This window comes from Populus alba, chromosome 3 (assembly GCF_005239225.2).
Source record: "Populus alba chromosome 3, ASM523922v2, whole genome shotgun sequence".
NCBI classification, from domain to species: domain Eukaryota; kingdom Viridiplantae; phylum Streptophyta; class Magnoliopsida; order Malpighiales; family Salicaceae; genus Populus; species Populus alba.
Window position 1 is genome coordinate 7,226,262 of NC_133286.1, and position 72,089 is coordinate 7,298,350.

Below are 72,089 nucleotides of genomic sequence, written 5' to 3' on the forward strand. Positions count from 1 at the left end.
AAAACAATAATTTTAATTTTTTAGGAGTACCAAGGATCACTCTACTTAATATAGGGTCATTTGGGGTTTGTGTGAAGATTACTTGAAAAAGCTTTATTCTTTTATGGTTAGATGGACTTTTCAAGGCTAGGTTGTCTCTACCACAACCCGTCTAATTTTAAGATCTTTAACAGTAATCCACATGAATCATTTGATCAGAAATCTTTTAAAACTCTTTTAAGAGGGAGAGATTGTTATGTATTGAGTGTTGGCTTTATCTTTTCTCTACTTCGCTTATCTATATAGGTGTATTTGATGTGTAAGTGTGTTTCTCTGATCACTTATCAAAAAAATATGACGTATAGCATTTTATATATATATATATATATATATATATATATATATATAAACCTAATAATTGATTAGTACTTAAAAATGCATTTTTACCAAGGTTTTATATCATCATTTTGCATTTGAAATATCATTAACTCCTTAACTAAAACATGTTTTATAATAACAATTCTTTTACTATAAGATACCTTAATTTATGATAAATGTTCATCTTAAATGCAGACCTATCACATAAATAAAAGGATTGATTGATGAGTTTAAGTACTGAAATTGAAAGGACAAAGAGAGGGCTAAACTTAGAAAAGAGATGTTGGTTCAATCCAAACTTAAATACTATTCGGTAATTGGGTCATATCTAGAGTTGTAGATCTCGGATTTAGGTCCGCTTTATATGGATAGAAAGGTAAGACATAGGCCTACAACTTTCATGTGGAGTCCAAGATTTAAAGAGGCCGTTTTCAAGTCCAAATTATATCAACAACAGAGAAGTTTGAATCTGTCTTGTAGCCCAAACATTGTTCGGTGTTCAGCCCATATCTCAAGTTATAGAAGTCTAAATGACCTCAATTTTTTTTCCTGGAAAGATAAGATAATTTCTAGAACTTTCATGAGTTTATTTGATTCCAATTCTAATGTTAGCAATGATGTTTTGTTCAAACAAGAAGATAAGGATTTTCACCAAGTCAAGAGTTGGCCACCCACTCAACAATTAGTCATCAAATCAATAGTTATAAAGTTTGGCCTACAAAAGGAGGCTTTTGCCATCCATTTAGGCATCTTGATTGTTCAGATCAAAATCATAGTTTTTATTTCTTTTTTTATATTTTTGTAATGTTTAAGTTTTATTTCATGTTATATTTTTCTTAATCTCTTGTTTATGCTTTTCATTTCATTTACTATATGTTTAGCTAAGTTTATTATTTCAAGGTAAAAAGGTTTCACTAATGGTGTTAGAATAGGTATAATATAAACTCAACATAGATTTCAATGTTTATATCCAAGAAAGTTTGTTATTAACATGTCTTATCTTTTTATCTTACTAATTTTTAATACCTTGCTTGTTAAATGATTATTCTAGATTTGTGTTGTATAGCACTTGGTACAACAAATGCTTGGCACTTTCATAGCCCAACCGTATGGTATAACCTACACTTGTGCTATGAAAAGAACTTGATTTGTTGTTAACATAAGTTATCATCATGAATTCCTGACAATATTTAAAAGTATGTGTTACTAAAATAAGATAATTAATATGATTAAGTTAAAAATTTATAATGAACTATTAAGGATAAATCATTCAGTTGAGACATTCTTTGTGTGTGGTTTCCAGTTGATTAATAAAAAGAATTTATATTATATTTATTTCTAATACTATTAGTGAATCCTCTAACCTTGACAATTATTTTATCCTTGTTTAATCTTCACATTAATCTTACATCTCAAAGTCCTCTTTACCCCATCATCATCATCATCATCATCATCATCATCATTTATAATTTATATAGTTAACCTCCATGTGGTTCGACCCCGGTCTTGCCAGATTATTTATTACTTCGACACTCCTGCATTTATGATAAGACATCAATCTTTTGATCACGTCAATAATCATATTAATGGTAAAATATCACTTTGTCTCATGAAAAAATATCAAATATATTATTTCAAGAATTTTTTAGAAATTTATACAATCAAGTCCTTACTTGATTTTTTTTCTTCGTCTAAAACTATAATTCCTTATATTAATCACATTCTAATCCTTAATTTTCAAATGAATAGATGTGAAGTTACAAGCCTCTAAATCAAGAAAGGCTATTTATAATTTTCTAGGTCCAAATGAAAGGTGTGCACCTCATCTACTAACTTCAGGTGATCTTCAACGATGATGACATTAAAGTTGCTCCAATAAAGTCTCAAAATGGGTAATTCAGTCATCGATGGTTGTGATACCTATTTTGAAAAGCCACCAATGTTTTTCATGTATTCACATTTCAAGCCTTCTTAATGGATTATTCTCATAGGCTAGACACATTTCTCTCAAGATCAAAGGGTCAGAAACAAGTTTTTTGGTCTCTAAGTTTTGAAAAACCACTAAAATCTCCAAAACCAAGTTTATTGCAAAACCATCATTATAAAACCAACATGGGTACAAAGCTTACAATTGTCCAACATACCAAAAAATCTTATATTTTGATTAGATGGCCAAGCTTCGATGAAGAAGGATTAATCTTTGATTGAATCCAAGCTTGAAACTCTATAAATACCCTTGGAAAATCAAGGCAGAGGGGCAACGAGAAGGAGGGAAAAAAGAGGGAGGAAGATAGGATAAAGGAATTCCAAGTGTGAAGGTTTAAGATCCTAGCATAAACATCTCCTCATCTTTAAGAGAAAGTAGTAATCTTGGGAAAGAAATGGCAGCAACCATTGGTAAAGCTTGAAAGTTATAAAAAACACTTTTCTAATTTAGTAGGTGATGTCCATAAAGCACACATTTAACTCTTTATTGCATGTTCCAATGGTGTTTTGAATTTGTTTTTTATGATACATTGTATTGATCTTGTATTATTTTTTATTAATGCATAAAATGCTATTTTTCTTTGCTTAATTTTGATCTAAGTTGTTTGTTACTATTTACTGGATTTTTAGGAAATATTTTGTTGTTTATTTTACTAAAATAAAATGATTTTTGTAATCTGCCAAATATGTTAGTGGGTGTTTGGTGTTTTTTTTTAATTTATTAGTGTATTTTCTTGGTTCTTGAGCTTGATTTGGGTTCCAAGTTATTTAGAGAGTTAATTTTAAATTGAAATTTGATGTTGTTATTGGTTGTCATTGAGGTTGCAGATATGAAGATGGAATCTAATGCATGATTTTGATGATTTGATTTTTTTTTATTAATTCTTTTAATTCAACTATATTTAGTATTGGTATTGTGGTTTGTGAAAACCAAAAGCAATATGTTTAAAAACCTAGAAGGCCATTTTTTAGGGTTTAAAAGTGTGCTAGGTTTTTTCCAAGTTGTTGTGTAGTGTTCTTCGTGTTTTTGGGAAAAATATTGCCTTAACTCTTTGATTTGGACCAGTTAAACTAAACATCACGTGATATTTGATTATTTAATAATCTAGAGTTTATTGGCATAAACAACAATTTTTTCATAGGTTTAAATCCTAAGAACTTGGTTTAGAATTGAAACCCATTTAGACTAAATCGTAATGGTTCTTTCATAATTGAAGTGAATGAATGCTAGATTATTGATCCTTACATGATTCACAACAAGTATGTAGCCTTGTTTCAATCATATATGGTGTGGTTAAAGATTCATGTTATTGGAATTGGCCTTAATGTTCTTCATGTTCTTTATTTTTTATGCTTCTGATCCCTTTTTGGTAAAAACAAATTGAGTTTTTCTAATTTTTTTTAGGTTTGATTTGTTTTAAGCTTTGATTTTTTTTTTGTTTAGTGTTTTGGTTAAACTATATCTTTGGTTCAGTTTATGGTCAAACCAAATATTTCAGGTCTACCCAGCTAAGTCAATCTGGTTGGGTAAACCCAACCGGATAAAAAAATATATTATACATGTTTTAGAAAAGTTTTTGTATTTCTTTGCATTTTGTGGAATTACAACAAGTTTGAAAAATTTATTAAAGATATAGCCAATATGTCAATAACCATAAGTTTTTTTCTTTTTTTCTCTAAAAATTAATGATCAACAATCTAGTACAAATATTAGACCTACAAGTATGCTAGTATTTAACTATTAGGAGTTGATTAGGAAATTCTCATAATTTTTGTTAATATTCACTTATTTTAATTGAGAATATGTTTCAGTATAATATATGCGTTGTGGAAAACACTTTCACCTTCAAAGATAGGTAAACTCTTTCAAAGCACTTACATGAATTCTTCCTATAAAGATTCATCTGGGCATACGACCATGTAATAAGTTCGAGATGACAATTTTGTTCATGAGCGTAAATCTTAGTCCTGAGCCATAGATAAACCATCGACTAGGATTCCATCAAAACCTTTAAACAACATCAAGACCACACAATGCAGTTTACCTTAGGTAAAGTGTGCTAGGGGTGATAATATCTTCTCTAGCCACAACCAGTCCCTTACCTTGAAATTTCTAATAAGACCAATTCACTCGGGTCTCCTAGTGACCATAAACTAAACAACTAGATGACGACTCCTTAACCCCAACATCCCACCACGTTGCACGCTCATGTGTGACAAGAATCAAAATATAACATTCCATGCATAAGATAAGTTATTGATCTCATATTAAGGATCACTTGTATATCTATCATATGAGTTTTTCCATAGACATGACATAAGTGATCTCTTCGAATGAAATTCTTATGCTTCATTAGTTCAATGTACATATCATTCGACAAATACTTATATATTAGTTTTAGATATTTTTCATACATTAGCTTATGAGAACAATAATTTTTTTTTTCATAAAGAAAAGATCATAATATGTATAAGTCTTAATGACTCTAATTAATGTTTTATCTTAATAGAGCATTGACAGGAAACATTTAGAAATAATGCTTTGATGTAATAAAATCATCATGCTGATTAGTTTTAAAAATAATGTTTTTCGGTGTTTAATTTATTATTTTACTTTAGTTTTATTTTTGGGTTGTTTTTCAGGTCAAACCAGGATTTTTTATTCTGTTTATGGTCGAGCCAAAGATTTCAAGTTAACCTAGTCGGGTCGGGTAAAAAATAAAAATATATTTTCTTTTTTTCTTGCATATAGCTAAAAATCCTAAAGTTATTTAAGCATTTAAAAAAATAAAAAATACTTTGACATGTTTTTTTTTTTTAATATTGCATGGATTTTACAAGTTCATAAATTTCCAAAGCATTTCGGCCTACATTTCAAAAATAGCAAAATTATGTTTTTTTTTTAATACATAAAATTGTGAACTTATATGTAAAACATATTACTAGTATTAAATAAAAAGACAGTTTATTTTTGTTGGCATTAGAACGGTTAGGTTTTTAATTTGATAAGATAAAAATCTTCTTACTAAGGAGGACTTTTCTTAAATCTTAGACAGACCAATGGTTAAAAAATACAACTTTTTCTTAGTTTATATTAGATAAATCAACAATGCATCTTACATCAAGTAAGGGGTATTAGGGGTGCTAATACTTTTTTTTTATGCAATTAGTCCCTTTTCTAGACCCCGAGAGCAGTTAGGGCTCCTAGTGATCAACATACTAGGTGACGATTTTCATTTTTTTTTATACTAATAAAGGACAAGAATTCCTTGCCTTTTCCACCAATATCATTCCTAATTATCCTAATTCAAGAGGATGATTGTCGCCACGCTGTACACATGCAACAATCATTAAGGCACGTTAGAGAGCTTCTCGTCTTCTTCATTTTTTTTCTTGTTTTCTTGCTCTCTTTTATAATCCCCCAATCCTTTCTACAATTTTGTATCTTTTTATATTTGGAGAAAAACTTTCCCCCTCGTGTGAGAGCTAATCCTAGTCATGGTTATTTTTCAAGACACATTTAAGGCTCAAAGTAAGATAACAAGGGATATATTATTTATTTATGAAGGATATATCAAAGATAACATTTCTTCATCCTAAATTCAAATATGTTCATGTTGATAAGTCTTAGCCGTATTATTAATCAGGAAAACCGTTAACTTTAGAGAAGAAGTGATGGGATTATGACTTACATGCGCATTATCCATCATCATTTATGTCATTAAATCATTTGATTTCATTTTGGGCTTAGATACATTATTTTAGGCAAAAAAAAATTTTCTTTGCTTTTTCATGGAGGGGATGTAGTCTTAAGGTTAAAAACTATGAAAATTATAAGGCATTACCCTTTGAGGTTTACTAGGAGCAAACAACATACTTTGGGGTTCAAATAGAGAGATAAGTTTGATTCTACCTTTAAAAATACATTAGCATTGGAAAGGAGATTTTAGGATTTAAAAAAGTGGATTGCTTTTGGCATTTGTTTGATATATTTTTAAATTCAACCAATTTGAATTAATTTTTCATATGTTGCAAATAAACACCTCTTGGTAAAAAAAAAAAAAAACAAAACAAACAGACATATAGAACATCACACTACATTAAAAGATGTGATTTAATCTAAAACATGAGAGAACAAAATTGAAGTTTCATAATTTCCTATTCTTTTTTAATAAAAAAAAATGACCTTATTTGCAAAGTTTAATCACAAAAATGAAATGACAATACAACACAACTATTTTTTTGTCAGATTCTTCCATTAAATATTTTAGACTTGGCAACAATTATCATATGTTATCTTTATCATCTTAGATGTTCATTTACCATGTTGACAATGAATCACCTTGGCTAATCATCTACTCTGTTTACAATAGTGATGATACGGTATGCACCACTTCCCTTTAAAAATTCAATATGACCTGGATTTACCAATTTCTAAACTTGATATTTAAAGTTTTTATAACTTTTATATGAATGACCTAGAATAATCTCATCATCATGATATTTATATTCTATATTTGAATCATAACCTATAGGATACAATGATTGTGTGGGATATGTCAAGTACTTAGGTGTTGGTAAACCACATTAAGTAGAAGAGGTATGTCAATCTTAGACGATAACACTTGAAAATTTGATGATATTGTCACATATGTGCATTATTGCAATGATCATCCTTCTAAATTAGGGTTGTTAGTATGGAAAGAACAAGGAATTATTGTCCATTTTATGGTTTAAAAGGTTTGGAGTCACCCTCTAGTATTTTGGTTACGAGAAACCCTAACTACTCTTTGGGGACTAGTTATGTATAGAAAAGACAATATCATCCCTAATACACCTTACCTTATGTAACCTACATTTCTCATTAATGTGATTATAATTGTGGCTTTGATGTGTTTTTTTAATCATTAGTATGTTTATTGGTCAAAGCAGGTCCACCCTAATAAGGTGGGATATGACTTTACGATCATATTTAGTCATTCTAAAGCCAAAACATATTTTTTTGCATTTGTTTCTTTTAATATCAAAAATACATCTTACATATAAGTTCATAATCCCTTATATTAAAAATGAATAAATTGTTCTTTTATAGTTTTTAAAGTTTAGGTCATGCCCCGTGGCTTTAATGAACTTCTTATTACATCCATGATACATGCAAAACAAACATTTTTATCATTATTTTTGGTATGCTAAATCATGATGATGATGGGTTAACCTAGGTATTTTTGGCCAAGTTTATAATTTATTTTCAATATGCTAAATCATCCTTCTTTTTTGTATTCATCAATATTTGTTTTGTATTTTTTATATTTTTTCTTAAAAATACAAACATGATTTCTTAGGAGAAACTTGGCCATATGTAATTTAAAACATGAATGTAATTTTTAAAAAGAAGGATTTTTTTTTCTTATATATATAACTAGTTTATTTAATACTAGAAAAGTACTTTACGTTTAAGTTTACAATCCCAAATATTAAATATAAAAAGGTATAATGTTATAAAAGACCTAAAATTAATTACAAAATAGTCCCTTAAAAATCTAAAATATAATTAAAATTTAGTTAAGACTATGTTTGGCAAAACATGAAAAAAATTAAAAATATAAGGTTTAAAAGCATAATGATGCTTCAAATAGAAAAAAAATCAGCCATAAATTAAATGAATCAAACCCAACAATCCTAAATCTAAACCTAGATATTTAAAGGTATTAAGGATCAATTAATCCAAACTAAGGCTCAAATGGATAAAGTAAGAAAAAAAGACAATTGCGTATAGGTTTAGGCTTCGATCAAAGCACATAAGACAAACCAAACATTGAAAAAAAAAAAAAACAACAAAATGGCAACATATGGACATTCAACCAAAAACCATAAAATGAATAAAACTCCAGGATAATGACCTAAACTAAGCAACTCTAGCTGAAAGATGCTTATCATGACTTATTAAAACCATAAAAAACTCAAAAAAAGAAAATATACAAAGCAACAGTTCAACCACATTATCCATAGACTTTTAGAAATGCATTCATTAGTTATAAACATTGTTACATTGATTTTAGCACTTGTTTTTAACCAATTTTATTATGATCATAATTTTACTAAGCTCAACAACTAACCAAAAATAGCCTATCATCATTACTTTGGTAAATCACGTATCAACACATAAAATTAAAACAGATCCAGTTACCAACCCAGATATCAAAGCACACTTGATTATCTTTTAAACAAGCTATCTTCATTACATTAGCATGCCGAAAACATCAACCATACATACAATACTATCTTGATTTTAAATTACAAAACAATGCATATTACTTTAAAACATGATTTCATATATATATATATATATATATATATATATATATATACTTTATCTTTCCTTTTTTTTTTGGTAAGCTGACTTATGTATTTAAAGAAAATGATACAAAAAATATAATGGGCATACCCAATACTTTATCTTTTCTCTTCAATTCAAATCTTGATTATGGTCTAAAAAATTTTAAACACAATTTTTACTGTGATACTCGATTATTAGTTTGATTCCAACCCCATGTATTTTTTTTGTTTTATTTTTTGTACCTTTTTTTATTATTTCTAAGCACACAAAAATCAATAAAAAAAACATGAAAATAACAAAAAATGACTAAGTTAACCAAAGTTATTGAAAAGAATTTATTATTATTATTATTTGTAATATGCAAAAATAGGGGTTAAAAATAGGGTTACAACAATTACTTTGTATATTAATGAAAATATCAATTTGCTTCTAATACCAACATGACAATTATATATATATAAAAAAAATGAAAGTATTAATGAGTCCCTGAAAAGAAGGGTGATTTTTTAAAATCTAAGGGCAATATCATTATTATATTGTGCTTAAAAAAAAATAAAAAGTTCGATGAGCTCCTGACCCAAATTAACTAAAGTTTTTATCTGTTATGGTAGTTAAATAATTTTATTGTGCTAAGAAGTTGAAAAAGACCTAACCATCTCTAAATAAATCAATGAATAATGATTTCTCTTGAGCTATTGTGGTTTAGGTACAAGGCATAGTTTTTGTTAATGTGTGTGCATGCGCTCTTAAAAAAAACCTTTTAAAATGAATATTGTTACAAAAGTTTTATTAATATTTTTTTTTATATATCACTAGCTTTTTCCTTGACATGTTTCACACATGTATTACTCAATTTTTCATAAATATTTATAAGTTTAATATAAATACAAATAATTGAATTAAATTAAGTATTTTATATTGAAAATTTACATAATTGATGAAAATTATATAAAAAAATTATGATTTCACTAAAATAAAAATTAAGAATGCAAAGGTGAATTGACATTCTATATGTAATGGTCAATATTTGGAAGATACAAAGCCTGTATGTGTGCGTATTACAAAATACTTATAAAATTCTAATAGTTGAAAACGAGTTCATATTTTTTTAAGTGTAGTGATAGAGTTCATCGCTTGGAAAACAGAAATGTGTGAGTTTGTATGTGAATGATAATAATAATAATAATTTATCTAAAAAAAACTCAAAGCAAAGAATATTATCTAAAAAAAAATAACATTTGATAGACTATTAAACCTTTAGCACAATACTAATATTATAATTTACTCCAATGAAAATACGTAATTTCGCCTCACCTCTTTAATAAGAAAGATACCAATAAAGTAAAATTCTTATAATATACCCCAATTTTATTATTAATTCTTAAAAAATTAGTTAATCCAGTTTCTTAAATACATGTTTATTCAAGAACTATGTACAACGATAAATTACATAAAATAAACTTATTAAATCATCTCAAACTAATATAGTGTCTTATTGATACTTTATTTTGATTATTAAAACTCTAATTATATATATATATATATATATATATGTGTAATTTTTTATCCATTCGTCCTCTTTCTAAAAAATATATCAATATACTGAAATTTTTTTGTATAAATCAAAAAAAAAAAAAATAGAATGACATTAAAAATTCAATAAAATATTAGATTGATTCTTAGTTATTTTTTATAAGATTTTTTGTTATGTCTTGGCAATCTTTTACTCCTTTGAATGAAATGGTTCTTAAAATTTTTATAATTTCTTTTGGAAAAGTCTATTAACATTAAAAAGAAATAATATATATATTTTATATATATGTATAAGTAATTTTTTTATCCATTCACCCGCTTTCTAAATAATATATCAATATACTGAAATTTTTTATAAACTCTACTAACATTAAAAAAAAAAATTCTTCAACCAAAAAGATTCATAATTTTATTTTTTTATACATTCATGTGAATTAATTTCTATTCAAATTAAATATTATTTAAATAAAAGTTGAAATGATTAGAATCATTTTTGCCAAAACCATCACATGAAGTCTTTTAATGCTACATCGTCATACCAAGTTTATACGACCTCGAATACAACTTTCATTTATATCCATTAACTCATTTATATCATGGGATATAAATAAATTGCATTGATAAGAAGACTCTTTTAGATCAAACAAAAATTATAAATATAAATACTTACTAAAGATAAATAAAAATATTATTACTATATTTAATATTATATTTATATTTTAATATCTAATTATATTTATTTTCATTGTATTTTCAAACACAAGCAGGGTATGTCTTTTAAACCTTCCATTTTTAAGGTGGGACCAAAAGCAATAGAATATATATATATATATATATATATATATATATATATTACAGGGAAGAAGCTAAATTCATAGCTATTAAACTCGTACTGGTCTAATAGGTTGACTCAAAACCTGGTGGATGGACTGGTTGGATAAGATAAAAGATTGAAATGAGTAAAAATCCAACAAAACTCGATTGACCTGCCGGTTTAACCCGTGACCTGGGTGATCCGGCAAAACCCGGTTGAAACTCGATTTTTTTTTTAAAAATATGTTTTTTCTCCTAGCTAAAGACTCATTTTTTTATATATTTTTTTTAGTTAGCTATTAATCCTTTTCAAAGTTCACTATATAAATACTAGAAGAATGTTTTATTTTTTTTAATATAAGATTTGAAGCCCTTTAGTATATATATTATATATTCACAAGAAAAAAAAAATATTTTCAATGTGGGATTTGAAGCCCTTTAGTACATATACTATATTTTTATAAGAAAAAAGTTATGTTTTTTCAATGTGAGATATAAAATCTTTTTGGTTTAAATACTTCAGCTTAAAAGGATAATATACTAATATAGTATCTTTTCAATGTGGGATAAAAAATCTTTTGAAATAATCTTTTAAACTTTATTATTTATAGCATGTCTAGCCTATATTCACATGGATTGTTTCTTAATTTTTTCACATGAAATAATAAAACTTAAAATGCATTTTTTTAATTTTTCCAAGTTGATTCAGGTTGACCCGAGTTTACCCGGATCAACCCATGTAACCCGGGATCCGGCTCTCGGCTCCCTAGCCGGGTCAATCTCCGGGTCGAGTATGATAACTATGGCTAAAACCTCAAAAAGCATAGTCACATAGTTTTTCCTTCCTTTAGTTTTTTCTAGTGTATTATTTCCCGCGCTGTACTACATATTAGATCAAAAAACAATTTGACATAAAAATATATGTGGGTTATTAATGTATTTTTTAGCATGAAAAAAATTTATACAGAGATTAGCTTGTTATGACCTTGTCTACTTAGTATGTCCAAAAATAATTTGAATAACCAATAAAAATTGAATTTTACCAAAAAAAATTAAGACATCTTTTTTTTTAATTATTAAAATAAAAACATATTAGATCGAATCAGATCAACTTGAGTTAATATATCAAATTCACTATCCAAATTATAAGATTTTAATAACCCTATAGAACGCAAATTGAAGTTTTTTTTTATTAAACTTAATTCTCAATAAATTCAATGTTAAATGATGAATTTAAAAACAAAAATCAACTAAAAAATGAGTTAAGTCAACCTATGTTAACCTACCAATCCTGGGTCATGAGACTAGAATAATCTTATGTAAATCAAAATAAATTATGAAGTTTAAATCCCAATCAATCCAATATAGAAGGATAAAATTAAAAAAAATTAATTAAAAAAAGAACACAAAAAACCGACCAAATTCAACTAACTGGATCTGTGACTCGGGTCATGAGATTGAGATAACCTCATAGAATGCAACTTGAAACAAGCTATAAAGTCTAATTCTCAATCAACTGAATATTGAATAATTAAATTGAAAAACAAATCAACTAAAAAGGATAAAAAAAACCTTGAATCAATCGACCTAACTCTCAACCTAGGTTATAAGATTGTGATAACCATAGAAAGCAAATCAAAAATATTTTGAAGCTCAATTCTTAACTAACTCATTGTTGAAGGATTAAATTAAAAAATAAAAAAAAATTAATTTTGCTAAACTCGGGTCTGGAGACCAAGATAATCAATAGAAAACAAATAAAAAATTTATAAATTTCAATTCTTAATTAACCTAATGTTAAATGATGAAATTAAAAATGAATATTCAATTAAAAAAGACAAAAAAAAAACTTGAGTAACCAGCTAACACGCAAAACTTGTGACCCGAGTTATAAGATCATGATAACTCCATAAAAAACAAATTTTAAAACTTAATTCTCAATCAATCCGAAATTGAAGGATTTAGTTAAGAAAAAAATTAATTAAAGAGAACAAAAAATAATCCTAGTCAATATGATTAACCCATAAAATTCATGAACGAGATCATAAAATCAAAATAACTCCATAGAAAATAAATTAAAATAAATTATGAAGCTTTATACCCAGTAAATCCAAAGTTGAAAAGATAAAAATAAAAATAAAATTGAAATTGAAATTTTTATTTTTTCAAAAAGCTTGGCTTTGTGAAAAGCCCAATCATTTTAGTATATACTTAATAATTAATTCTAAAGCATTAATGACTCTCTTGTCTTCGGTATATTAGTGTATGTTAAAATATATTGTAGCGACTTACATATGCGTGTTTGATGAATAATAATTTTAATAGAGGAAACAGCACGTGAGGATGCACGTGATCCGGTGGTGTAGCAGGAAGCAAGGAGAGGCCTCGCCGCTGGCGGAGGAGCCGTGTTGAAGGAGAGTGGGACGGTGGATATTAGTTAATAAAGGAAACAGCATAGCTGTGATGGTGATAGAAACACTAACCAATGAACAGTGAATGTCGGCATACTCAGGTTACTGCTACTGCACGTGCACTTGAAACGCCAGCTACCACCGTCAACGCTTCTTCGTGTAGACTAGATTTTATATCGGTCCAGCCCCAGAAAGCAGGAGTCAGGAAAAAGAATACTTTTGGGCATGACCCCAATTTTGGCCCTTTTTAATTTACACTTTTCATTTTTCAAGGTTTGCGGCTGTCTTTGTAAAGGTTGTTGATTCTGTGTGTGTAATAAAATTTAAATTTAAGATAAATTAACTTGAAATAATGAAATTTAAATTTTAAATACAAATAAAAATATAGCAGTTATTTGAGTGTTCCGATTAACTTGATTATTTCAAATATACTTGGATGACTTCTTAAAATATAGATTGATAAAAAAAATTGAGATGACATATTTTATTTAAATATTGAGGCAATAATATATTGAATCGATTCATGTTATAATATTATAAAATAATCATGTTTATTTGAGTTAACTCACAAAACTCATAACCCGATTTACGAGACTGTGATAATTTCATAAAAAATAAATTAAAATAAATAATAAATTTTAATTTATAATCAACCAAATGTTGAAGATGTTAAATAATAAAACTAAAAAAAAAGTCAATTAAAAAATAAACAAGAAGAATTGAGTCAACAAGGTTAACCCATCAAACTTGTGATGTAAGTCATGAAATTGATCTAACCACAAAAAAACAAACCACAATAAATTATGAAGTTCGATATTCAATAAATCAAGTGTTAAGAGATTGAGTTAAAAACAAAAAATCTTTTTCTTATTTTTTAAATTAAAATAGGTTATATCATCCATTTTAAATAAAAGAGAATAAAATTAACAACTTTGTGAATGATCTAATTTTTTTTATTAATTAATTAGATTATCTTAAAAGAGTGGAAAAAGAAAAGGCTATAGACATCAATTGTTCAATCAAAATATATAAAAAAATTTTTGATATGAATGTAGCTAAATTATTTCTAAATGATAGAGAAAAGTTTATGCATGTCTAATTTGATAATGTTCAATTTATATTTTAATTAAATAAATTATTGAAAATAATTTTTGTAAAGAAAATATGTACTATAAATTAGAATCCATAAGTTTGATAATTTTAGTTTTTGATTAAAGCAGCATTTTGTCTCAAATTTATAACAAGTTTTTTTAAAAGTTAAAAGTTATTGCTAGCCGACCATATTTATAATTTTTTTTAAAAAAAACTTAAATTAATTTATAAAAGTCATACCAAATATAATTTTAATTTCCACCTAATTCTTAAATGCATAGACTTAAATTTAAACAAACAAGCGATAGATATAGATATTGTTATGAAGCATTAGCCAATCTGGCAGACAATGAAGTGAAAAAAAAAAAAAAGTTTATCTGATCTGTAATAAAAAAGTATGAAAGAATAATTTCACTGCTGTGTTTCACCGTCAGCTTTCGTCGGCTAATTGAATAAATCATTTTCAATATTTTATTTTGTAAAATCAAAAGATTAAGTATAATTCTATACGAGTTGAGTTTTTCATTGTTCAAAGCTCTACCATTTATCTTCTTACATATTATTATAGATGGATTATGTAAAATTTTATATTTTCCAATTAGGCCCTCAAAATATATATTTTTTCAGCGATTTAGTTCTAATTAAAGACCAATTAATTTTGATTTCTTATAAAAAGATGAGATTGAAAAAAAAATGAACCAAAATGAAAAAAGCACCAAATATAGATGGTATGTCATAAGTTTTGTAAAAGATGCATTATAGTTCTTGAACTTTCAAAATCACACAAATTATACAATTTTAGTATCTCAATGTTTTTCCAATTCAATTTTGGTGTAAAAATTTATTTTTGTTATCTTTTGGTCTATAATTGAGAGAAGAGAGAGAAAAGTCGTCGAATTCTAGTGATATATAGAGAAGAGTGTCGTTAACACCGATTTAGGCTATCAAAATGAACGATATTTATTTGCATAATATAATTCTCAGTTTATTTAATTACATGTATTTATAAAAATTTAATTTAATCATAGATTTTTTAAATTATAGAAATATATTGAAAAAATTTGTATATATAATTATTTTTATAAAAAATAAAAATATATAACCCACAGCACGGTCACATGAAAAATAATATGGATAAAGGAATCTCAAGACTCAAGTGTGATAGAGATTGCATGCAGGTTTTGATCATGTTAGGTGTGTGTGTGTTATGTTAATTGTCGACTCAAGTGATGATGCTTGTTTGATAGAGATTGCATGGCGGACTCGTTATTGTGTGGACACCTATGTATTTATCCTTTCCAAGCTCTTCTACACTATTCAAAGTCCTCGCTGGGCTGTTGTTTGTTTGTATTTTGTAATCACATTACGACAATTGTGCCTTTGGAATTCTTGCTTTTTTGTTTCGAAAAGTCTTTCTCTTCGTAGGATAGTACTTGTAATCTGCCACGTGTTAATTGGTATAGCACCTTTCCCTTCGCTAATATTCTCATAAAAATGAAAATTTTATTTTATGGAAATTGTGGAATATATATGAAAATAGAATCATCAAGATTTATATAGTGAAATTCTATGAGTAGACTTGGTAATAGAAAAAGGTTTGCCTCTATTGATTCTTATAGTATGCTTAATAGTATAGCCCATATATTCTTATAGTTGTTAAGCTATCAGCTTAATAGTATGCTATGCTATACTATGCTTTGGACCCAATCAGTATTCCATTAATTTATATATTATTTGACACAAAAATAAAGAAGATATGAAACAGACCTGTGTAGGTCCAAATAAAATTGCACCTATAGCAACTTGCCGACCTAAAATTAAATATGCATATAATTAATAACATTATATTATAATGTAGTAATTTTTGTGTTTATATATGATATATAATCCATGCATGTTATTCTGAATGATAATGAATGGCTAGAAGAAGAGGATTGAGTAATGCAATCCTTTTTTTTAGGTCTTTATCACGTAATTAAAAGAGACTAACATATGTAATTATAGATCTCATACGAAAGAAACTGCAACCTAAAATTTTTAATGGAAGGGCTTTAAAATCAATACCGAGCAGGGATGAAAGAACGAGAATTGAATGGCAGGAAAGTCTATTAGGGCTGGCTGGAGATAAACGAACTTGACAAATATTAGAGCTTATGGACTTCTCCTAGACAATATGCAAGGCGCATGGACCATCAGAATTCGATCATTTGTGATTGGTGGTCAAAGACGGTAGAAGAAACAGAGTGGCACTGAAAAGGAGGACGGTGAGATGCATACAATTGGGGGAGGAGCAGACCACGGAGGGGCCTCCTCCATGGATTTGCGGCGCCTACAGAATCATGGACAGATTTTCTCGGTAGATTGTGATGGGTTTTCTTGCACATGCATAGACAGGATCACATAAATCACACGAGTGCAGAATTTTGCGAACCTTTTTTTTTTTCCTTCTTGGCTAGCTAGTGGTGGCAGGCTCAGTTCTCAGCTGCTTGTCTGGTGACAAAGGAAAAGATGAACATGATAATGTGGAATGTATATCGTAGAACTAGAAATCGATCTAATGGTGGAGCCTGTCTTGAAAAGGGAAATTATGTTCTTTATTGAGGATGTGATTTTTTCAAAAGTTGAATAATTTGATATGAGATGTTGATCAAGTCATGGTGTGAATGTAAATGATACAAGATTGAATTTATGCTGCTCATTGAAGCTAAAAGGATTTTTCTTTAGTGGCTGAACACAATTTCATCAATCACATAATTTTAAGCCCAAGATGGTGAAAACTTTGGCAAAAAGGAGAATAATTTAAAAATTAATTGTATTTTTTCTCTTCAACTACACCATTATACAATTATACCATACATCTAAAACAAAATTGTCTTTTACTGTTCTTTATTTTTCCTCTGTTCTTTGTACGTGGATGGTATTTTTCAATGGACAATGTTATTTTTTAATTCACTAACTTTTTTTTTTCCTAACTTATGTTTCCATATGATGTTTGTGATATTTTATGTCTTGGTGTTTTCTTTTCCCTTCATTTCTTGATAATTTAAGGTGTTTAAAGAAATTTCAAAATTGAATTAGAGATCAGTTCATGAAATGAGATTTCAATTTATAGTATTAAAAAAATTAAGAGAAATTAAGAGGGCTAAAATAAGAAACAAAAAAAAATGTAATGGGCTCTTTTCAAATTCTTGCAAAAAAATTCATTTTTGTCTAAAATTTTTCTTTTGCCCATTTTTAATCCCTTAAGTTCTATGAATTTATAATTTGATCATAAACTCTATTTGTTGTAAGTCTCAATCTTGGAGTTTTGAAATAAAAGAGAGAAGAAGTTCATTGAAAATGAAGGGAGGAGAGAGAAAACTCCCGGTTAATTAAATTTTAACAAAAATAAAAAATAAATCAATCTTTATGAAACTGGATTCCTTTTTATAAGAAGAATAATATTTAAGTGTTTTAAAACATTAATTTTGCCGTTAAAAATAAATCGAAGCTTGGAAAAAGTGTTTTTTTCTATTTAATTTTGAGATTTTGACTTATTTAAGGGTGTTATGTGATATAAAAATAATAATAAAAAAAAAACCTGATTTATTTAGGTGCTTATGGTGTTTCTTATATATTTTTAGATAAAAAAAAAAAACAAATGATTGAAATGAGTTTTTAGGAATTTTTTAACTATTTTCAATGGTCAGAATCTTTACCAATTAACAACATATTGTTTAAAGCTACATATTATATGTTGTTTGTTTATTTTATAAAATAAAAATAGGTTAGATAACATGGTATCTGTCTTATTAAACTAGGAAAAAAAAAAAAAAAAACATGAAGGTCATACACACAGGTCTAACCTTCCAAGTCCATGCAATTATAGGCTTCTTTGTATTAGGCTAGGCATGTACGTCCAACCATACAAACTTAGGTGTGTGACCTTTTTTTATATAGTCCTTTGGTTCTTTTATTGATTTTGTTTCTTAAATTTTAATTAAGATTCATAATAAAAATATAATTCAAATTTTATTTAAAATATTATTCCATTAAATTTCATTTAATTTTTCCTTTGTTTTCAAATAAGATTTTATTTTTTTTCTTTATATAGTATTAACAATTATTTCTTTGAAGATGAATATTCAAAGAAATTTTTCTAAATTTATATTTTTATTATAAATATTTTACAATATTTTCTTATATTAATTATTTTCTTTTAATTGCATATAAATATTGAGACATTATTAAAATAACATGCTAGTAATAAAAAAAATTTGGTAAAAAAATGCATTAATAAGAGAATAATAATTTGTTCATAAGATATATATCTTAAAAAAAATCATAAAATCTTTCGTATAAATATCTATATTGATTGTAAAAGAACTAAATACAAATAGATTTTGAAAATTATGGGCGGGTAAATAACTAGTATTGTACTAAAATATAATGGAATACCACTGTTCATTGGGCTATAAAAATCCATTTTGAAAACTAGATTTTTCATATTTTCATATTTTATCCCTATAGTTTTGGTGGCATTTCATTTTGTTATCTTCATTTTTCATAATGGTTCTTGTACTTTTAGGTTTTCATATTTTAATTTGAACTTCATTTGTTTTTTTTTTTTTTTTTTTTTTTTTTGTCCTTATAGGTTGAGTGAGGGGTTAAAAAGACATTAGAAAAGGAAAGGAAAGAAAAAGCTTTTGATTGATCAAGTTTTGACCAAAATAAATATTGATATTTCCTTAACAAGTTCACCTAGGAGAAAAAGAAGTTTAATAAATATGATTTTGTCCTTTAATCATGTGGGGAAAATTAAGTTGGAGTCCAAAATAAAATAAAAAATTAATTTGATTTTGAGGTTCTAGACTAATTGAATATTGTTTTTGAATTGACAATAGGGTTCTTGATATTCCTATTATATGTGTTTAGGTGAAAACAAGCTGAACATTGAGTTTTGGGGGTTCAAAAAGCAAGCACGCCGAGGCTTTTTTCTTTGAAACCAAATGTTAGGATCTGTCCTTGCATATCCAGACGAGCTTGGCTTTTTTTAAATGACCCTTCAACTCTTAATTTTTTTTATTTTAGAATTATTTTTCTAAAAATAAAATTACTCAAATAATATTTAAAAAGTTATCTGATAATGTTATCGTTTTCGAATAAGATAGGAGATTTTGACGGTAATATTAAAACTTATTTTATGAATAATTATATATGAAGTTTTTTAAAAAAGGTTTCTCATTGACAAGGATAAAATATTTACTTTTTTAATTGTTAATTATTATATAAATTTATCAAATTAATTATTCTTTTATTTTTTTTCATACATTCACTTAAACATTATAGAGACATGATTTTTTTTATCAATTGAAACTTGTTTTTCAAATCATGATATGTTTTTATTTAAAAGGTAATTTTTCTGGAATAAAAAAATATTTTCATAAAAAAAAAAAGAAATACATGAAAAATGGCTTTTAATTAAAGAGATACATCTTTTTTCTATTGAATTTAAATTATTGAAAGTTTTTATAAATAATATTTTAATTGATTTTGTTTTTATTCAAAAAAATCATGTTCCTAATAAAAAGAAGGACATGTTTTGTTAAGATAAAAAATAAATGAATATAAAAAGAGAATTTTGGCTATAAAAAATATATATTTTTTCTTCCAGAATTTAAATCATTATTTTTTTTATGAATATATATTTATAATTAAAATGAAAATATTCATGAAGACGTTTTAAAATATATAATAATCATAATCAATTTTTGAAGCTGCCAAAAGGGTTAATTTAACTTGACATATATTGAAATAGAATAGTTAGTTGATATATTTTTGGATGAATAATTTTTGGACTTCATAAAATTATTAATTGATGCAACCGACTGAAAAAGTACATTCTTTTTATACTTTTTGTATACACGAGAGTTAATAAATATTAGTATATTGGTTTGTCCTCTGCAACGGGTTAATATCAATTTTTTTTTAAAATGTAAAAAATTATTAAGAACATGAAGAATGTTTTACTACTATTATTAAACTTAATAAAGTGAGTTAATTTTTAAACCTCCACATAACTTTTTACCAGACTTCGGTGCCTTGAATCTAGTTATCATATCAGACCCATGATCCATGGGTCTAGCATACCAGACCCAAACATCTTGGGTTTGCCAGCCATACCAGACCCATGTCTAGGTTTGATACTCATGCCAAAACCAAACATAGTTGTCATACTCAAATAGCTTGGGCCTATTGTGATTGTTAGACTCAAGTGCATGTGTGACATTTTCTTAGGCTAAGCCTAACATGAGTCAATCCCAGAAAAATAAAATAAAAAATATTTGAGGTTTTAATATTTTATATGAAAAAAAATTAAAAAATAATCATTGTGGACATAATTTAAAAGATTATTTCAAAAAGGTTTTTTTATCCAACATTGAAAAGATATTATCTTATTCTGTTAAGTTGAAGTATTTAAACCAAAAATATTTTTTTATCTCACATTAATGAGCTTCAAATCTTACACTGAAAAAATAAAATATTCTTTTAGTATTTATATATTGAACTTTGATATGAGTTAGTAACCAACTGAAAAAGATGGAAAAAAAAATAAGGCCTCTAGCTAGGGGGGAAAACATGTTTGAAAATGAAAAGGTCTCTACCGGGATCTAATAGGTCACACGAGTCCTGGGTTGACCAGACATGACGGGTTGGATTTGATAACTATGCTTAAACAATAAAAAGCGAGCTTGAAAGCATTAATTACAACTTATTCCCTTTATCTGTAGTTCAATAAAACCAATTAATTGATCCTTAAAATTTTAAAATATAGATTTAGGTTTGTGCACTATTATTTTTTACCCTAGCACTTGGGCATAACAACCACGTCAAATCCATGTCCTTTTTTTTGTTTTTAATGCCAGACTCAAAACATTGTTGCCAACCCTAAGTAACTTGGGTTTGACAATCATGTCAACCTCAAACATGGTTGCAAGACTTGAGTAACTTGGGTCTGATATAGTTGTCAAACCCAAACATAAGGTGTTTGGGCCTGACGTGATTGTTAGACTTAAGTATCTTGGGTCTGGTATTGTTGTCACACACATCTCTAAAATTCACTCAAATGTTTTTTTATTAATCTCTAATTTTTAGTAAAGAAATCATCTACAAAATTGTACAAATTAAGATAGTAAAAAAGATAATAAGTCTTTTACATATACAATATTTTATTTTCCTGCAATATAATGTATCAATTCAAAAGTTCAAAAGCTTTTTTATGATCATATATTTCAAATTTTTATATATACTAATAGTTATAATGTAGAATAAACTCTTATTATAACAAACTTCAACAATCAGATCATGCAACAACATCTCAAATTTAAAAAAAGCATAAACACTTAGATGAAAACATAAAATTAATCACTTAGAACTCTCATTTTCATCCACAATACATACAAAAAAAGAGAAGTTTATTTTTAAAGACTTGCAATAAATCATTTATAACTCAATATTTTTTTTTTTCATTCTTTCTTCTTCGAATATAACAAATTTATAAAATAAGTTGCTCACATAAAAAATAGTTTATAGTTAAGTTGTACTGCATATGAATGAAAAATCCTGCTTCAATGAGGCAGTGTTTGTTTTTGCAGTTCAATTGTGCTTTTAAAACATTTTAAATTTTTTAACCTCGACGCTTGGATCTGGTATGGTTGTCAAGCTCAACCACTTGGATCTATACCCAAACGACTTGGGTATAATAATTATGTTTGATTTGACAAACATAATCTAAAACTAAGAGTTTGTTCTTTGTTTTTAGAAATGATAAATTAGTTCTTCAACTGTAAAACCAAATTTCAATTCTTGATCACCATTTTATTAAAAGAAAAATGATCTAAAACTAAGAGTTTGTTCTTAGTTTGTCTTCAACTTGAAAGCAAAGCATTGCTTGCTTTTTGTTTGATCATAAGAGGGGGAACCAGGGGAAGGAATGTTTCTCCTACAACCCTTCTAGTTTTGTAGCTTTCTAAAATAAAATATTTTATTATAGAGAATTAGTGATCAAGGCCCCTCTATCTGAACCCTAGCAGTTGCTGCTAAATTTTTTCACTAGCGGATTTTTATATTCCTTGATCTCTCCTTTTGTCTTTCTTCTATCCATTTCTTTTCGTTTCTCTGTTTTTCATTTTTAGAGTGTAACGATTTGCATTTAGATCTAGATTTCATATGTGTCCGAATTCCTGTTTTGTCATTAGTTGTTTTTTTTTTTTTTTTTAATATTGAGACCAATTATTTTTTAATATAATATTTTAAAAAATATTAGATTATATATATATATATATATTATTTTTAAAATTTTATTTTTTATATCTACACATTAAAAAGATTTAGCATACAAAAAAATAATTTAAAATAAAAAAATATTTTTTTTTATAAAAGCATACCTAGTGATGTAAGTAGTGTTTATTGTTATAGTAATAATTGTTTTTAAAAATATTTTTTAATGTGGAATTTTATTAAAATAATATATATATTTTTTTATTTTATTTTATTTTTTATAATAATATATTAAAATAATTTAAAAATATAGAAAAATAATTAAAATAAAGGTTATTTGCTCCTTTGATGGGTGTAATGGATATCTCCTGTTAGTTGAAAAAGATTTGACGTTTTTTATGACTTTGAATGACTGAAATTTTACATCAATGAGATCTGACAGCACAGTCTGCTCTCTCATTGATATGTGATGGTGTTTTGCTCGTGATGTGCAGAAAAAGAGTCTCATCTAATACAATCCACTTTGAATTATACAACATGAAATCAGTGTTTTTCTGTTTTTTTTTTTTTTTTTACTGTTTATTAACATACAGAGGACTTTGAATTAAAAAAACTATAATGATATTGTTGTTCCTGTATTTAAAAAAAAAAAAAAACTTGATAGGTATGTAATTGAAGATAGAGTTGTTTATTTATATATGATATATTTAACATTATAAAAATGGTTAAGGATAAAAATGATCCGTTCAGATTTTTTTGAGTTTGGCACTAGGGAATGTCAAGGCTGTCAAATACCTGACACTAGATTTAAGCATGTCTATTATACCTTTGGCACTAGGGTTAGACCCACTCATCTCTGCAGACTCGCTTGTCTAGATCTGTAAACCTCTGTGCCAAGGTTTGACATCACAAATAGTTGTTAGACCCATGCAAATATATCTTTATTATTATAAACAAATCATCATAAAAATCTAATTTAATATTTTAGATTTAAAAATTCAAATTATATCTTCTATTGAAATAATTTATTATTTATGTTTATTAATTTGTTATTCCTTTAATAGAAATTCTATTTTATGTTATTAGTATGATTATTATTGTTTTTGTTGTTGTTATTTGTATTATTATTGTTGTTGATGATAATGATGTCATTGTTGTTTTAATTATTGAAGTAAACTTAGATCATGCATGCTTAACAAACTTAGGTAATGTGGGTAAAATAATTAATTATAAACGAAGTATAAATAATTTATAAACAATAAACTATCACAAAAATATAATTTAACGTTTTAGATCTAAAAATTCATATTATATCTTCTCATTGAAATAGTTCATTTTTTATATTTATGAATTTGTTATTTCTTCAATAGAAATTTTTATTTTCTGGTTGTTTCTTATATAGTTTTTGTTTAAAAATATTTTTTATTTAACAATATATTAAAATAATATTTTTTTATTATTTTTAAATTTATTTTTAATATTAATATATTAAAATAATTTGAAAAAATAAAAAAAAATTAAAGTAAAGAAAAAATTAAAAAAAATTGTCTTAGGTTAGACCTCAGCCAGACCTCATAGTAATAATATTGTTTTTACATTTGTTAATAATTATATTAATAATAAAGAAAATAATAATATTTATAATATTAAACATATCTAATCCAAATTCTTATAATTTTAAATTTTACCCTTCAAATCAAATTTATAACTTTTCTTTAATAGCAGTAATATTTTTTACCAAAGAGTCTTGGGTCTGGCATGGCTCTAGACCCAAAAGACTTGGGTATCGCTAGGTGAGCAGACTCAAGAGACTTGGGTCAGGCAGGGGTGCTAGACCCAAATAACTTAGGTGAGGCGCCCTTACCTGACCTAAGTCTCTTGAAGGAAAAATTAAATATTATTATTATTATTATTAATTTTTTAAAAAAAACTATTATTATTATTGAAGAAAAATCATAAATTTGATTTGAAGGATAAAATTAAAAACTATAATAACTTGGGTCATGTATGTTTAATTTTATTATAAATATTATTATTTTCATTATTATTAGTATTATTAATATAATTATTAATATTTTTTTTAGAAAAATATTATTACTATTAAAAAAAAAATAGATTTAATTTGAAGGCTAAAATTACAAATTATAATTATTGTTATTATGATTATTATTAAATTTCTTTTAAAAAAATTATTACTATTGAAGAAAAACTATAGATTTGATTTGAAGGATAAAATAAAAAATTATTATTATTATTATTATTATTATTATTATTATTATTATTATTATTATTTGATTTGAAAGGTAAAATTAAAAATTGTTATTATTATTATTATTATTATTATTAAATTTGAAAAAAAATTATTACTATTGAAGAAAAACTGTATATTTGATTTGAAGGGTATAATTAAAAATTATTATTATTATTAATTTTTTCTAAAAAAATATTATTACTATTGAAGAAAAATAATAGATTTAATTTAAAAGGTATAATTAAAAAAAATATTATTAGTAGGAATATCATTCTTATTGTTGTTATTGTTGTTATTATTATTGAATTTGAAAAAAAAATATTATTATTATTTAAGAAAAACAATGAATTTGATTTGAGAAATTTAAAAACTATACGAACTTGGATGTGACAAGTTTAATATTATTATTTTTATTATTATGAAGGAAGCAAAACCGTAGCAATTTGGGTCTGGCTAGAGCGACAAACTTAAGTAACTTGGGTCTAGGAGAACGCGAGACCAAAGTTACTTGGGTCTAGAAGGTGAGACTCAAGTTTCTTGGGTTTGTCATTATCGTAAGACCCAAGTTTTGTTTTTAAACTATTTTTTTTATATATTGTTTTTTAAAAAATTATTATTGGCTTGTTGCGGAATGCGGGCCAATACACTAGTTACTACCTAGAAAATTATCCTCTTCTTATTTGTCTTAGTTTTTTTTTTCCCACCATAAAGATAGTGATATATTTAATTGGTTTATATCATAAAAAATTCACTATCTTTTATCAAGGAGAAAAAAGATAAAAACAAAAAATCTTGAATAGGTGAAATCACTCTATGACGTTTAAATTTTAAGCACTATAAAACATTCTTATTTTGAATATATCTTTATTATTATAACAAAAGCTAAATGGTATAGAAAAATCATTGTAGATAAAGAAGTTTTTTTTTTTATTGTGGATTGTAATAGTAATTTAACTTTTAATTTCTTATCTTTTCGCAAAAAAATTTTTGGCTTTTTTTTTCTTCCCTAGCAAATGGGTGGCATTCGTGTCATTAAAGAGACGCGTGTGACGCTTCTCGATGATCAAATATGGTCATCCGCCATCTCACTGTATGCGCAACTAAGCATTTTTTCATATGGTGTGGCGCGTGTAGATAAATAATGAATATATTACCACCAGTGATTGATTGTCTGTGTTTTTTTTTTTCTTTTTTCTCTTCTAACAACTAAAGTGCATAACTGTCATCTTTGTTTATTTTTTGTCAAATTAAACATAACTATTATACCCAAGTGGTTTGGGTCAAAGTGCATAATTTACCAAACAAAGATGTTTTGGAAATTTTATGGACAATCATAGAGGGAAAGTGCATCATTTCATGTGGCAGTTCCATCACAATACAACGTGTAGCCTACGATTATTGTCCTGAGGCTGACAAGAATAAAAAAGCATCCATAGGAGTCCAGTCCATGCTCAAAGGAAACTAAACTAGTGACGAATCAAGGATTGAAATCTCTCTCGGATCCCATCAACACCATGTCTTCCTTAAGACAATGGCTCTGTTATTTGTATTTTCTCCTGTCATGCATCAAGAGGTTTGTCTTTCGGAATATGAGGTAGACACATGCACAGATAGACAGACATGTGTTTTAGTTTTGTGTATGCTAGCTGATATTTAGGACAGATATTTATTATTTTTGGATCTCGTTCGGTGTCACAACCCAACTCCATAAATGTCTCAAACCGTGATGAACTCGGTACAGAATTTTTGGTTTTGTCAAAACGCCCGAAAGGGAGCGGAAATCGGCAAAATAACTTGTCCTCTTTGGAGTCAGAATAAAAAGAAATAAACTAGCAGAATTCTAAAGCAAGGAAGCAGTCCTTATTGGAAACTGGATTTCTAAAGGAAATAACAAAGAAAAAACTATAATCAACAGGTACTGGAAACATTCATATCTTTATGATTTTTTCCGTCTACTGACTCTATAGATCTCCATCTTTTCTTTCCGGGAAGATACCAGTACATAGCATTGAAAAGATGCACCTAACTTTGGAAAGTGAATTTAATTGGTAGAATTACAGCTCCGCTCATCTTGTTCTTGGCCACAAGGTATGCTGTTTCACATCACTAATCAGAAATGAATACCCTGGTTCAGACGCAACCACCAAGTTTGGACTCGTGATGACTACCATGGGGTTCAAAATACAAGATGCTTCCAGGTTTTGGGTTCTTCATCTGCAGGCTGTTAAAGGGTATAAGCCCATATGGTCATGTTATTACGAGGTCCATAAGTTTGGTATTGAGTGTAGAATTTTGTTTTGGGCCAGCCCACTAATTCCTGAACTAAGGCATGCAGATTCCTGGGAATTGATTCTACACTCGAAACACGAAAAATCGTATGATACGAAAATGGCACTGCAGTCTGCATGCTTAGGAGTTACTTGGGTTCTCGTAGCAACCACATTTCAGGAGCAAAAGTTCTCAAATGTCATGCACAGCAAAAATAATAAAATAAAATTATTTACGAATATTTAGCATTTTGTTAAACAGATTTAAAGTTGTTTAAAAATTTATTACTAGAAAATTTGATTTTCTTCAACTTTGAATAATTTTTTAAAGACTGAATTATCACAAACAAGAAACCGTCCAATTGTCCAGCCTCCCATTGTAATCCATACAAACTATTAGTAATAAATCTCATAAATTTCTATTTATGAGGGATTGCTATGACTAAAATGCTAGTTTTTATTTTGTGATTTATTTAGTTTTTCTATTTAACAGACAATCACAAAAAAAATAAAAAGTATAATTAACTATTTATAGGAAAATTTGAAAACCCTATAAATTGATAAAATATTAATTTGTCCAAATATAAAATATATATATTAATTCAGGATAAGTTTAGAAATTAACTCAATCAAGTCCTTGATTTTTCTAGATCTAGAAATATAATCTATGTATTAATTATATTATAGTCCTTAATTTTTAAAATATATTTTAATCAAATTATACTTAATTAAATCATCCTAGTTTAATTTCTAAATAATGATTCTTAATGTTTGACCCATTAAATTCCTAATATATTGGCCCAAATATAAACTATATTTCTAATTAAATAAAACTAAATAAACTACATCATTTAATTTATTATCAATTCAATAATTGATTAATTTATAATTGAAAATCAAGTGCATCTTCTAACAACGTATCATGATATCCCAAATATTAGAAAAATTATTAGTGGTTGACATAACTTTTCAGTGATCGATTTCTCAGTGTAATTAATATCCTTTCATCAATAATGTTCTAATTTAATATTAAAGCATAGAGTATGCTTGTCATGTTAAATCATGTTTATTCTCTATATAATAGTCATTGGTCATTTGAATAAGATTTAAAACTTTATTCAAATCTCATTCCACCTTGGCAAAGTATTCTCAGTCAATACTATTTTGAATAGATAAAATATTTTCTCTAATTCACCTATTATGATTAATCCTCTTTTGATCACTAAAATACCTTCATATAGCCTATGTTATACCTAATATTTGCCCCTTCGTTACCTTAATTAAGATAACATGTAATAGGATCAAAGCATAACACTCTTTATATAAGATAACTTAGTGATTTTAAGCCTAAGAATCACTTACACAACCGTCACGTGATTCTTTCCATAGTAACAGATGATCTCTCTATATAGAATTCTAACACGGGTTAGTTCAATGTACATGTTTTATGACAAGCACCTACATATTAGTTCTAGATATCCTTTATACTTCAGCTTATGAGAACAATTGTTTCATTTCATTAAGGAAAGAACATAATATGTATCAATCTCTACAATTCTAATAAATGTCTAGTATTTAAGAGAGTATCGACTAGAAATATTTTGAAAACAATATTTTGATGCAATAGAAATCTTATATTTATAATAATTTTTATAATTTTCTTTGTAAAACATTTTTGTCTCGTGGACTTCATCTTTACTCTATGTTCGTAAATATATTAGATTTATTAATATAATATTATATAAATATTAAAGATAAATTAAGCCTTTATTAATAATAAATATGTTTTTACATTAATATACTAATATCATGTATAACCAACTGATTAACTACGTAGCATATTAAACTAAAAACAACTCCCACTAGCACTAAATCATATTACTCAATGTAGCATTAATGCTTCTACATGGATAGTGACTTGGTAAGAGGATCTTCTAGATTGTCTTCGGTGGGTGCTTTATTTTTACATCTTTCATTTCATTAATTTTTCAAATCAAATACAATTTCTTTCTTAAGTACTTATTTGGATTATTGATAAGAAATTGGTTCATTTACTTATACAATAGCTTTATTGTTATCACAATTAAGGGCAACTGGATCAACAATAATAGGAACCAATCTAGTTCACTGAGGAACTTCTTGATCCAAACAACCTCTTTATTTCCTCAAACATAGAGGTATACTTTTATTTAGTTATAGAATTAGTTGTGTTCTCTTGTTTCGAACTCTTTAAACTCAAACATCTATCATTTAGAGTAAAACATATATTGATTGGTGTTTACTATTTTTTCCAACATTTCTTTAAATTAAATCTTTATTCAAACAATTTTGAATTTCTAGTTTATCTTCTTCATTGATGGATCCTATAACCAAGTATAGGATACCATTTCCATCATATATCTCTCAATTTGTGTCTTAAAATACATGTCTTTGAAAGAAGGTGTTCCATGCAAAATAGATAAGAATTTAATCTTAGATTCTTTCATGCTAAGCTATTTTAACATCTAGTCTATATGCATTAATTGAGACAATCTACGTAACCTTCCAGATCTCTATAGATTTCTATATCCAATATATAGGTTGTTTCTCTCAATTTCTTTAAAGAGAAACCTCTTGGACAACTAAAACTTTACTGAGTAAAGTAAAGATATATTGTTTCTTAACAATAATATATCTACATATAATATTAGAAAAATAACACTACTCTTATTAACCTTTTGTAAGCACGGGGTTTATCCATATTTTTTTATAGAATCAAATTTATTGATTAGACCATCAAAATTGAATATTTCAACTCAAATCTTGCATTATATATTTGTATATTGCTTTTCATGTTGTTCTTTCTCCTAAAGATCAACTTAGATCCATTGAGTTTTATCCTTTCAGGTGGATCAACTAAGTTCAAAACTTGGTTAGTACATTAAGTTTATAGCTTTAATTCATTTCTTAGAATAAATATCATGTATTACTTCATATGCTCATCAATTATAAGCAACATACCATTCACAACTTCCATGAAAGGTCCAACTTTATCTCACTAAAACCAACAAAACTTTCTTGATGCAGCATTTAAATTACTAAGCTCTAAATTAACTAACAAAATCCCAAACCTATGTAACATGCTAAATGTGATTCTTTTTATTTCTTTTCTTTGGTACCAACATTTACAAAATGACTGCAAAGGCTACTGCAGACAACTATCATGCTGCATCAGACCTTTGTCTCTCTCTATGGGTGTATATGAGGAAATCTTTTGTCTAGACCCTTAATGACTATTCCAACCCAAATAAAGCAACTATTCAGCTACAGCAATTGTTCTGGTGAGGACAGGAAAACTACCATGCACAACCATAAATGGAGAAGTGACATAAAAAATCCCAAAATGTGAGCATGCATGTGAATTTCACAATATAGGGAAAAAGTAAGGGGATTCTATATACCACATAGAAAGCGCCAAGCAACACAAGCAAGATAATAACAATGACAGATGCCTCGAAATGTAAAACAAGAATTCTCCTTTCAATTCGGGACTTAACAGATGCCCTCTCCACAGGCTCGTTTTCATTCTTCTTGTTCTTTTTCAATAGTCGTCCTTTTACTATCTTATCCACTTTCTCAGTGTTGGCTATGTCATTTTGTTCTCCATCAGTACTAGTACGGGTATCCCCTGACTTAATTGTCAAAAGCATCAATGGAACCTTAGTCATGAAGTTGACTTTGCAAATAATTGAGCAAGCATAAACCCAGCAGTACAGAGGAAAGCAAGCATGCTTACATCAACTTGGGAAGTTTCTGATGATCCAGGTAGCTGAAACTTGATTGATCGAGTTAAGACATTAAAAGCTTCAGAAAGAGCGATCCCAGACATGATACATGCTACTGGAGCAAGTACGAGCATAAGACGCACCTATGGCACAAGGAAAACACAATGACCACATAAATTAATGAGCAGAGCCAAAAAGTAATCCCAATAAATTAAAAGTCCAAAGATTCTTCTCACCATGACACCAGAAAAATATACAGATGATACGATATAAAGCACAACAAAGGAGCTCGCATCGGATAAAGGCAAAAAGCATGACTGCCAAAAAAGAAACCATGATGAGACACGTCATAGGTGTGAAGTAATAAATTGAGAAGAAAGGCTCAGTTGCATTTTAAACATGTAACTTGCGATAATCCCAGCTGGAACCAAGAAAGCCAAAACATTAATGTCCATGAAGTAAGATGGCCACGTTGGGGGTTGATGTTCACTGACACTAGCAATGATTGGTATATACTTGCTCGCATAAGTTCTGTCATAATACAATGAAAATAAAAATGGGGCATAATGAATGTCAGAAATTGATTGGGAATACCAGTCACTAAAACAAATAGGCTTATAAATGTCTTCAAGTAAGAGCACTAAAACAAAAAGGCTAATAAATGTCTACAAGTATGAGCTTGAACATGGACTAATTAATTAATATAACCGAGATAGTATGTCATAGGGATTGCTGATGTGTGACATGTTTCAAAGGAAAAGGGACTAATTAATTAATATAACCGAGATAGTATGTCATAGGGATTGCTGATGTGTGACATGTTTCAAAGGAAAAGGGAGACTGGGAGAGATATGTAGGTCTGTTCATTTGAAGCAGTGCAGATGAAGCCCGATGAAGGACCAAGCAACTCCAACCTAAAAGATTAGGTGGGTTCAGATCAGATTGCACCAACCCAAGTTATATCCTTGAATACAATCTTTGGATTCCCTTGGACTGCATCAATCCAGAGTCACTGTAGTAAAGGCTTACGTGAATTATGAACTAGGTACTTACGGATGAAGCAAGCTCAAACTTCATCCACTCCATCCCTTTGTTGGGCTGGAAGCTACCAGTGCCACTAGAACAGCTACCATAACACAACAAACAACCCTGTTACATAATATTGAAGCATGTGTATCAGTTTCATGTTCTATCACAACACATAAAATAAATATTAGGAAATATTCATTTAACACATACCAAAACATCCATTCTTTACTGCATTCAAGTATTATGGAAAACAGATTATCAGGGATGCTCACAGGCCCACAGATACAACACATAACATCTACTTCAAACATTCTTGGAGAGAGAATCCCTTTGACATGATATACAAGAGCCACCACATGGATGATAATGAAAACCTGCAGAAGTAAAATTAGTACCAAGAAAGTGAATAACGAAAGAATTGCAGATACAGAACTGCCCTATTGCTCATGTATAAGGGCCTATCTGGAAAACCAAAGTAAGCAACAATAAGGGCCCTGTTGGTTATGTATAAAAGTTACTCATGATTAATACATTTATTTATTCCTGTTCTTACCGTCAAAACCTTAAAAGCATGCTAGACCTCTCCATACCAACAGCTTGAATGGCTAATAAAAAATCTTGTATTATTAAATAGTAGTCTCACACTGACAACTTATAGAAGCCACCTGGTCTCTAACTTGAACGAGACAGCATGGGACAGCCATCCAGAAAGATTGTTGCGAATTAAATTTTTACATTTTTCAAAGATCACATATCTAAGGCAAGAACAATTTCAATTTTTTCTCACTTCAAGATGAACAAATAATCAGATTCAAGAAATTTATAAAAACATTGTGTCTTGATGAATTATGTGTTATAATAACTCACCAAAAATGAAGCAAAATGTTCTGACATCATTACAGCATCAAAACCAACAACAGGCACCAATGCTACTAATAGTGTTCCCAAGACCACCTGCATTGAAAAGTACATATCAACAAAAACCAAGAAATTTCTTTTGTGTAGAGATGACTACTGCAAGTCTGCAATGTCTAACCAAGGAAAAGTTTTATAAAAATGTATCAATCAAACTAGTCATCCATTGACAGGTAACAGATATCAAAAGTAAAGGTATGTTCTTTAAAAATTGTCCCCAAGCCCATGACTTGTACCTAAGACATCAAAGTAAGATAACAAAAAAAATTACTCGCCCATTGACAAGGTAGCAGACATAAAGAACAAAAGTGTGTTCTTTAAATATTGTTCCCAAGCCCCTGGCATGTAGTTAATACGTCAAGGTGAAAAAAAAAAGTTGCATGTGTTAATTGTGGTTCAACAGAGATTAGATGATTTCACATCCATGGTGCCCTATGAGTAAAACAAGAGAAGGGTAATAAAACCTATGCCAAACAAGCACACCCGAGCCCCAAGGAAAAGGAAAGCGATACAAAATGCCACTGTATTACAGTGATAAATGTAAAGTGAAGAGGTTATCATTTTATCCATGCACATGAAAAGGTTCAGAATTAGTTATCAGTAGTATAAAAACATATCGATGAAAGGTGAGGCTGACAGCCATAATCTACACTCACCCAGACCTACTAAGTATCCTAATATGTAGTCATAAGTCTTAACTCCAGATTATGTATTCTCACTTCATTAATGATTGAAGAAAAAACGTGTATGTAAACAGTTTTCTTCTTGTCCAAAGACAAGCAATGTTAGCATGCAATCTTCAATTATTGTGATAAACTATTGATTGTCTATTTTCCTTTCACTATGATACACAATCTTATTGAGCATTATAGGCACTTACAAGCGGAGCATATGCAATATACAGTCAAGAAGAGTAGTGACCAGTCACAATGCACAAAAGCACATGCATTGGAATAAGATTAATAATAAGCATGTACCCTACCCGTGAACAAACCAGAAAGACAAAGCAACATAACAATAAACATAAATATCATAAGGAATAATAAGATGCCAGGAAATATTATCCCAAAGCGTACCATGTAAAAGCATGCCAAGGTGTTTAAAGTGGCGTAAAGGAGGGATCCTGTATTCAATGTCTGCACATGATATAAAATCTATATCAGCAACGAATACAATGTGAAATATAAAACACCACAGAACCAACAACCAATCTATGGGATACAAGTTTACGAAGTAAAAATATAAAATGGTACATTAGATCTGATTTGTCCTTGAATTAACAGTTTTGAGAAGAATGTGTGGAATTTTGTTTTCTCTAATTGACATCAGAATCCTAACCTTTATATAAAGATAGAAAGTGAAGATGAGAGCAAATATAGCTACAGCTTCATTGTCATAGCTACCAGCCACAGATCGAGATATATATGACGGGACCTGTGTACGAGAGCAAATAATCTAGCAGTTAGGATTTTGGGTTCAACATGTTTATACATTCTGAAGGACTACAACTTAGTACAGAAGCCTTACAACAATAATATCTTATATAGAGGGCCAACCCAACTATACAGACTTTAAAGCATGCGTTAAAAGTTGAACATTTTTCTTTCAAATTTGTCAAACGTTGTATCCTCTAAAAAAAACAACAATAACATTTTTATTTACAATGATCTCCATTCATCAACTGATCAGAATACAAAAGACAAAACAAAAAAGACAAAGGGAATTGTGAACCAGGCATACCAATTGGAAGAGGACATACAAATTATTAGAAACTAGGTGAAATAGTTTTTTATAATATTGCGACAAACTCATATCAAAAAGTAATGCCTCATTGCTGCTGTTCAAAAAATATAGATACAATACAAGGAACCATAAAGTTATGAATACCTGTTATATAATTTACCATGGCCAAAAGAATAGCTGCTGTCAGTCCTGCACCAGTACCCTTAACTTCCTATTAAGATAAACAATTGAATGTCATCAGCAAAACCAGCTACAATCTACATCAGTAGAGACAAGAATTGAGTCACTATACAAACCTTGGTCAAAAGTAAGTCGCCCATGAAGCAAATGCAGAGAAAATTGGTGCAGTGAATACACAAACAGACTCGATAGACAATGGAAAGTTCAAGGAATTCAATAACATGACACCGGAGAGTAATGACTCAAAAAATTAGACAATATAGGACTCAGTAATACATGCCATTGCAAATGTTAATAATTCACGGAAACTGCAAACAGCAACAAGCACAGAAAAGTAGCATTGCAAATTTACGCCAGAAACTAATGAATGTATTTCTTATGATTACCTACAAGGTACTCACCACCAAAGTGTGCCTGCTGTCAAGGTCACCCCAGGGTAAACAGTTCCATCAATCACACGACCAAGAGGATACCTTAAGTGAAATATACAAAAACAGGCAATTTAAGTTCCCATACAAAAAACCTAGCAAAAAGAACAGCTAACCAACAACTTTCCAGCGTGAGAATTATCTGCGCTTACCAGGTTCAATCATCAAACCAACTCCGAAAGTCATAAACCCCATTCTTTGTCAAAAACTAAAACACACAACACTTAAATTTCTCATACTCTGTACAAATTTGTATAAAAAAATAAAAGAAAGGATTTCAAGAACTATCGTGAGGAAAATCGAACCTGGGTGACTCTGTAATTGAAATACGGATCGAACTCGTGAATAGCACTCTCATACTTTATTACCTGAAAATCAATCCACAAGTTTAAAAAACTGCAACAGCTAACAAAACACACAAATCAACTCTACTTCCAATAATACCAAAGCTTTTTTTTTAACAAAAAAAAAAAAGGCTCAAATCATACAATCAGAAAAATTACCTGGACAGGCCAGGCCATGCCAACCTTCTCGCTTTAGTTTCAGAAGAAAAAGAAATATTTTTTTCTTTTTTTAAGGCAAAGAAAAATCTCATATCTTTTCCTTTGCTTTCCAAATGGAAAAAGACAGCGAATTCAAATTTAAAAAGTCGATCAATAAACCAGTTTAATTGAATTTTCCTCTACTTCCTCAGAAACCAAACGGGTAAACACAAAATTATACCAGAAATGGCAATTATAAAGATCGGATCTAGAAGCAGAGGTTAGAGGAGTGAACTGACAGAGAAAAGGCGAATCGAGAACGCCAGAACTCCAATCAAGAGGAGAATGAAGAAAGAGAGCACATTGCCAAACGCATTTCGCAGCGTTCCTGCTGTCGTCTCTCTCGAGCTCTCCGCGACCACCATTAATAATATTTGTGTGCCTTTGTAACGGAGGGTTTTTTGTCTTTTTAGGTCGTCTAGTAGAAAGAGAAGACGCCTTTGAGTTTGCGTTTGATTTGAGTAGAAGAGGAGGGAGTGAGCAACGACTCCTGTGAAAGAGCAGCTGATTTGCGAATCGAGAACGCCAGAACTCCAATCAAGAGGAGAATGAAGAAAGAGAGCACATTGCCAAACGCATTTCGCAGCGTTCCTGCTGTCGTCTCTCTCGAGCTCTCCGCGACCGCCATTAATAATATTTGTATGCCTTTGTAACGGAGGGTTTTTTGTCTTTTTAGGTCGTCTAGTAGAAAGAGAAGACGCCTTTGAGTTTGCGTTTGATTTGAGTAGAAGAGGAGGGAGTGAGCAATGACTCCTGTGAAAGAGCAGCTGATTTGCGCGAGCTGCCAAACGGTGCCTCCACCAAACTATCAAATTACAAATATAGGTCTAATTTGACTATTTAATTGACATATTTGTCCCTGACGTATATAAGTGGTAAGATCGTATTGGTCATCCGACGTAGTCATCAACGTGGCTCTTATTGACTAGCCAGGTCTCGAGTCCGAGTCCTGACGGATTCTGGAGCACCGACCCGAGTAAAACAAGCCCAATAAAAACGACCCATCATATTTCCTCTTGCTCCTCTCTCAGCTTTCAAATTATCTGATCGTGTTTTTTATCACCAGCCGCGTCTCTCTCTCTCTCTCTCTCTCATATTTGTTGTCGAATCCCTAAATCATATCTCTATTTTTTGAAATATTTCTTCTGAAAAAGCTTCAGCAGAGACATATTCGAGTAAGTAGGTTGATTTTTCTTCCTTTTTTCCCCTGTTTAGGCTATTAAGAATCTATTTTTATTCGATGAAGTTTATTCTTATTTTTTTGTTATATTAATTAGTTCTTAATTAAGATTTGATTACGTAGGTGAACTGATTGATTTCTTTCACTTTTTTTAATGGACGATTTAGGGTTAGGGTTAGGGTTTTATCTTCCTCTAGGAGGCTGCAATTATCATGGCGGCTTTAAAGGAATTACTGCCTCCGGTTAAATCCACTACCACAACTTACTATGATCATTCCAATGATCCGTGGTTCAAGCAGAGGTTTAGTTCATCTGAGGCTGAACAATCTGCTTCTGCTGCAATTAAGCATAACCCCGTACCTCCTTACTTGCAGCGTAAGGGTTTTGTTCCCAGGAAAGTTGAAGATTTTGGTGATGGGGGTGCATTTCCTGAGATTCATGTTGCTCAATACCCGCTTGATATGGGTAGGAGTAAATCTGCAAAACCTGGTTCGAAGATTTTGGCGTTGACTGTTGATGCTCATGGGAATGTTGCTTATGATGCAATTGTGAAACAGAATGAGAATGCCAAGAAGATTGTGTATTCGCAACATAAGGATTTGATTCCAAAGCTGTTGAAGAGTGAGGAAGAGGGAGATGAGGATGAGGATGAGGGTGAGGGTGAGGAATTGCAGAAAGAGATTGAGGAGACCACACTGGAAACAAAAGCTGCGCTTGAAAAAATTGTGAATGTCAGGTTGAGCGCAGCTCAGCCAAAGAATGTGCCCAAACAATCTTCGGATTCAAAGTATATTAAGTATAAGCCTTCTCAGCAGTCAGCAGCGTTTAACTCTGGTGCCAAAGAGAGGATTATTAGAATGGTGGAAATGCCTGTGGACCCACTTGAGCCACCTAAGTTCAAGCATAAGAGGGTTCCTAAGGCTTCGGGATCACCACCTGTGCCGGTTATGCACTCGCCGCCTCGACCTGTGACTGTGAAAGATCAGCAGGATTGGAAAATCCCGCCTTGTATCTCGAATTGGAAGAATCCTAAGGGTTACACAATTCCTCTTGATAAGCGTCTGGCTGCTGATGGAAGAGGCCTGCAGGATGTTCAGATTAATGATAATTTTGCTAAGCTGTCAGAGGCCCTTTATGTTGCCGAGCAGAAGGCTAGAGAAGCTGTTGCTATGAGATCCAAGGTTCAAAAGGAGATGATGATGAAGGAGAAGGAAAGGAAAGAGCAGGAGTTACGGGCATTAGCTCAGAAAGCACGTTCTGAGAGAACCGGTGCAGCACCCCCTCCTTCTGCTCCAGTTCCATTAGAGAGGGGTGCAATGGATGATGTTGACATGAGAGGGAATATGAACACGTGAAGGAAAGGGAGAGGGATGCCCCAAAGGAGACAAGGGAAGAGAGGGAAGAGAGGCTGCGGCGTGAGAAAATTCGTGAGGAGCGCCGTCGAGAAAGGGAGAGAGAAAGAAGACTGGAAGCAAAAGATGCTGCAATGGGTAAGAAGAGCAAGATCACAAGAGATAGAGATCGTGACATCAGTGAGAAGGTTGCTCTTGGTATGGCCTCTACTGGAGCTGGAAAAGGGGGAGAAGTTGCATATGATCAAAGGTTGTTCAACCAAGAGAAAGGAATGGATTCTGGTTTTGCTGCTGATGATCAATACAACGTGTACGACAAAGGCCTTTTCACACAGCTCAGCCCACACTTTCAACTCTATATCAGCCAAAGAAGAATGCGGATGCTGATATGTATGGAGGTGCAGATGAGCAAATAGATAAGATAATGAAGACGGAACGATTCAAACCTGACAAGGAATTTGCTGGTACTTCACAGAGGACAGGCCCACGGGACAGGCCAGTTGAGTTTGAGAAGGATGAAGAAGAAGAAGCTGATCCATTTGGTCTGGATCAGTTTTGACTGAAGTGAAGAAGGGTAAGAAAGCCATGGACAAAGTTGGTTCTGGTGGCACAATGAGAGCTAGTGGAGGATCTTCAACACGAGATGGCCATGATGGAGGCTCTGGTAGAACTCGTATTGGATTTGAGAGGGGGCGATAGGTGTCTTGCTTTGTAGTTCTATTTAAGGTGACATGCTGTGTGAACACATGGCTTGTTTCCCTTTGTTTTCCCACCGTTTTTCAATGATGTAATGTTTTTTTTTAAGCTTCTTTTAGTTGATGCCACCCTGATGTAGCTTCTGCCGATGTACTACTATGTTTAAAGTTTCTCCAGGATTTGAAATAATTCCATCCCTCTCATGGTGTGTGCTCTTAGTTGGTCCGCAATTACTTTTCATTTGTTTGCTGTGGTGTTTCTAGGTTTGCCTATTTTGGTTTTGTAATCGAAGTGCCCTGCCCATTCGTTTTCTTTCTACTTGGTCATTTTTGGAACAATTATCAGCATGCAGATACAGAATTATTTGGCTGAGACTAGACTGTACTGTTAAAGAGTGTTTATTAATCGACAGCTCTTGACAGGGTGAAGCCAAGACTTGCATGTGCACATATATCTCGCCACTGCGAGTTATCCGAGTGATGAAACAGCTGCGAAGTTCCTGCAGATGACTTGCAGCTCACCTAAGAAGAAACTGTAACAGCCTTGGGACTGGATTGACAAGATGGTGCAATTCATTGGCGAAGAACGTGCTGCGAGATGATTATTGATATTTATACATCATTAACCAGACATCAAAAGCTCCAACAGCATTGTTTTGACAGCGAAGCTCTTTTTAAGAGGAGGTGCACCCACTTCAAATTGAGTAAAATCCTTGTTTTTATTGGTTTGATTCTTTCAGTTTGTAGCTTTCACCAGTTAATTCTGTCTTCACGAGACCATAGACCTGCTCGTTTGTATAGAGGACAAACAACCCAGCAATTTATAAACCTCAAGCAAAGGGTGCAGGCATGGGATAATCAGTTAATTATTTCTTTCTTCACAAGGACAATAACTCCATCCCAATGGTATAATCAGAAGCATTGGACGTTCATGGTGATGTTTTGGCTTTTGTTGTGTTTCATATTTCCTTGTTTGTTCCCTCTTGCCTTTTTTCTTCTTCTTTGTTTTATTCATTTATCTCGGGTCACAGGAAGTGGGAAATGATTATGGGCAACAAGATAAAGATATCATAAATTTGAAAGCAGCTGTTTAGCTTTTATATTGAGCATTTCTATCTGATAGTTTTGTTTCAGAAAATCTGAGTTTATCTTTTTGCGTGGAACCTAAACTTTCAAATTAAGGAATATGGTGCTTGGTTTGTGTTGTTGTCTTCCTTATTTGCTTGTATATAACGTATCTCTTCATCAGAAGAAAGATGTTGTTTGATAAATAAAAAACATTTTTTTTTATAATTCAGTATTTTATACTCAAATATTTTTTATGTTTTGAAAATAGCTTAAAAAGTACCATTAATCATTATATTTGGGTTTAAGGCTTAAAGTATAATAAGTTTAGTAAGTTATTAGACTCAATATACTTGAATTCAATAATAGACTTAGTTCAAGACATTGTAAATCAAGCAAGTTGCCAAACTTATCTCCTCTAGGTTTGACTATGCATCACACTTAATTAATCTTGAAGATCCATGCTAAAATCATAAGATTATATCTTAAAATTATTAACATGATTTATTCATGTAAAAAATAATCATTTCTCTACATCCATAGATGTATGAAAGGTTTTTCAAGGATTTACCATATTTTCATCTCATTAATGCTCAATGATTCTCTGATTCCTCCACTTCACTAAAATAATAAGGTTCATGGAGTATAAATATCCCTTGAATCACTAAAATAAAAAGTTTATTTTTCTTTTATTTTCCAAACATATATATCTCAATTCTTAGAGTGATAATCATATAAAAAACAAGAAAAAACACTTTTATTTTTTGAATTTAAAAGGTCTCTAAATTCTTCAATAGGGATTGTTTTGCATTGCACATCTAGAATCGATTTTGTACTTCTTGGACTAAGTTCTCATTTGGGAGTGCGGTCCAAACAAAGGTTTGTTAAAATTCAAAATTTATTTTTTCTTAAAATTATTTTTTATATATTTTAGGATCGTTTTGATAAGCTGATATTAAAAAATAATTTAAAAAAAAACGAGCATTATCTTGAAACTATTTATGAGCAAAAAATACTTTGAAAAACAACCACAACAATACTCTCAAACACTCTTTTAATATATATATATATATATATATATATATATATATATATTAACATGAACATTTGATTAACTAATACAAACACTGAATAACCTAATTCCATATCATACTAGTATATTAATATGCGCTTTGCAGCGGGTCAATATCATTTTTTAAAATGTAAAAAAAAAATATTAAGATTATAAAGAATGTTTTAAGCACCTTGGGTCTGGTAGCCATGATTAATTTTTTTATATAATTTTTGTATTTATAAAAAAACATTTAAAATCTTCCTTAAAATATCATAACAGAAATCATATTTAATATTTTTATTTTTATATATAAAAAAACATTTAAACTATCCTTGAAGTATCCTAAATAGAAATCTTAATTAATTTTTTGTATAAGTTTTTTTATATATTTTTATAAAACTTGAAGTATTCTAAATAAAAATCTTAATTAATATTTTGAATGTTTTTTTTTATATATTTTATAAAAAAAAAAAACTTTTTAAAATATCCTTGAAGTATCTTAAATAAAAATCCAAATTCAGAAATTATTTAAAAATATAAACATTAAAATTTAAAAAATAATTATTTTTACTTCAAAACTTATCAGAATAAATTAAAATCTTTATTAATTTTCTTATATGTTACTTTTTGCTACTGTCTTAAGTTGTTTTTACTATTTTAAACAAAATTAATAGTATCAAATTTTTTTTTTTTGGTTGTTGTTTAGAGCATGATAGTAGTTCATGTTTCAACTCTTTCCATGAATCAAAAACTAATTTATTTATTTTATTATTAATTTATATAATCATGTGGCATATAATTCAATTATGTCCCTAATTTTTAATTAAGAGCAATTATAAACTCTTGGTCTTTCGTTCGCTATTCGAATGTCTGGACCAGTATAAATGTACGAAAGGTGGAAGCAGCAGTGCGCGTAAGCGAATAAGTTTATCAAATTTTTCTCACTTGAAGCACGCTTGAGTGCCTTATGCGCTCCGCTCTAGTCTTTACTTGTATTTAGAATACGCGAATGAGAGCGCGCGGATGCAGATGCTTAGAGCGGACGCGCACTACGCTTTCTCTCAAACAACAGGAAAAGACCTTCGGAGGAAAAGAGAAAGAAAGCAAGGCCCGCGGATGGGTTCTCAAAGCAAGTGAGCTCACGCGTTTATAGAGCAAATCAATAACGAGTGAAGGGGGGGTAAAGATGAATTGTCGAGCTCTGATTTTAAAATATCCTTTCGCAAGCTTGATGGCAGATTCAGTGCGAGCGAACAGCCCGCGAGCGGTATCCGAATCTAGACAGAAAGCCTGCGAGTGTTTAGTCTTAAAGTCCACGTAACGAGCCAACCGCAATTGAACGCGTAGTCTACGGTAGCGAGCTCACCATACGAGTCCTAAGTAAGTCTACACTAAGACGCCTAGCAACGCAAAGATAAAAGACTGACCTTTCTGGCCTATGATCTGTCTTGGCTGTTAATAATTCAATCTCTCTCTGTCTCTGTCTAGCCGGTAAGTACCGTAACCGGATGTCAGGGGCTCGAATGAGTTCTAAAGAAGTCCTTCCTTCGTACAAGCTCGAGGGAGCCTTACGTGATAGGGGCTTCAGCTCGTGCTTGACTTCTCGATTCAGGCGTACTTGCTCGATGTTGGCAAGGACGAGCGATGGACTCGAGTACAGCGAGCACTGGACGAACTCATCCCTTGAATAGAGCAAGTCCGACTTAATCAATCGAGCAGGTCTCGAGCGAGGTAACCACACACGGGAGTCAAAGTTAGGAAATGAGAGCGTAACGAAGGACCGATCGGGGAGAGGTTTGGGGAGGGGGCGGACCTTTTCTGGTACTATCCTAGGCTAAGCTCCAAAAAAGCCAGCTTATGGCCATCCTTTAGCAAGCCTAAGCCACTTGAAAGCGCTAGTAAGCTGCTTTGTAAGCCACTGTACGAGACCCGAAGTCTCGAGCTAAGTGCCTACAGGATGAGCAGCTAAGCCAGAAGGGTCTTTTTCCTAAGCGATAAGTACTGAATCCTAAGCCCCCCCCAGGACGAAGATAGCCAGAAAGGTCGTTATCCTGCCTAATCGGTAAGGCCTGAGGGGCTCAGTCCTGAATCGATCAATGTCCGATCACTCGATGAGGGACGTATTCTTTTTTGGTCCTATTCGTTCGAAGGTAAGTCGACTATGTGCCTTTAAGATTCTCCCCGACTTGGCATCTTAGGCAGGTAATGGATTTCGGAATAGGCAGAGTTGTAAGGTAATTAGTCTCTCTTTCTTTGTTAGTAGTAGTAGTTCGAGGTTCATCGACTCTGGTTCCGTTAGGCTTATCTCGACTTTTCCTGGATATGAGTAGTCTTTTCTCTGTTGAAGGTGTATCTTTCCCCGTAGTCAAAGTGTGATTTGTCAATCTCCGTTAGTGAAACTGGCAAAAGGGAGGAAGTCAAGGCCGAAGCGTGACTCGATCAGTAAAAAAAGTACGAGCGTATGGCCGAGGGTACGAGCGGCTTCTCGAGCGTCACGGATACGAGCGGCAGTACTTAATCGATCAAGTAGGACGAGCGCCTGAATGAGCTTCTTAGTCGAGCATAAAGGCCGGCGCTTGACAGAATTGAGCATGAAGTAGGAGCTCCTTAATCGCTCGAGTAAAGGGTAGGAGGGCTTCTTCCCTCGAGAAGGGTACGAGCGTAGTACTTGATCCTTGGATCGTGAAAAGTGTACGAGCCCGGAGTAAAGCGAGCCCAGAACGAGGGCATCCGATCACTCGAGCACTGGACGATACGAACACGAGATTGAAAGCGAGCGTATGGACTTTTTTTATTTCGAGTGCATAGGCAGAAGCGAGCGTATGGACAGGTCATCGAGAGCATAGGCAAGAGCGAGCATATAGGCTTTGAACCCATAATAAAGGAGATCCGGTTGGGAGAGGGATAAGTGAGGAGACCCATGCTTATTGGAGACTGGAACTACTATGCGATACTAAGGTCGAGTGGCTTGCCAACAAGAAGTAGAACCCCCTCATTCCGATCATCCATGAGGCCAACTAAGCGCTTGGGAATCAAGATCCTTCTTTATCTCTTTCATCATCCCCTCTGAAACAACCATGAAATGGCGGGTAGGAAGGCGGAGCTCAAAACTTTTCCTACGCATGCTTAAAAAGAAGTGTACCCAAGTTCCTGTTTTTCATTTACCAATCATCTAATCTAGGGCGGATAAGACGGCCAGCATGAGGTTCTCAGTCTCACTCCCTCATGCCCTCCGCAGGAAAGATCCCCTCACGTGGGTGCTAAGACTAGGTCGGGATCGGGGATACTAACTTTGGCTGAACCATCCGAATCTGATGCTTCCGCTAAGGCAGCTAAGTCTTTATCATCCTCTGATCTTGGAATGTAGGGGTAATCTTAAGAGGATAAGGATTTGAACTCGATGCTTAGGCAGCCAATAGCTAGGCCGGGCAGTCAAGCTTTCGTGGAAGTAATGGCATTCCCATTAGCTCTATCCATAGGAGCAAAAAGGGTCTAACGTGCGAAAGAAGGATTAGGAAGATAATAGTAATCCCCGGCTCACCCTTTGATTGAACATTCTAAGCTAAGTTCCGGGCCCTCTCCCGCTGCTACAGCTACAGTTGCTGTCCTAAGGTAAGGGCAGTTCCTGTTGGAATACCGGTTGTTGCAGGCCCAGGGTAAGCCCATACAGTCATTTGAGTTGCAGTGCCTACTTCTAGGAATACAGTGACAGTCTTTTAACCTTCGCCTTCCATTTCTAATGCTTTCGAGCGAGTGGAAGTTACTGCATTCCTAAGGGTTTCAATGATTGGAGAAAAAAGGTAAGACTCCCCAGGAGAAAATGGGAGTTTGCTGGGGTTTCACTTGTACTTACATCCAGTCTATCTAGCTCTATTCTTTCTTTCTTTTCCAGTGCAAGTTCCTTCTCCCGGGCATGCGAATAAGTATAAACTATCTGTGGATACGTCAAGAAGGCTATCTGTAGCTACGCGCGTAGGGGGGGAGGGGCTAGCATTTTCAATCTTGACTTTCTAGAGCTATCTTAACAGTTATCTTACAGCCCAGCCATTGTCCCCATATTCTAACTATACAACATATGCAACATCTGCATAGAGAGCAGGTTCTTATTATAGCTTGCTTATAGTAGGCTATCTGGGCCAGTTAGTTTTCAGACCTTTTATAAGTAGTTAATTTAATAAGGGTGGGCAGCAGTTTTTAGTGACATTCCTCCTATTCCTAGTGTACAGTAGTTGGATAGGTCGACGTCCCTCTCTCTTGTTATATTTCTCTGCAACCAGAGTGGAAGTGTCGAGTTTATGCCTTTCGCCAGTTGCATCTAGTTTCATTCCTGCTATTTCCTTTCTTTCAAGCAAGTCAAATGATCAAAGCAGTTAAATCAGTTAAATGCTTGTTTCCTCTTATGACGCTATAGATACAAGATCTATTTTGGTTTACAGAGCTATCACTTGTATTCTTAGTCTAGCAGGAGTAACATTCTTGACTTCAGAAGACATTGATAGTCCCTCACCTAAGGATATATATATAATAATAATGAATAAGTATAAAAAATTCTGGTTATAGTTGGAATATTCATTATCTCATATTCGATTCTATGAAAATACAAACTTATATAGTATTAATATAAAGTAAAAATATATTTATATGAAATAGTCCCGTCGTCCTAAGGTAAACCCTTGATCGTCGATTCTCTCTTCGATCGAGTTGGGGAAAAAAGGTCTAAAGCTAGTTAAGTTCCAGAAAGTGATTGGGAATCTTATGATTGAATAGAATATTACTTCTTATTCCTTTCGCTAGATCTCTGTTCGGTCGGTACAGTCGAGCCAGAAAATAATACAATTGAAGTTGGAGTAGCTTGCCCAGCCAATAGCAAGTGACATCCGAAAGAAAGTCTTCTTAGTCTTCCCGATTCCTGTTGATTTCATGTCTTGTCGGCATTACCACATTTGGAGTAAGAAAAGTAGGGGAGGTTTTCTTGTTCAAGCTGCGTTGGTCTTCTCTTTAATAGCATAGATAGGTAGAAGATCAAAAAGAAAAGAATCTGGTTCTAGGAGCCTAGCTACTATAGTATAGAATCATCATCTTACTCTTCACCGGCAAGCTGTTTAGCCTTGCCTCTGCGTCCGATGTCATTTCATCTCTTGGAGTAAGGGCCTCCGGGTTAGGCGGGAAAGGAAGCCGGGATTAGCTCTTTTCAGCTTTTCAGGAATACGAGAAGACGGTGCTTGAGGCCGCTCTTGCCGCTGCACAAGTTGTCGCCTTGTCCGCCGTTCTCTTATCCACTTGAATAAGCTCACTCTTGGTTAGCGGAGTGAAGAATCGCTAAGGCCAATTTCCTTCTTTCTTGAGTAGTTTTACCTCACCAAAGAGTCAAAGCCTATCAGCCTTGGCTTTCATCCTATCAGTTCAGTCAGTGCCTCATCCCTTCCTTTTGTAGCTGCTTTCCTGAGTTTCCTTTTGGTTAGAAGGGTCTTAACTTAGGCTAGCAAGGTAAATGGATTTTTGAAGGAAAGATCCCACGTCCCATACGAAAGAAAGACCAGACGATAAAGAATAAAGAAAAGGCGGCTATGGGGAAAGATCCCATACCTGGCTTGCTCCAGGCGGATTCCTCCTCACCCGAGAGGGGCGCTCACTCTCTTTCTTTCAGGCGATTAAACAAGACCTAAGTAGACGAGAAATCAATAACCGGAAGCAAGGCCCACCACGCACTCATCCCAAGCAAAAGACACATCAGCAGCACGAAGCGAAGATCACGCATATAAGATTGAAGCAAAGCTTCTTTCATTCAAAACGTCCGGATTCGACCGCTTGCCCTCGAAGCATCGCGTAGACCTATTATTCTCTCCGGAGATCGGAGTAGTTGTAGTTGTGCTTGAAAGCTCCGGTTGGGATCGATCGTTTGAAGAGAGAAAAAATGGAAGCGGCTGGCGGTTTCCAAAAAAAAAACCGCAGACTGGCCTTTTTTTTTTTTATTTAATTAAAAAGTGAAAAGATCTCTGCTTCGTAAGTAAGGGGGAATTCTTGTACAAGTCGCCAAGAAGCAAAATTGGAATGGACTTTTGTCTTAGACATAGACTGATCTTCTTAAATGAGTTGACGCCACTCTATCTACGCTGAAAATGAGGATAATGCATTGGCAAGAATGTTAGACCATAAAGAAGCTATCATATCCCATTTAAGTTGGGCCAGTCTCTTTCTGGGATTCCATACTTTGGGACTTTATGTTCATAATGATGTCATGTTTCCTTTTCTTTTCTATTCCGTAGAAAGAAAGATTGATCGAAGCCATATTCAGTCTTACCAGGAGCAGATTCTACCCATTGGGCTGAAGCAGCACTCACTGCCCTCTATCTAATCAACAGAATGCCCACGCCCTCTCTTCAAGCTTTCCATTCTCATTCTCCCATATTATGTGTTTTAAAAATTAAATAAATCAATTATTATTTGATAAAAAAGGTTAATATGATAAATATTCAAATTTATTCATTTATAAATAATTCTAAGCAATTTGGCTACTAGCTGGGTTTGACAATGTAAGCACCAAAAAAAAAAAAAAAAAGATAAGCTAAAGCAACTCTACCGGCGCTGTCGATTTCTGGATCAGCAATAGCAAAGTTTTTGGCTGCCGATTTCTGAATCGACAACGACATAGTTTGAGGCTTCTGATTTCTGAATCGGCAACGACATAGTTTTGCTGTTGATTTCTGAATCGACGGTGACAATTTTTGCTGCTAATTTCTGAATCGACAACGACACAATACTTGGCTGTTGATTTCAAAATTGACAGCAACAAAGATTTTGGCTGCAGATTTCTGAATCAGCAACGACGCACTCTATGGCTGCTGATTTCTAAATCAACAGCAACACTGTCAAACCTAACAAAATTATTGTTGGACCAGCCTATTCTATGGGAGAATGAGAATGGAAACCAACCCAAGGATAACCCAAAAGGGGGATACGGACAATCTTAGTCCAACATCCAAACACCCTTTTGCATTTAAAAGGGGTATAAATGCAATAAGGATAGAGAAAGGGACACTCTTTTCAAAACAGGCTGCATGTTCTTACCTTCTTCCTCTCCTTAAAAATCTATCTACAACAGCTGCATGCACCAGCTTTGAATGTTGGAGAAGAAAGGAGATCAATGAAAAGACAGAAGTGGTCGAAGCCATGGAAGGAGAAAGAGTTCAAGCCCCTTCCACATAACCGGCAAGCAGCTTTGACTATAACAACCACCCTCTTCACCAGCTGCATGTCCCCTGCGTTGAGTGTTTGAAGAAGAAGAAAGCTAGGGAGTTATGTTGATGACTGAAACCATGAGAGGAGAGGGAGTGTGACAGACCTATTGTATAACAGAGATGGAAGAGAAGGAAAAACCAAGATTGAGGAAAGAACCATGTCACCAAAACTTGCTCTAAGGTTGTCAAAAACATGAGGTAAGAGAAGTATTTTTCCTTGGCTGGTTGCTGCCTCACGATTTCAAAACAGGGAGGGGATGAAAACCCCAAAGTAGAAGGTTTAGTGTTCATGCACTCATAGTTTTGGAAATAATTAAATGGAAGATCTAAGGGGAATGAGATGAAGAAATGTAGAAATCATGATCTTGTTGAACCCTTAAGGACATACTTGAACTAAAACAGAATCCATAATGGTGTTATTATATTGATTCTTGCATGTATGATATAAGAACTTGTGTTAGAAAGGGTTATGTACATAATTGTGTAGTCATTGGAACATTAGACCTTGTTGAAACCAAAACTAGAACTATATTGGTGTTAATGACATAAATTTTTTTTGTTGTTTGATGAAATTGTATAATAATATGTTAAGATGATGTTACGTGTAGAGTTAGGTTATATGCAGCGAATTACTTTCGCTGTTGAATTAAGTGGTCTATAGCGAATTAGTTTTACTACCCAATCAAGTGCTCTACAACAAATTAGTTTCGCTGCCGATTTGTGTTATATGCAATGAAGGAATTTTCACTGTTGAATTATGTTGTTAGAACGAATTAGTTTCGTTATAGAATGGTGTTGCCTACAGCAAAACAGTTTTGTTGCCGAATCATGTTGTCCGCAGTGAATCATCATTTGTTATTGAAATTGCATTGTCTAAAGTGAATTTGTGATTTGCTATCGAAAGTGCATGTTTTGCAGTGAATTTCAAATTCGCAGCCGAATTGTGTGTTCTGCGGTGAATTTGAGATTCGATGTTGAAGTTGAATTGTTTGTAGCAATTTTTTGTTGAAATCGAGTTGTTTGCAGCGAATTAACATTCACTGCCGAATTGTGTGTTCTATAGTGAATTTGGGATTCGCTGCCAAAGTTGAATTGTCTACAGCGAATTTGCAATTCGCTGTTGAAATTGAGTTGTTTGTAACGAATTAACATTTGCTGCCGAATTGTGCGTTCTACAGTGAATTTGGGATTCGCTATCGAAGTTGTATAGTCTACGTCGAATTTGAAATTCGCAGCCGAAATTGAGTTGTTTATACCGAATTAACATTCGATGCTGAATTATGTGTTCTGTAACAAATTTGGGGTTCGCTACCGAAGTTATATGGTCTGCAACGAATTTCAAATTTGCTATTGAAATTGAGTTGTTTGCAGTGAATTAACATTCCTTATCAAATTGTGTGTTCTACAGTGAATTTGGGATTCACTGCCGAAGTTGTATGGTCTGCAGAGAATTAATAGCCACTGCCTAATTGTGTCTCTTATAGCAAATTTGGGGTTCGCTGTCGAAGTTGTATGGTCTGTAACGAATTTGAAATTCGTTGTCGAAATTGAGTTGACGAATTATGTGTTCTACAACGAAATTGTGATTTACTGCCGAAATTATATTGTCTGCAAAGAATTTGTGACTCACTGCTGATATGGAGTTATTTGCAGCGAATTAGCATTTGCTGTTGAAATTGTGGCGCCAACAGCAAACCAGTTTTTGATGTCGAATTACGTAGCCTGCGGCAAACTAGTTTTCGTTGTCGAACTGTCTAGTCTGTAGCATGTCAGTTTTCCCTATCGATTTCTACAATAGGCCTCCCAAGCATAACTGACTCAAATGCTTGCAACAATTTTATTATATGATGGTATAATATGTGAAACACTTGAATATGAACATATGGATTCTTGAAATAAGTATGGTGATGAATGTGATTTAAGGATGCAAATATAACAAATTGTGGCACTGATGTCTTAGGTGATGCTGTTGGAATCGAACTATTGTCAAGACAAGGACAAACCGTAGGTGGAATGGGTAGGTGTTTTCCACCACCTTCTCATATGATGTTTATGTTTTGAAATGATTTACTTATGATGATATATTATTGAATCCTTGATGAAAGATGAAACAACAATGAATTGTCTGATTGAATTCTTGATCATTATCGAAATGACTATGAAATGTTGATCGAGTTCTTGAAGAATGTTGAGACGATGATGAAAATATTAATGTTCTGAAATGACCTGTTTAAGGTGGATTTATTATTGCGTTGCGATGAATATTAAATGAACTATAAGATGTTGATTGTGCTATAATGAATTTGGGCTACTAACGAATGGTTATATGAGTATTGTTGTAACCCATTTTTGGGTCCCCACATAAAAAATAATAAAAATAAAAAAATTCAAAAAAAATATATTATAAAAAAAAACGCAAAACGGTGCCGTTTGGAAACGGCACCATCGTCTTCTTCCCCTGGACACGCAGAGAACAGGGGAGAAGAATCATTTTTTTTCTTCTCTTTTCGCCTAATTTCTTTCCCGGCTTTGGCGCAATAAGACGCCCACAATTCAGCCACTTGCATACTTTTAAAGGATAGTGGAGGGGCGGCCAACAGTGGCCGCCCCACCACGTCGGCCTCCCCTGTTTTCCTATAAATACAGGAGGGTGGCCGAGAGAAAAAAAAAAAAAAAAAAAAGAGAAGACCAAGAGAGGGGGAAGAGAAGAGAAGGGAGAGCAAAGAGAGGGAGAAGAGGGAGAAGAGAGGAGAGAAGGCAGAGAAGAGAAAGGAAGAAGCAGAGAAGAAAACAGAGGAGAGAGAGAAGGAAAACGCAGAGCCACCGCCGGCCACCCCACTGTCAGCGCCGCTTCCTGTCGCCACCAGCAGCTCCGCCATCAACGACAGCCACCACAGGTCAGCCCTCAACCCCTTATCTCGTTTTACTGTTCATCTTCTTGCATGCAGAACGTGCACTGTGCACGTTCTGCAAGCCATGAATTAATTACCCGGTTACTGTGCATGGGCACAGTAACTGGCTAATTAATTCACTGGTTACTGTGCACACAGTAACCCGGTTACTATGTGCACAGTAACCAGCCATTTGGGCCTGGGCTGGGACGTCAGCCAGCCCATGTAAATGGGCCAGGTTTGGCCCAACCCATGCAATTGGGCCTGATCCGGCCCATTGTAAAAAAATAGAAAAAAAATATTATTGTTTTAAAAAAATATTTATGATGTTCCCACTGTTGATTTATGTTATTTTTATTCATATCGGGTAGTATTTTTATGTCGTAAAAATACAAATCTGGTATTAAACTACCCGGTTTTTCATCAAAAACTTCCAAAAATACAAAAAAATTTTAAAAAAGGAGAAAAAATGTTTTTGTGCATACGGCCAAGTGTCTCAAAGCTAAAAAATCATATTGTATTTTTCATACACCAAAAAAACAATGTTTTAACATGCATTTTGGCTTTAATAACCAGTTTATTAAAGTCAAGAGAATATTGGCCAAAATTTCAAAAACAACAAAAAAATTTATTTTGTTTGTCTCTTAGTATTCGAGGTATGACATTATATGTAATGCATATTCTGGATATTAATTCTTTTTTTTCCGGACAATCGAACCTGTGGTATGACATTACATGTAATGCGTATTCCGAACAATTACAAACCACAACAAGACTTTAGATTTTATCAGACAAAACAATGCAGCTTACCTTAGGTAGGGCGTAGTTGGGGTGCTAATACCTTCCCTTTACGCAACCAGTCTCCGTACCCGATCTCTAAAGACCAGTTAAGGTTCCTAGTAACCAGAATACTAGGTGGCGACTCCCAGTCCATATTTTCACATATAGAGACAAGAATTCCTTGTCTCTCCTTATTTTCCAGGAATAAATATTCCGATTATTCCTTGAGGGTGGACGATCGCCGCGCCGCCGCACACGTGCGACAGAATGGCGACTCCACTAGGGAATCTTGTGGACTAAGCTTTGTTTTTGTCTGATTTATTGTGTTTTTTGTTGTGGTTTGCGTGTTTATTTTTAAATATGCATTTCCTTTATTTATTTCTCACGCGCTTTAATTTTGTACATATTTGTTCATGCATTGTATAGAACTGCCTCATGCATCACATGCTTTGTATTTTTCAAGCACACACAAGCTTCTAAGTTAAGTGGGGAATTAACGATCTGCCCTTGACTATTGGTCGGGTTCAGATGCGTGAAACACCCAACTCATATCTGAGAGCCTGCTTGGTAATGGTGGGCATACGTGCCTTAACTGTTCTTTGCAACGCCCCCATACTGCCTTTACGAAGGACGTCACTGGGCAGATATGAGACCCTTTTGAGACCATGTAGAAAACCTATTCATGAATAGACCCTATCTTTAGTTTGTATGCGCTATCTTTCTTTACAGAACATGTCATACAAAAATAATAATAATAAAAAAAACCATGTCACCCCTTGAAGGGCAAGTGCATCATATAAATTACATGTTCATACATTTAACATGCATACATGCCAGATTGAAATATAGGTCCCCAAAAAGTCTACAACACCCGACTTCGAGCAAGAAACATGGAAGATGAAGAGCGTGCTCAACGTGAGGCCTATTTGCACGAAGAGTTGGAGTCTCTGAAAATAAGTGTGGCTCACCTCACTAGCTTACTCAAGCAAACACTAAGAAATACCTCTGATGAAGGTCCTTCTAATCAACCGATCACCTTTGATCCGGCTCCTACTACAGTTCAGCCTGAGGAAAGAATGAGCGAACATGGTCAAGAACCTCAGCAAAATCCAACATTTGTGCAGTCAACGACACCTGCACCATCCCCAACAGTCGTGAAGGCATCTGCTAATGAGTCCCACAAGGCTAAGTCATCTGATAGCATTGATCAAGCTAAGATAGAGGCGTTGGAAGCCAGACTCAAAGCCATTGAAGGGATAGACTTATATGACCCGGTACGGGCAGCAGAGATGTGTTTGGTCCCAAATGTGGTTATCCCAAAGAAATTTCGTGTTCCTGAATTCATCAAATACAGTGGAACACAATGCCCCATGACTCATCTCAGGTCCTACTGCAATAAAATGGCTGAGGTAGTACATGATGAAAAACTACTAATGTATTTTTTCCAAGACAGTTTAAGTGGGGCAACTTTGAGTTGGTACATGAGATTGGATAACATAAAAATTCACAACTGGAAAAATCTTGTGGATGCCTTCGTCAAGCAATACAAATACAACATGGACATTGCGCCTGACAGAACCAGTTTGTCCAATATAGAGAAAAAGGATAAAGAAAGCATAAGGGAATATGCTCAAAGATGGCGAGAATTAGCTGCTCAAGTACATCCCCCACTTCTGGACAAAGAGATGGTCTCTTTATTTGCCAATACACTCAAAGCACCATATTACGAACATATGATGGGTAGTTCAGCCCAACAATTCACTGATGCTGTGATAGTGTGTGAACGCATAGAGCAAGGTGTCAAGAGTGGTAGAATTGTTGCTCCAACCGAGAAAAGAGGCATTGAAAGAAAAGAGGTTCACCATGTTGAAGATGGCTACAAGGGTAAAACAAATACATCCCGAAATTACCATACTCCATCCCAAATTGCCAACATCAAAAAAACTGAACCCCAAAACTTTCAAGCCAAAAGCCAAATTGGAAATTTCCAAAGGGTTCAAGAACAACTACCTCCACTACCGTTACCCCTGAATGAGATGTATCAAAAGCTTTTGAGCATCGGGCAAATAGCTCCAGAACCTCTGACACCTCTGCAGCCACCTTATCCTAATTGGTACAAGCCAGAAACTCAATTGTGAATACCATGCCGGTATTACTGGGCATAGCATCTATACCTGCAACGCCTTCAAGAGAAAGCTTCTGCAATTAATCAAGCTGGTGGATAGAATTGGAAGATGCCCCCAATGTGAATACGAACCCGTTTACCTAATCATGCTTGAAGCATATTAGGATGGAAAGTTTGGGGAATTGGAAAGCATCAATGGTCCAACATGATAGCTCAACTTTTGACCGTGGTGTTGTTCCGCATTGTCTTTGAGTTCCTCTACGTAGAGCTTTTGAGAGGGAGGTAGCCTATGAACAAATTCGCCAAAAACAGAGGAATGAAGCCTGCCTTGTTATTGCCTTTTGTTAATGCTTTTGTTAATGAGCATCTCTTGTGAAATAAGATCATGTGTTTTCTTTGTGTTCACATCACAACTCTTCTTTGTTGTTATTACATGTAAATAACATTTTGAGCGCAACTTTGCTCATAACATTACAACATGAAGAACCCTTTTGTGTTCCTTTCTTCCAAACCCATACATAATCTCATATGTTTTCAAGGATATTTTTTGGACATCCACAGTGAGTACAAAAACAAAAATCATGTTGATATTTGTCCAAAACAAATGCCATTTTGAAAATTCAGGTGATTCCTTAAATAGGTACACATATACCTAGAAAACTTGAAAGAAAAAAAGACAACAAAGATAAACAACACTATGAGGTGACTCAAAAAGCTGAGTTTTATTTGACTGAATAAATCATTTGGCATACGCACATGAAAGCAAGACCTATTCGATCCTCACTGCAGTGCATTTGAGATGAAGAAAGGCCATCTTTGATAAACCTTTCACAAGGCTAAAATATATCCTTTGCAGTCCCATTTTGAGCCTAGTAATGTTTTTTGGAAAATAACCTTGACTAGGATCACACCCCACACTAGGGGGCAAAATAAAAGAGTTTGTTGTTTTCCAGACAAAGCAGTGAAGATGGGTGCTGAAATTGATCATGTAATGTTTCTTCTTTCATTATCATCCAAATGAAACAGTGAAAGATAAATACTGTGATTGGTTAAAATATTTGAGCTTCTCATAAAAACCAACGAATATGATTTGTGCCTCAACGAAACAAAAAACGAAGAAAACAAAGAGAACAGCCCACGCCCGACACTGGGGGGCATGAAGACTATTTTGAAAAAAACAAATTCAAAAGACAAAAGGTCAGGAAACAAGCACAAGTGATCCCTAGTCGTGAAATCCCTTAAACACCTTTTGAGCCTGCAACATATCCTTTTCTTCGTAACAAATAGCCAAAGCCTACATTACATACCTGATAAAGCCCTTTCTGATCAAAGGCAAGCAATCTAGATTGGTAGGTAGTGATTTCATGTGCGGGTCAAATCATTATTCATGCAAATAAAATAAATGCTTTGAATCAATTTGGTTCTCAATAACCCTCAAATTGAAATTTAAACCTTTTGTGACCAACCAGATGTCACTTCATCTTTAAAAACCAAAAGCCCAAAAAGCTTTCATCACTTCAAGAAACCTGTCCATAGGAATCACTTGAATTTTTTGAGAACAAGTTTATTTTGAACCAATATCAAAATCATTTTTGTGATTGGAATAACTTGGAAGTTTCAAAAATTTTGCATGAAAACATTTCATTGTACAAAAAACCCTCAAAACTTACTTTTCACATATCCTCACCCCACACTAAACCCAAGTTGAACACTTGGGGGGCATGATCAAGCTGGGGGGCAATCAAACACACATGGTAGGACTGACTCCATAATTCCTGTTATAAGGAAAAATGTCGGGCAAAATTGGTAACTCTTTGAGATGGTGTGAAGGACAAAGATGTATGATGATGACATCAAACCCTTCCCAGAGGTCAAGATCACAATATGTACCCCGAGTAAGTAGAAGTGGAAAAGCCGTTGAAGTTACTACCAACACTAAAACTTTTGAGAGAAAAAAAGACACCATGAAGAAATGGGGGCCTATATTTCTCAGGTAAGTATACATGCATATCAATCATAATGCATTTGCTTTTCAACATTGACAAATCATTGTTTCAACATCATCTCTTTGGTAGTGTGTTTTCTAACCCTACCTTCTTTTGAGTGCGCCTTTGAGCCCTCACCTCCATTTTGAGTGCGCCTTTGAGCTCTCATCCCTTTGGTAGTGCGTTTTCTAACCCTACCTCCTTTTGAGTGCGCCTTTGAGCCCTTACCTCCATTTTGAGTGCGCCTTTGAGCCTTCATCCCTTTGGTAGTGCGTTTTCTAACCCTACCTCCTTAAGAGTGCGCCTTTGAGCCCTCACCTCCATTTTGAGTGCGCCTTTGAGCCCTCATCCCTTGGGTAATGCGTTTTCTAACCCTACCTGCTTTTGAGTGCGTCTTTGAGCCCTCACCTCCATTTTGAGTGCGCCTTTGAGCGCTCATTCCCTTAGGTAGTGTGTTTTCTAACCCTACCTCCTTTTGAGTGCGCCTTTGAGCCCTCACCTCCATTTTGAGTGCGCTTTTGAGCCCTCATCCCTTGGGTAGTGCGTTTTCTAACCCTACTTCCTTTTGAGTGCGCCTTTGAGCCCTCATCCTTTGGTAGTGCGTTTTCTAACCTTACCTCCCTTTGAGTGCGCCTTTGAGCCCTCACCGCCTTTTGAGTGCGCCTTTGAGCCCTCACCTCCATTTTGAGTGCGCCTTTGAGCCCTCATCCCTTTGGTAGTGCGTTTTCTAACCCTACCTCCGTTTGAGTGTGCCTTTGAGCCCTCACCTCCGTTTGAGTGCGCCTTTGAGCCCTCACCTCCATTTTGAGTGCGCCTTTGAGCCCTCATCCCTTTGGTGTGCGTTTTCTAACCCTACCTCCGTTTGAGTGCGCCTTTGAGCCCTCGCCTTCATTTTGAGCGCGCCTTTGAGCCCTCATCCCTTTGGTAGTGCGTTTTCTAACCCTACCTCCGTTTGAGTGCGCCATTGAGCCCTCACCTCCGTTTGAGTGTGCCTTTGAGCCCTCACCTCCATTTTGAGTGCGCCTTTGAGCCCTCATCCCTTGGGTAGTGCGTTTTCTAACCCTACCTCCCTTTGAGTGCGCCTTTGAGCCCTCAACTCCTTTGGTAATGCGTTTTTCTAACCCTACCTCTTTTCGAGTGTGCCTTTAAGCCCTCGCCATCCAATTCTTCATATTTTTTCCATCTGGGTAGGTCACCCATTACAATGAGACCACTCTTTACTTTTATGTTTGGGCAGGTCGCCCATGAAAATAGACCAATGTCAGCGTAAGTGTGTGGGCTGGTCGCCCCTGAAAATAGACCACCTTAAGTATGTGTTGGGCAGCTCGCCCGTGAAAAATATACCATCTTTCTTCAAAAACAAAGGGTTTGAACACACAGGTTTTTTGGTTCTGGTTAGAGGGGATTGCCGAAAGGAATCTCAGTCTATCCCAACCACACACAAGATTTTGGTTCTAGTTAGAGGGGATTGTCGAAAGCAATCTCAGTCTATCCCAACCGCACAGAGGATTTTGGTTCTGGTTAGAGGGATTGCCGAAAGGAATCTCAGTCTATCCCAACCACACACAGGATTTTGGTTCTGGTTAGAGGGGATTGCCGAAAGAAATCTCAGTCTATCCCAACCATACAGAGGATTTTGGTTCTGGTTAGAGGGGATTGCCGAAAGGAATCTCAGTCTATCCCAACCAAACAGGATTTTGGTTCTGGTTAGAGGGGATTGCCGAAAGGAATCTCAGTCTATCCCAACCACACACAGGATTTTGGTTCTGGTTAGAGGGGATTGCTGAAAGGAATCTCAGTCTATCCTAACCACACACACATAATATTTTAGGTTCTGGTTAAAGGGGATTGGCGAAAGGAATCTCAGTTTAGCCCAACCACACACAGGACTTTGGGTCCGGTTGAAGTTTTAGGTCAATCAATTTTTGAGACGACCCGTTTTGGAAAACCAATTTTGTTTTATCTTTACAACGCTTACTATGCACAAATCTTTGCTCCGTAAGCATTGTAAAGAGGGGGCAACTGTTGTAACCCATTTTTGGGTCCCCACATAAAAAATAATAAAAATAAAAAAATTCAAAAAAAATATATTATAAAAAAAAACGCAAAACGGTGCCGTTTGGAAACGGCACCATCGTCTTCTTCCCCTGGACACGCAGAGAACAGGGGAGAAGAATCATTTTTTTTCTTCTCTTTTCGCCTAATTTCTTTCCCGGCTTTGGCGCAATAAGACGCCCACAATTCAGCCACTTGCATACTTTTAAAGGATAGTGGAGGGGCGGCCACTGTTGGCCGCCCCACCACGTCGGCCTCCCCTGTTTTCCTATAAATACAGGAGGGTGGCCGAGAGAAAAAAAAAAAGAAAAAAAAAGAGAAGACCAAGAGAGGGGGAAGAGAAGAGAAGGGAGAGCAAAGAGAGGGAGAAGAGGGAGAAGAGAGGAGAGAAGGCAGAGAAGAGAAAGGAAGAAGCAGAGAAGAAAACAGAGGAGAGAGAGAAGGAAAACGCAGAGCCACCGCCGGCCACCCCACTGTCAGCGCCGCTTCCTGTCGCCACCAGCAGCTCCGCCATCAACGACAGCCACCACAGGTCAGCCCTCAACCCCTTATCTCGTTTTACTGTTCATCTTCTTGCATGCAGAACGTGCACTGTGCACGTTCTGCAAGCCATGAATTAATTACCCGGTTACTGTGCATGGGCACAGTAACTGGCTAATTAATTCACTGGTTACTGTGCACACAGTAACCCGGTTACTATGTGCACAGTAACCAGCCATTTGGGCCTGGGCTGGGACGTCAGCCAGCCCATGTAAATGGGCCAGGTTTGGCCCAACCCATGCAATTGGGCCTGATCCGGCCCATTGTAAAAAAATAGAAAAAAAATATTATTGTTTTAAAAAAATATTTATGATGTTCCCACTGTTGATTTATGTTATTTTTATTTATTAATATCGGGTAGTATTTTTATGTCGTAAAAATACAAATCTGGTATTAAACTACCCGGTTTTTCATCAAAAACTTCCAAAAATACAAAAAAATTTTAAAAAAAAGAGAAAAAAATGTTTTTGTGCATACGGCCAAGTGTCTCAAAGCTAAAAAATCATATTGTATTTTTCATACACCAAAAAAACAATGTTTTAGCATGCATTTTGGCTTTAATAACCAGTTTATTAAAGTCAAGAGAATATTGGCCAAAATTTCAAAAACAACAAAAAAATTTATTTTGTTTGTCTCTTAGTATTCGAGGTATGACATTATATGTAATGCATATTCTGGATATTAATTCTTTTTTTTCCGGACAATCGAACCTGTGGTATGACATTACATGTAATGCGTATTCCGAACAATTACAAACCACAACAAGACTTTAGATTTTATCAGACAAAACAATGCAGCTTACCTTAGGTAGGGCGTAGTTGGGGTGCTAATACCTTCCCTTTACGCAACCAGTCTCCGTACCCGATCTCTAAAGACCAGTTAAGGTTCCTAGTAACCAGAATACTAGGTGGCGACTCCCAGTCCATATTTTCACATATAGAGACAAGAATTCCTTGTCTCTCCTTATTTTCCAGGAATAAATATTCCGATTATTCCTTGAGGGTGGACGATCGCCGCGCCGCCGCACACGTGCGACAAGTATTACGAAGGATCTATTGTTGTATTTTATTGAATGTAATTGTGATGAATAGTTATATGAGTATTATAAAGGATCTAATGTTGTATTTTATATAACGTAATTATGATGAATGGTTGTATGAGTATTATGAAGTATCTACGGTTGTATTTTATTGAATGTAATTGTGACGAATGGTTGTATGAGTATTACAACGGATCTACCGTAGTATTATATTAAATGTAATTAGGATGAATGGTTGTATGAGTATTACAAAGGATCTACCGTTATATTATACTGAATGTTAATTATCATGAATGGTTGTATGAGTATTACTAAGGATCTATTGTTGTACTATATTATGAATGGTTGGATGAGTAATACAAAAGGTGTACTATTGTGTTATACTAAATGCTAAACTGTTATGGAATGTTTGTTTGTGTATTACAAAGGATCTGTTATCGTGTTTACTAAATGTTAAACTATCACGGGTCATCTATACAAGTATCACGAAGGGTCTACTATTATGTTACAGTGAATGTCAAATTATTATGAATCGTTTGAATGAGCAATTCAAAAGGATATTACCATGTTATAATGATCTCATAAACCGCCTCTAGAACGTTTGATGGTTAATAATTAGCTTTGGCTAATGTCATCCTAAGTGGATGACCAAGATAAATGAGTCTTATTAGCTTCGGCTAATAGAATCCAAATAGATGACCGAGACAAATGTTTGATTAGCTTTGGTAAATGGATGAACGGGACAATTGATTGATTAACTTTGGTTAATGGCATCCTAAGTGGATGACCAAGATAAATGTTGATTAGCTTCGGCTAATGGCATTCTAAGTGGATGATCAAGATAAATGGTGATCAGCTTCGGCTAATGGCATCCAAATGGATGATCAAGACAATTGATTGATTAGCTTTGGCTAATGGCATCCTAAGTAGATGACCGGGATAAATGATGATTAGCTTCGGCTAATGGCATTCGAGATGGATGCTCGAGTTGTGATTGTTGATCAGTTTAAGCTAATGGCATCCGAGATGGATGACTAGGACAATTAATTGATTAGCTTCAGCTAATGGCATCCTAAGTGGATGACCGGGATAAATGATTATCAGCTTCGGCTAATGACATCCGAATGGATGAATAAGATAAATGTTTGATTAGCTTCGACTAATGGCATCCGAATGGATGTTCGGGACAATTGATTGATTAGCTTCAACTAACAACATCCTAAGTGGATGGCCAGGATAAATGATGATTAGCTTCAGTGACACGACCAAAAGATTGATGTCTTCTCCCAAGTGCAGGAGTGTCGAAGTAATAAATAACCCGACAAGACCAGGGTCGAACCACAGAGATGTTAATTGTATAAATTATAAATAACAAGACAACAACAACAACAATAATAACAACAATAATAGTAATAGTAATAGTAAAAGTAATAATACTCAGTACGTGGCGTTGTTATACCTGAGAATGATCTAAAAGATCGGGTCACAGGTTTCCAGCCTATATACTGAGTTTATGAAAAGATCAAAGACATATATTATATAATATAAACAGAATGTAAATAATAATAATAATAATAATAATAATAATAAAAGAAGATGAAGATGAAGAAATTAATGAGAACTTTGAAATGAAAGATTAATGTAAGGATTAAACAATGATAAAAACAAATGTCAAGGTTAGAGGATCCACTAATGGTATTTTCAAACAAGTATAGTATAAACTCTTATTATTCAATTGGAAACCACACACAAAGAAGGTTCTAATCGGATAATTTCTCATTAATAGCTCATTATAAATTATTAACATGATCATATTAATTATCTTATTTACATAACACCAAACTTTTAAATATTGTCAGGAATTCATGATGTTAACTGATGTTAACAACAAATCAAGTTCTTTTCATAGCCCAGGTGTAGGTAATACCATACGGTTGGGCTATGAGAGTGCCAAACATTTGTTGTACCAAGTATTATACAACACAAATCTAGATTAACCATTTAACAAGCAAGGTATTAAGAATTTGTAAGATAAAAAGATAAGACATGTTAATATTAAACATTAAGGTCCATGTTGAGTTTACACCATACTTATTCTTACACCATTAATGTAACTTTTTCACCATGACATAATAAACTTAGCTAAATATAATGAAGAAGATAAACATAAATAAAGAAAACAAGAACATAAATAAGATACAAGTTAACTAAGGAAAGGAAAGAAAATGAAAAACATAAACAAGATATTAATGAAAGCAAAACTTAAGAATTACAAAAACAAATATGAGAGAAATAAAGAGCATGAACTTTATCTGAACAACCAAGCTCCCAAATGCATGGCAAATGCCTCCTTTTATAGGCCACAATTCAGAATTATTGATTTGATGACTAATTGTTGAGTGGGTAGCCAACTTTTGACTTGGTGAAAATCCTTATCTTCTTGTCTGAATAAAACAAAAATGCTACCATCTGAACTGGGTCCACTGGAAAATATGAAAGTTGTAGGAAATTGACTCGGCTTTCCAGGAAAAAAAATGGAGGTCATTTGGACTTATAGAACTCCAGATATGGGCCAAACACTGAATAGTGTTCGGGCTGCAAAACATATTTGGACTTCTTCGTTGTTGCTATAATTTAAACTTGAAAACGGCCTTCTTAGATCTTGATGAAAACATGAAAGTTATAGGCCTATGTGTTATTGAATCTGTGTAAATATTTGAGGTCATTTGGACATCTAGAACTCGAGATATGACTCAATTACCAAACAGTGTTCCAGTTCTGACTGCACCAACATCTCTTTTCTAAGTTTCACCCTCTCTTTATCTTCACAAATTTCAGTAGTTGAATTCATCAATCAATCCTTTGATTTATGTGATAGGCCTGCATTTAAAATGAATATTTACCATATATTAGGGCATTTTATAGTATTAGACTTGTTATTATAAAACATGTTTTAGTTAAAGAGTTATTGATACTTTAAGTGCAAAATGATGATATAAAACCTTGATAAATATACACTTTTAAGTATTAATCACACCCCCCCCCAACCAGCTTATTACTAGTCCCTAGTAATCAAAGCATTAAAATACAAAAACAATTTGCAAATTTCATAAAACAAGGCATTCATCATTCAACTTACTTTAATTTATCCAGATAAACAAACTCTCATTAAATTCATATATTTGCTCAATACCTCTTAAACAAGATATTACTAAACCTTTCTTTTGTGCTCAAAATATTAACATATAGTTATGGGGCTTTACTTGGAAGAAAAACAAATTTTTGTTCTAATGTTTAAGACTAACTTTCTTAGGTTGGGATTATTTTTTTTTCTTTTATTTATTTATATACACATACAACTTGAAACACAATGTATCTTTAACCCATGTAACGAGTTTTAGGCTAATGACTCCCAGACCAGTTGGTTTTAGGGCATTAGGTGTTGAGACACCCCTACGAGCTTAGCAACTCGGGTTGCAGATACTGATACATAAATAGTGCAATGTTTGATTCCCTTAAGCTTTTCTCCTCAACCCATGTAACAAGCATTGGGCCAATAGCTCCCAAGTCAGTTGACATTAGGGTATTAAGTGTTCAAACACCCCTTCGGGCTTAATTGCTTAGGTTAGGGATGCTACAAAACCAAACTTATCTACCTTTTTATTATCATTTTTTTTTTTTTTTTGCAAATTATGTAATATTACTTTCCCTTAGTTGTTACCTTTAACAAAAGAACATAAATAATGTAATAATCCAATGTGCAACCCACAATCATATGTTAAAGTGTGAGTGTGAAAATGAAAATTTAAAAATACTTGTTAAATAAGCATATGAGCAAAATCAAGTGCTACCAATACGAGAGTTTGTAAACCTGAATATTTCAAGAAGTATTTTGATAGATCATATTAAGAATGTTTACTAAGATTAAGATGCATCTCAAGAGTCACTTTAACAAAAGAACTCCTTTTACTCTGTCATCCTAGTAACAACAGTTTTGCAAATAGTTTATGAAATAGAAAACACAGGTTTTTTTTTTTTTTAATATCAACTACTACCCTTTCCCCCCAACCAAAATGAGACATTGTCCTCAATGTCTTAAGGTAGCAAGATAGAGTATAAAAGACATCACCTGAAATAACGAACACTAACAATCCTGAAACACACTTAAACAAATATAAGAAATAACAAAACACAATAATAAAACCAAAAGACACAAAGTTTTTACAAATGAAGGCTCAAATCCAATCTAAGCTTTTTACGGCTATCCTTAGTTGACCAATTTATGTGACTCATGGAGGGATTAATTACAGGAATGAAAGATTGTAATTGGTCAATCAATTATTCAGCAGTAGCAGCAGAGATTATGATTTGTCATGCTGAAGATGTTAGAAATTCCTGTTCCACAGCATGATCAAGAAAAGACAACAACTTATCATAAAAACCATTAACATTTAACAAATCTATGGGTTTATGGTGAATGTTCAGTTGGGCCCAAGAGGAAATATGAAAGATCTCTTCTAATGTGCCCAAACCACCTGGTAAGGCAATGAAGGCATCGGCATGGTTAAACATTGCATTCAGTCGATCAGACATTGTGAGGACCTGTAATTCCTCTCCAATTGTTTTTCCAATGATGTCCCCTTGTGCTAAAGCTTTAGGGACAACCCCCAAAACTTGACTACCTCCTAAAAATACAGCTTTCGACACTCCCCCCATTAACCCAAGGGTGCCTCCTCCATACACTAAATGAATCTTCTGCTCAGCTAATACCCGACCAAGATGATTTGCTAATTCTAAAAACTTTTTTTCTTTCCCAGGACTGGATCCATCGAAAACACAAATATTGTTTATGTGATTACTTGAGGAACCTGCCATTTCTTTATTTGATGAATGTATGGGTTAAGTAGAAATGAAGGGAAGAAGAAGAAGGTTTTATAGATGAGAAAAAGAAAATGCATGGAAGCCAGTTGGAGTCTCTCTCTTTCTCTTTTTTTTTTTAAAAAAATATGGATGTACAAGTAGTTGTGATTGTGGCTCACATCTTTCCTTGGTTTTACGTCCAAGAACGGCTTAAACGCCCTCTATAGGTCGGGGATAGGCTTCCCATCTTAAAAACTAGCAAACAGGGTCTTTTTTATATATATAGTTAGATTCCTGAGACTATGATGAGCTTGTTCTTTATGAAAATGGGGTCATAAATCATGAATTGTCCGATGCACATCTCCACTATGATGCGTCTCAAGAGTCAATAGAAGATTATCTAAAGACCCCTTACTCAGGCCATCCTTAATGAATTGTATTTTATCTTCACGGTTTACAGATATCATTCCTAAAGAACGACATGTCGCATTACAAGTCCATCTGGCACATCTGTGACAGACTTTCAGTCGTTTTGCACGACGTTTCTTTGCAAAAATGCTTTTACCTGTTCAAAGCATGTGTGAAATGAAAAAATTGGAGGACTCACCTGATAACCGGACCTTTGCTTCAATCAGCCAACAAATATCTTCAGGAATTCCATGGTTCATTAACAACCTTAATCTTGCATATCTAGCACAGTAAATTTTTGTAATCGCATTCTGAGGCAGAGCGGGAAAATACTTTCTCAATTTTTCAAGAGTGGTGTCTTTTTCAAATGATAATTGGATTAAAGATTCAAAGAAAGAAGAAAGAGCATAGAATTGCACAAATATATACACAAATATCAGTTATCATAGGAAACTGAAAGAACCGACTTAAGAGTCACAGAGTACCGTTATCCGTCATTTGATCGGGGTGAGAGAAACTAGCAAAACAAAAGTGCACAAAAAAGGAGCACAAAAAAAAATGTGAGAAAAACAAAATAATCAACCTTTATCTAAAAGATCATTCAAACCAATAGATTCATTTTCACTAGGAAACTCATCAAAGTAAGCTTTCAAATGATGTCCATTTACCATCAAAACATTGTCATTCTTTGAATTCTCAATATCAAGGGCCCCATAATGATACACATGTTTCAAAATAAATGGATCGCTCCATCTTGATCTTATTTTTTTAGGAAATAAATGGAGTTGAGAATTATAAAGCCAAACTTTTTTACCAGTATCAACTTTTTGAGAATTTTCACAAGTTTTGCAGAATACATGCGTGTCCTTGAACATGGTGGGCCAATAAAATCTTTTTTGTAAGATTTTTCCAGTCGTCTATTTTGACGAAAAATGATCTCCACATGCTTCAGAGTGACAAAATTTAATGACACTACTTACCTCATTGTCGAGAATGCATCTTTGAAATATTTGATCAGAACAATATTTGAATAAGTAAGGGTCATCCCAATAAAGGTTTTACACATCGCTCAAAAACTTTCTTTTATCTTGGTTATGCAAATGAGCTGGCAAAAATCCTGAAGCAAGAAAATTGTTATTTTTAGCAAACCAAGGCATTGAACTAAGAGAAAGAAAAGATTCATTAGGAAAGTAATCATTGAATGATGTGATGTCAGATGTCGAATCTATTGTCAACTTTGACAAATGATCCGCGACAACATTTTCGATACCTTTTTCATCATCGATTGCTTCCTGTTTGGTCATGGCATGAGGAAATAGAAGTACTGGTGGGGAATCAGTCTTTTCTTTGCAATGTTCAGATTCAACCCCTTCCTTACCCTCAGAGATTGACTCATCATCTTTCTGACAAGGTTCAAGAGTGGGTTTTTCAATAACCTTACCACTGCGAAGAGTGATGATTGATTTGACTTGATCCATGTGTTGGCTTCCGGAACTACTTGCATTTGTATTGTATTGCCCCTTTGGATTTTGTTGTGGTTGAGATGGAAACTTACCTTTCTTTTGAAAACTGAGAGCAGATGTGAATTTTGCAAGAGCATCTTTAAAATTTGTCATGCTTTGAGCAAGTTGAGTGTTGATTGTCTCTTGCTTTTCAATGAATGCATGCAATGTTTCCTCAAGATTTCTTCTAGGAGGTGGAGCATAAGGAGGTGTATATCCATGAGAATTTTAGAAATTATGAGGTGCTTGAAACAATGACTGTGAAATTTATGCATTATTGTTATCACTCTTCCAACTAAAATTTGAGTGATTTCTCCAACCAAGATTGTATGTTTGCGAGTATGGGTTATGATTGGGCCTTTGGAAACTATTTAAAGCATGGGCTTGTTCATGGAGGCATTCCTTGAAAGAAAGCAAAGTTAGACAATCATTGGTTGCATTTTCATTTGTTTCACAAATTTGACACGCAATGTCTTGAACAAATTTTAATTGACCACTCTTTTTCAATTCTAGTGCCTCGACTTTTCTAGCTAAAGATGCAAACTTGGCTTGGAGGTCATGATCTTCCCTAAGGTTATACATACCTCCACTAGATGTATGAGGTTGAGTTTTACTTGGTGTCTCATAAGTGCCTTTAGTGTCCCAATTTTGCGCATTTTCAGTTAGCAAGTCTAGGTACTTCATTGCTTCATTAAGGTCTTTATCTTCAAAAGTTCCATTGCACATCAATTCAACCATTTGCCTATCTTTAGGTGTTAATCCTTCATAAAATTGTGAATCCAATCTCCATGTTTCAAAACCATGATAAGGGCAAGTATTAAGTAAGTCTCGATACCTATCCCAACATTGGTAAAATGTTTCACCTGGTTTTTAAGTGAAAGTGGTGATTTGTCTTTTGAAAAAGTTGGTTATGTGAGATGGAAAAAACTTCTTTAAAAATTGTTGTTGCATTTCATCCGAAGCACGAATAGATCCTGACCTAAGATTTTGTAGCCATGTTTTAGCTTTATCTTTTAATGAAAAAGGAAAAAGCTTTAATCTAATGGTATTCATACTACAATTTAAGTCATTAAAGGTGTTACAAACTTCTTCAAATTCTCTCAGATGCAAATATGGATTTTCTAGATCTAAGCCATGAAAAGAAGATAAAAGTTGAATAATGTCTGGCTTAAAATTAAAATGGGATGCATTATGAGGGAAAACTATGCATGAGGATGCACTTGTTCTTGTGGGATTCATGTGGTCTCTAAGTGTCGTAACACGGTTATTCTCATTATTCTCATTATGAAGTGACTGGTTATTTTCTTCGGCCATATTTTCTGAAAATGATGAGGATATCCTACAAAGTGTACCACTTAATGTACGTGACAAAATACTCATGCACGTGTAGAAAGAGAATAAAATGAAGAAGAAAACAAAACAAAAAGAAACAAAACAAAAGAAACAAAGTTAGATACAAGAAAAGTGAAAAGAAAAAACAAAATAAATACTATAATTTATACAAGAATTTACCTCCCCGGCAATGGCGCCAAAAACTTGACACGACCAAAAGATTGATGTCTTCTCCCAAGTGCAGGAGTGTAGAAGTAATAAATAACCCGGGAAGACCGGTGTCGAACCATAGAGATGTTAATTGTATAAATTATAAATAACAAGACAACAACAACAAGAATAACAACAATAATAACAATAATAGTAATAGTAATAGTAATAATACTCAGTACGTGGCGTTGTTATACCTGAGAATGATCTAAAAGATCGGGTCACAGGTTTTCAGCCTATATACTGAGTTTATGAAAAGATCAAAGATATATATTATATAATTTAAACAGGATGTAAATAATAATAATAATAATAATAATAATAATAATAATAGTAATAGTAATAGTAATAATATTAGTAGTAGTAGTAGTAGAAGAAGAAGAAGAAGAAATTAATAAGAACTTTGAGATGAAAGATTAAAGTAAGGATTAAACAATGATAAAAACAAATGTCAAGGTTAGAGGATCCACTAATGGTATTTCAAACAAGTATAGTATAAACTCTTATTATTTAATTAGAAACCACACACAAAAGAGGTTCCAATCGGATAATTTCTCATTAATAGCTCATTATAAATTATTAACATGATCATATTAATTATCTTATTTACATAACACCAAACTTTTAAATATTGTCAGGAATTCATGATGTTAATTGATATTAACAACAAATCAAGTTCCTTTCATAGCCCAGGTGTAGGTAATACCATACGGTTGGGCTATGAGAGTGTCAAGCATTTGTTATACCAAGTATTATACAACACAAATCTAGATTAACCATTTAACAAGCAAGGTATTAAGAATTTGTAAGATAAAAAGATAAGACATGTTAATATTAAACATTAAGGTCCATGTTGAGTTTACACCATACTTGTTCTTACACCATTAGTGTAACCTTTTCACCTTGATATAATAAACTTAGCTAAACATAATAAAGAAGAGAAACATAAATAAACAAAACACGAACATAAATAAGATACAAGTTAACTAAGGAAAGGAAAGAAAATGAAAAACATAAACAAGATATTAATGAAAGCAAAACTTAAGAATTACAAAAAAATAAAAAATAAAGAGAGAAATAAAGAGCATGAACTTGATCTGAACAACCAAGCCCCCAAACGCATGGCAAATGCCTCCTTTTATAGGCCAAAATTCGAAATTATTGATTTGATGACTAATTGTTGAGTAGGTGGCCAACTTTTTAACTTGGTGAAAATCCTTATCTTCTTGTCTGAATAAAACAAAAATGTTACCATCCGAACTGGGTCCACTGGAAAACATGAAAGTTGTAAGAAATTGACTCAGCTTTCAAGAAAAAAAAATTGAGGTCATTTGGACTTACAGAACTCTAGATATGGGCCAAACACTGAATAGTGTTCGGGCTACAAAACAGATTCGGACTTCTTCGTTGTTGCTATAATTTGAACTTGAGAACTCTAGATATGGGTCAAACACTGAATAGTGTTCGGGCTGCAAAACAGATTCGGACTTCTTCGTTGTTGCTATAATTTGAACTTGAGAACTCTAGATATGGGCCAAACACTGAATAGTGTTCGGGCTGCAAAACAGATTCGGACTTCTTCGTTGTTGCTATAATTTGAACTTGAAAACGGCCTTCTTAGATCTTAATGAAAACATGAAAGTTATAGGCCTATGTGTTATTGAATCTGTGTAAAAATTTGAGGTCATTTGGACATTTAGAACTCGAGATATGACCCAATTACCAAACAGTGTTCCAGTTCTGACTGCACCAACATCTCTTTTCTAAGTTTCACCATCTCTTTATCTTCACAAATTTCAGTAGTTGAATTCATTAATCAATCCTTTGATTTATGTGATAGGCCTGCATTTAAGATGAACATTTACGATATATTAGGGCATTTTATAGTATTAGACTTGTTATTATAAAACATGTTTTAGTTAAGGAGTTATTGATACTTTAAGTGCAAAATAATAATATAAAACCTTGATAAATATACACTTTTAAGTACTAATCATTCAGCTATTGGCATCTAACATGACCAAAAAATTGATGTTTTCTCCCAAGTGCAAGAGTGTCTAAGTAATAAATAACCTGGTAATACCGGGGTCGAACCACAAGGAGGTTAACTATATAAATTATAAATGATGATGATGTAAGATTAATGTGAAGATTAAATAAGGATAAAATAATTGTCAAGGTTAGAGGATCCACTAATAGTATTAAAAATAAGTATAGTATAAACTCTTTTTTATTAATCAACTGGAAACCACACACAAACAAGGTTCCAATCGGATGATTTATCCTTAATAATTCATTATATATTTTTAACATTATCATATTAATTATCTTATTTAAATAACACCAAACTTTTAAATATTATCAGGAATTCATAATGCCAACTTATGTTAACAACAAATCAAGTTCCTTTCTTAGCACATGTGTAGGTTATACCATACGATTGGCTATGAAAGTGCCAAGCATTTGTTATACCAAGTGTTATACAACACAAATCTAAATTAATCATTTAACAAGCAAGGTATTAAGAATTAGTAAGATAAAAAGATAAGACATGTTAATAACAAACTTTCTTGGATATAAATATTAAAGTCCATGTTGAGTTTATATATACATATTCTAACACCATTAGTGAAAACCTTTTTCACCTTGACATAATAAACTTAGCTAAAACATAATGAAAAAGATAAACATAAATAAACAACATAAGAACATAAGTATAGTAAAGAAAATAAAAGGTATAAATAAGAGATTAAGAAAAAGATAACATGAAATAAAACTTAAACATTACAAAAATATAAAGAAAGAAATAAAGAGCATGATCTTAATCTGAACAACCGAAATGCCTAAATACATGACAAATGTCTCCTTTTATAGGCCAAAATTTGAAACTGTTGATTTGATGACTAATTGTTGAGTGAGTGGCCAACTCTTGACTTGGTGAAAATACTTATCTTCTTGTCTGAACAAAACGTCAGTGCTAACATTATAATTGGAACCATCTGTACTCATGAAAATTCTAGGAAATTGTCTTATCTTTCCAGGAAAAAAAAATTGAGGTCATTTGAACTTGTAGAACTCAAGATATAAACTGAACACTAAACAGTGTCTGGGTTGTAGGACAAATTCAGACTTCTTCGTTGTTGCTATAATTTGGCCTTGAAAACAGCCTTTTTAAATCTTAGACTCCACATGAAAGTTGTAGGCCTATGTCTTACCTTTCCATTCATATAAAGCAGACTTAAATCCGAGATCTACAGCTCCAAATATGACCCAATTACCAAATAATGTTCTAGTTTGGACTACACCAACATCTCTTTTCTAAGTTTGACTCTCTCTTTGTCCTTTCAATTTTAATATTTAAACTCATCAATCAATCCTTTCATTTATGTCACAAGCCTGCAATTAAGATGAACATTTACCATGAATTAAAAGTATCTTATATTATTATATATGTTATTATAAAGCATGCTTTAGTTAAGGAGTTTATTGATACTTCAAGTGCAAAATGATGATATAAAACCTTGATAAAAATACACTTTTAAGTATTAATCAGCATCGAGATGGATGACTAGATTGTGAATGTTGATCAGTTTCGGCTAATAACATCCGAGATGGATGACAGTGACAAATGTTTGATTAGCTATGGCTAATGACATCTAAGATGGATGACCGAGTTATGATTGATGATTAGTTTCGGCTAATAGCATCCATGATGAATGACCGGGTTGCATTTGATGATTTGTTTTGGCTAATAACATCCATAATGGATGGTTGAATTGATTATATATATTATATATATATATATATATATATATAATAGTTTTGGTTAATGGTATTTATAGGAATGACGAAGGTTGATTTCATGATTAGT

The 72,089-nt window shown here is 32.8% G+C and overlaps 2 pseudogenes; one reads left to right on the forward strand and one right to left on the reverse strand.

The window, feature by feature from the left end:
- Positions 1–30,348: 30,348 nt before the first annotated feature.
- LOC118030982 (dolichyl-diphosphooligosaccharide--protein glycosyltransferase subunit STT3A-like) lies at positions 30,349–36,662 on the reverse strand (annotated as a pseudogene).
- A 257-nt stretch (positions 36,663–36,919) lies between these two features.
- LOC118030981 (SNW/SKI-interacting protein A-like) lies at positions 36,920–39,243 on the forward strand (annotated as a pseudogene).
- Positions 39,244–72,089: the final 32,846 nt, after the last annotated feature.